Below are 72,089 nucleotides of genomic sequence, written 5' to 3'. Positions count from 1 at the left end.
TTATTTTAAATTGAAATCGAGCCGTTTTAATGATTTCTTAATCATAGAACCGAAATGGACCCATTCTATCATAAAATCCAATTTGGTCCCATCAGTTTAGGGGTTCTAACATTTTTTTGTTTTTTTTTTTCCCTCTCACCCCGTGGGTTTTGAAAAACTGAGACGCACCAGCAGACCATCATGAACTGCATTCTAATCTGACACATCACCACCATTACTCATTTGAATTGACTCATGATTGTACTGTTATCTGACCCACCACTACTCTATTCCGGCGATTGTCAGACTACCACGTCATACCTCCTGCCTTCTCTGCGTTGACATTATAGTTCGTTGCAGGTTAGGTGACTACCTCGGATTCTAAATACACAGTTCATATTTATACCATAAGTATTTTTGAAAAATGATACTCGACAGTAGGATAATTTTGATTATTTTGCGATGGCAATAATTCTATTAACGTCAATTCAGTCATCGAACTTCTTATCATAACTCACAGCACGCATATGAAACTTTTATGAATGACGACGCTAAGATGATGGGGCAATTCACCAATACGGCAAGAACAGCGAAAAATAGTTATAAATTACTTCTTTAGTCCCAACTCTCAATATAACTGTCCACTTAAATTATAATTTTTAAAATGAATAACTATATTGAAACGAAAAAAATACAATATTAATATGTTTTAAAGATGCACGCACAACTTTTTTTTTTTATGTTGCGATCATATAAAAACATAAATTTTGAGATTCAATAGCTAAATACATGGCAACTGAATCAGGGGCTGAGACCATAAAGAGCATACTATGAGTGGAAATCAAATTAATACAATGGATTTAGAAGCATCAAACCTCTCTTGTTCGGAAAAATTGTAAAATATTTTTTAATATTTTTCTTTTTCAAGTAAAATATATATTTTTTTTTTTCATAAACATTCCATCGAGTAGGGTATGTAAAATAACTTATCAAAAATTGATAGATAAATTATTTTTTTTTAATTTTAAAATTTTTTTTCTTCGTAAATATTTTACAATAACCAAACATTAAAAAATAAAAAAATATATTTAAAAAAATATTTTACATCTAAACAAACACAACTGTATGTAAGTTAGTTTGTACTTTTGTTTGTAAATTGAAGATGAAATTTAGGTCACGCTTGGTGAGACTGCCAGTAGAGGGAACCCCACTCTTTGGCAACTTGTTCTGAAAATGTCTCCTCCTACGCTTGAGTTTCTATTTGTTTCTGTTTCTCTCTCTCTTTATTTACTCTCTACGTTCTTTATATATATATACACATGTAACATGTTGTGTAGTCCACACATATGTAATACATGTGACAAAAGTCTCCACCCGACAAACTACACATATGCTATCAAATAATCTCACGTCTTGTCAATTTGTATTCATCATAAGTTGCTATTTTGTATGTCAATTTTTTTGCTATTAAAGTCTTCAATGAAATTTTTGGTTAATTTTTGTCAATTTGTATTCATCATAAGTTGCTATTTTGTATGTCAATTTTTGGTTAATTGAGAATCCTAGATGCATGGAATGGATGTAATTTTTGTTATATTTAATTTTTGTTATTAAATCTATTTGTTTCTCTTTCTTTTTATTTCCTCCTCTCTCTCTCTGCCTTCATTGTTTCTATCTAAAAAAAGAAAAAAAAATTAATAATAAAAAAATATAAATATAAATAAAAATAATCAGTTGTGATATATTCGGACGCATTTAATTACATTTATACAAGTAGGTATTAACTATATCATTGTGGCTGACGCAATAATTGACATCATTTCCACTCAAATAAAACATTTGATTAATTCGTCTATCAGACTATATTGTATCATTATTCTTTTTTTTAATACGAGTATATAATTAGTTCCATAAATAATTTCGTAACAATGAGAGTTGGGTCATAATATTTATAAAGAATAAAGTAAAAGTATTAAATAAAGATGTTTTTTATTTTTTTCATTCGGTATATAAGTGGAATATTTTAAATAAAGATATTAGTTGGCCCAATGGAAAATTTTCTTAATCTAAACCTTTTATTTTAAATTAAATCCCAATTCCAATTATGGAAAGACAACACTAAACCCCAATTAGAGTCATCTACTAATTATATAATATTATTATAATGTAATACACCCTCGTTGCCATTAATATAAGAAATTATTAAAAGAAGTTACACACCCAAAACAGAGGAAATTAAGACAATAGAGAAATTTTCTTGTTGAGGGTGAAATTCATGCGGTTCGATACGACACCGTTTTATTGTAAAGAAGAGATTAGATAGGGAAAAATAAACCTAACCTATCTTGACCTAATGATAGAGGCAACTAAGTGTTAATAAGCCGCCAAACCTGTTCGACTTTCGAACGATGATATTTTTATCGGATAAGAATAATAATATTTCATTATCAAGGATAATGAAATATGACGTATTTGAGGAAGTCAAAGGGTTAAATGATATCCCCGAATGAACTGAGTGAGAGCGACTATAAAAATGAGATTCTACCAGTCAATAAAAGTACGACAAAAAAATTATTGTTAAATTCCGGCCTTTCTTTTAGACATAAGGCGACTAACTTGATTGTCTGAGAGCTCTTGGCAAGCACCACACCGGTGCCATCAACATTTATCGATCTTCTACTCTCTTCTTTATAGGAAAACGGTGTCGTATCGGACCGCGTGGATTTCATCCTCAACATTTCTGATTAGTCCTACTAAGATAAATAAGTCCTATAAAATCTTCATAAAGACAAAGAAATTTTTCAAAAAGATTGAAAATAATTCATTTGTTATTCATAAATGTATTTTTCTAGTATTTAAAAAAAATGTATTTGAATTATTTTATTAATTTTTTTAGGATTATTCATTTTGGTAACAAATAATTTTTTTTATAAAAATAATTAGTTATAAAATATTAAAAATGGAGAATTTTTTTTTATATTTTAGTAAAAAAAATATACAGTAATGATTAGGGGTGGCAATTTGTGTTCGCGGATCGTAATCGTGTCGTGCCAACTTAAGAGTATTATATTTAACAGTTCAACCCGAACACGACCCATTTAATAATCGTGTTAGGAACTTTCAACACTAACCTGATCTGTTTATTAAACGAGTTACACGTGTAACTCATTTAATGACATATTTACAAAAAAACCAAAAAAAAAATTATATTATTTAAATTATTAATAATACTCAATAAAATAATAAATACTAAAAAAAATATAAGTTTTAATTAATCAAATTAATAAATAGTCTCTAGTTTACAAAAGGATAAATTTATAAGACACAAGTTTATATAATAATTTTAGAATTTAAATAAAAATTTATTTATAACATATATAGTTAAACGTGTATAAACGGATTCCACGAGTTGAATTCTTCAACTCAAACAAAACACGATTAATCAAATAGATTAATTACGTTGGCTCATTTTATGACTGAACTGTTTAAAATTAATCCAAATTCATTTAATTTATTTTATGTTTAAATCATGTTAACAAATTATGTCAACTTTTATCACTCTTAATAATAATAATAACTCAGCAATAAAAAATAGTACGGGAATAATCAAGAATTTCTCCAAGTCAATAAAACAGAACCCATAGGAATGCAAATAATCAAAATTTAAATTCTGTAGACTCATCATTATTCAAACAAACAGTCTACTATCCAATCTTCTTCCAAGTCATTTCTTCTTTCTCATCACAATCATTATCATTATCATTTTGTAGTTTTTATATATTTTATTTTATTTTTATGTCCCTTCGTATCATTGAACCCATCCCTACGACATGAAAAACAAATCATGCATCAGAGGTGGGTTTATGATTGAAAGATAGGAGTGACTTGGAGGCTAAAAGGTGATACGTGGACAGCAGGAAAACAAGCCACTTGTGGGAAAGTGATTGGATGTTAGGGTGGGACAGCTGTTGATAGGTTTTTTGTTAGAGGGTGGGGTAGGGATTTTGGGACATGAAGGGAACACAGCTTTAAAGTAAGCTGGTAGGAATGCCTGGTTGGCAGGTGGTCACATGGACAACCCCATGTGTTGTCAAATGGGACTCTCTCACCCTCACCACCCTTACCTTCCCATCCAAGTTCGCTCGCAAATCTAAATCACAACGTGTGTGTGTGTGTTAAACACGGTTAATCAAACAAAATATTCTATATCATGTCACAAGATGTCGTGAATTAAATTTATAAATTTGATGGGTGAATTGAAACTAAAGTTGTAAAAAATTTAATTCGTTTCATTAATTTCAATTTTAATGTATTAATTTCAAAATATAAAACAGTAGGTCTCCACGTAAGAAGTGAAAACAATGTATGTTCAATCTCTTTTCAAATTCAAGAATAACAAAGTCTTGTATCTAACAACTTTTTATTGGACCGTTGAGAGTGCATGCTCTATTCCTTTTTTACATATAAATTTAAGATTCAAGTGAGATGTGTGTATATATATATATATATAGAAACAATCTGTAACATCACACTGGCGTGTATATAAAAATAATCTACACCGACGAATAAAAAAAAAATTCTCTACAACAATAATAGTGACCATTGAAAATCATTGAACTGTTAAAAAAAAAAAAAAAAAAAAAAAAAAACAATTACTAAAAAAACGAAGCAAAAAGAGAGAATGTATTAAAATCTAAAGAATTAATAAAACAGGCATTATTTAGTGATTTTATTAGTATAGTGTCCAGTTGCTCAATCTCTCTTCTCTTAATTTGTCAAGTCCTCAACCTTTATATTTTCAGAAAAAAAAATAATAATAATAATAATGAAGACATGCTTGTCAATGAGGCAGGAGAGCGTGATGATGAAATGTCTTTAACACCTCGACTTGTGCAAAACTGGCTTCTCTTTTGCCTTTTGTTTGTATGGAAATTAATTAATTATTCTCCAATGATTTTAATTAACAAATGATATTCTAGAGACAATATGAGCCGTTGATGTTCAGGTTTGCCATGTCTGAGCCCCACATAATGCCCACCTTGCACATGATGCTTATCCCCCCACTGTCTACGCGGCGCATTTTAGTGGGTTCCAAAACACAGGCTTAGCCTACTACACTCCGAGTTAATCATTTTCATTTCATAAATAATATACTAATACTACTTTTGATTATCCATCTACTAAATATTGAGTTTGATCGAATCTACTAAGAAGATGTTATATTTATATGGAGGAGTAATATATCTTCTAAAGTTACAAAAATTGACATCTGAAAATACTAATTTCCATTTTCATATTGATTTCACCTCCTACAAATTACTAGTACAACTTCTAAACATATATGTAGTGGAGTAGTTAATAAAGAGAAATCGGCCCACGAATATACAGTTGTCAGCAGACAAAATTCTGGCGGGAACGGCTTATCTCCCACGGCTACAGTAGTCTTCCCTCAACTCAAATCAGAAGTAATCAAACGCCATTGATTGCCTCACATTCCTTTCCTGACGCGACGTCGTCGTTTTCTGTCCCCGGATTCCCGGAATCTCCGGCGGCTTCACAGACCGTATCAGAGCAAAGTTCATGCCCTTGAAAAACGGGTGGGTCTTCACGTCAGCAGCCCCGCGCTTCGACCCGAGTCTAACTTCCGGGTCCTTCTTCAACAATCCGGATATTAAATCTCGCGCGTGCATTTCAAGCTCGTTGACTGGCGAGTTTGTTGGGAAGGCCAGGGGTTTTTTTACGATGCTTCGCAGGGTGGTTTCATTGGTCTCGCCGGAAAAGGGCGTACGACCGTATATCATCTCGTAGATGAAGATCCCGAGGGACCACCAATCCACGGCGTTTCCGTGGGACCCACCGGAGGCCACCTCCGGTGAGACGTACTCGTGGGTCCCAACGAATGAGCAGGACCGGGCGCTGACCGGCTCGGCCACGAACAGCCGGTTCCTCGACAGCGTTTGGATTTTTTTTGACCGGAACAACCGGTTGGAGAGGCAGGAGGAGAAGAAGGGGGTGAGTGAGCGAGGAGACTGCGAAACGGACGGTGAGGATGGGTCTGGGGAGTAGTCGGGTGATTCAACGGCTGGGATTGCATCGCAGCAGAGTGAAAGGTCGAAATCTGAGAGCATGATGTGACCGTCGGATCTGACTAATATGTTTTCGGGCTTCAGGTCTCTGTAGATGATTCCCAACATGTGAAGGTACTCTAGAGCTACGAGAACCTCAGCCGCGTAAAACCTGAAAAAATGGACAAAAGTTTAGCTTTCATTTTCTCGGAAAAAAACAATACCACACTAACACATCAAAATTTCTTGCTAACCTTGCTAAAAAGGAAAGAATATTTTATTTAAAGCCAAAATATAATAAAAATTAAAAAAATAGGAGAAAATACAAGAAATGCCTGAAATGGTAGTAAATCCAGTTTACAATAACTAACCGAAATTAGAAAATTCTAATAACGGAAAATCATAATTAAATGGAAATTTGCGGCTAAACCACCGCAATTTTCCAAGAAAATGGAAAAGAAAAATAACTATTAACAAAGAGAGAATAAAAGGAATTTTCCATTGTAAGAATAGAATTTCGCAGAGTTGAAACAGACAGAACATTACTGGATAAGAACATCTAGCTAGGGTCCTTCAGGTAGAAAAATACAAAACACAGAGAATCAAACATGCAAAAGATCAAAGAAAAACTACATGACAATGACAAGATTCAGAATTTTACTTTCTCAGGTCCAAAAAAATAAATCGTTTATTTTGAGAAATACAATTTGTTTGTAATTTATATAAAACTTCAGTCATTGCAGCCTTTTCAATTTATAATGATATATCTATATATATGCGTATGTAGAGAGAGAAAGTTAATCCCCGTGAATGTACCTTGCTGAGCTCAAAGAAAAGCGTTTGTAAGGCTGTTTATGTCTGAGAGAATGCAAATCGCCACCGGAACAAAACTCGATGACAACGCAAGAGAAATGCGAAGCTTCGAATGCTGCGTATAGAGTAGGCAAAAACGGATGGTCTAACATTTTCAGAATTTTCTTCTCCATCTCTGCTCTCTGAACCTTTTTCTTCAGAGCCAAAGCCTCTGTATCCACCACTTTCATGGCATAAAAACAGCTCTCGTCGCTGCGAAGCCGACACAGGTACACTTTCCCGATGTCGCCGCTGCCGATCTGCCGGACGAGCTTGAAGTCTCTGAAATTGAGGCCGGACTTCCGGCTGAACGTCGCCGACCGTATCGCCTGCCACGACGAATCCGACGACCGGTGCGGCTTCAGCCTCAGGTTCTCCGGCGAGTGCGATCGCGTCGATGAGAGTTCGAGATTGTCGAACGACAATCGAACGATACTGGGACAACTATCGCTGCTCATCGAGCTCTGGCTTGAATTTAGGGTTTCAGAACTTGCTTCGCCGTCTGAGTCGCGTTGAAACATCTTACAACACTTTCTCTCTCTACTTCCTCCCCTTTTAGAGAGAGAAAATTACTTTTCCGCGGACTTTATTCGAGCTGGTCGGTTCTTTACAACGAATGAATGTATGGAGACTTCGAACTACCAGTCAAAAAAGCTAAAGAATTCGAATAGAATCCAAGCAACAGTTCTCAAAATGGTTAGAAACAATGGATTTTCACTTTTTCTCGGAAATTCTTTTCCTTTTCTTTGTTTATTTTGGGATTTTTGTAGAATCGGATACGAAGGACTAAGACGAGAGAGAACGAAGCAATAGCTAAAACATAGACAAACAGACAGAAAAAGTTTAAGTGGAGAATCAATGAAGCTCAAAGTCAATGCTTTCACTGTAACAGATACGAATACAGCTTCATTCAGACCGCCATTAAAATAGCTTCAAAAGCATTGCTTTAAACGCATTAATGCTTCAGATAGTAGCAGCCTTATTGCAGATCAGAACCCTAGGGTTTCCGTACACAGAGAGAAGAAGAAGAATAGTATAGCTTTGTTTGCTCTGGTTTTTCTAAGGTTAGAGAGAGAGTGTAGAGAGAGACAGAGAGAGAGGAGAGATACAGTTTGAAAAGACGGTGGTTGAGGGGTATTTATGCTACGACGTACGGAGGATTAAACTTAGGGCACTTTCTAATCGCGGTTAAACAATGATCAACTACGCAGCATTTTGTTTTTACTTATAACCGTGGTTGGGTTTTACTTTTTCACGTGTGATGACGGTGTTCGCACGTGCAGTCTCTCAATTGCTGCTACTGGGTTGCTTCTTCAGGCTTTTGCTTACGTAGGTCTTTGGCACGTGCGAGAAGGGCTAGTCTATTAGTCTGTCTGTTTGGCACGTGGCAGGAGGGAAGAGTGTTGCTTATCTTCTCCAGCTTCAGTCTGTGTTACAGTGCGCGTGATTTGCTTTGGAGTCTTGGACTTTGGAGGCTGTAAGAAACCTTTAGATGTAAATGGCAAAAGTGCCCTTTAATTTTGAGCTGTGTTAAGTGGTCAACTCCTGTTTAATAACCATCATGTAGGGGTATAATTGGTCCACAGAGACTTGTAACACCTAGTTTGTCATTCCAACAGGTCTGAGATACTACTATACTTTCTATTCGATCTATTAGTATCATACCAATACAAGTGGGGTTATTTGTGTGTCTATAAAAAAAAATTTATTGATTGGAAAGTCATTGCAGTATAGTGATGTCATTTAAGCGTTCCTTTCAAAAAAAAAAAAAATTTATTACTTATTTATGGTAGTATAGTTGTAGGCTTGTAGCTCTTTTATTTTTTAAGTAAAAGTTAAAAAATAATTGTTATTGTGAATTGAACTTAATGACAGTGGTTATCCCGTGATTATGTACAAAAATTGAGTAACAATTGAGTCGGACGTTTGCTGATCTATCTTTGTTTACTGATCTTAATTATTAATTAAATCTTATATTAAGATTTTGAGGCCCATAGAAGAAAAAAAAAAAACAAAAATTGAAGCGGGTATCTAACTCCTTGAAAGAGAATTAGTAAAAGACTCTGTATTTGATATGTACAGACAAAAATACATACTCATAGCAATGGTCTTAGAGAGTGAAGGTCTCCCTCTCTTATATTTTAAATTTTTTTTTTTTTTTCTAAATTATTTCCTTAATCTTATATTATATATTTGTAAATTAATTTCATTCCAAAAATATGACTCTCTTTATATATATATATACTTGTAAACATCGACTAATATGCACTATGGCGGAGTCAGAATTTTAGTTTAAGAGGCTCTTTATATATATATATACTTGTAAACATCGACTAATATGCATTATGGCGAAGTCAGGATTTTAGTTTAAGAGGCACAATGTTAAAAAAAAAAAAAAAAAAAAAAAAAAAAAAAACATATGACAACTTAAAAAGGAAACAATTAAAATTTAATTTACCAAGGAAAATTTAAACGTTTTTTTTAAGGAAATTGAGGAGTGAATTAGGAAAAAACTAGAAAAATAAAAAATAATTTTAGGGAGGCATTATATAAAAAATTTCATATATACACATATAAAATATTTAAAAAATTCTATATGTATAGTGGGTGGGGCCAGGCCAGGGGCACTTGCCCCTAGACATACGCTGGCTCCGTCCCTAAATATGCATGTACATCATATGATAAAACTACAATATGCCCCCTAAAAAAAAAATTATCACTTCGTCCCTATCCCGCTCATAAGTAATTCTATTATTATCAGAGTTATGAACCAAGTATAATTTATTGAAAAAAATATATTTGTATGGCCTTATACTTTTTTTATTTTTTTGCAATATATTAATAATTATTCTGTTAGTGGAATGGGACCATAAAAAAACTTGAATAAAAGTGACATTTACTATCGGTTGATATCAAATGAATTAATGAAGATTTTAATTTAAATATTTAAGGATAAGGTTGGAGGATATGAGAGATCATGTACATTAAGAAAGAAACCAAAGAGAGTCAAAGAATTAGGTTATCCTTGATTATTTCTCTATTAGATTTCCTAAAGTGAACCTAAGTAAGGATTGGAAGTAACTCATGCCCAGTTACCATAATTTAGTTTATAATTTAATAACGTAAAAATATTAAGTACTCAAAAGTACGATTATATAATACTTCGGTCAATAAACAATTTATTATTTTCATTGATAATAAGCAATAACCATATTTACCACTGGTTGCTTTTTAAAATATAAGATTAATTCGAATAACCAAATCAAAAAAAAATAATGAGCCAATGAGATATCTAGTTTTCTTCTATATTTTTAAATCAGCTTAGACTTTTGATTTGAGTAGCATTATCCATATTTAAATGTCTGAAAAATTTACCGAACCCCAATGAAGTAAATTAGCAAATGACATCTGATAGGGAAAAAATAACTCTAAAGTTTAATCAGCAGCCTTAACGGCTTCGTTTCCTTTACAAAAAAATAATAATAATAATAAACTGAATTATCCCAATGGACATCTAAATAACCGTTTCGATCCTGATGCAATCATAAATATAGTTGATGATCGTAAACAAAATATGAAAAGACTAACATTCAATACAGAACCACTCCCAGGCTCTACAATTCCAAGCACTTACTTGATCATCAGATGGTCGTGTTAATTTTAGCTTCAACAATATCAACATAGTAGCTAATGGCGTTTTGTTTTTGTATGTGTTTTAACTTTTGTCTGATACTATAACAGTTAATAGTGAAAAAAATGCATTTGGTAAAAAATTATTTTGTTTTGTAGTGTCGAAATGTTTCGTGAATAATGGTAAAAAATCAAAATATCAATTTGATATTTTTATATGTTTTCGTAAACGTTTGATACTATAGCAATGAACATAGTGTGTTTTTTGTTTAAAAAAAATAAAAAACTCTTAAATGACATTTTTAAATTAACCATTATATTTTTTTAATTTACAACAATTTTATATCAAATATGCTTTTATGTTTTTATTTCAAAAAATCTTACAATAAATAGATATTATCAAATATGTTTTTGATTAATATTTTTATTTTATTTTGAATTAAAATAAAACAATAAAAATAAAATATCTACCAAACAAGTCCTAAAAGAGCTGTTTCTTACACGGACCAATGTAAAATCTGCTTGAGCAAACAAGATGTTATGACAAATAATAATAATAATAATAATAATAAATCGAACAAGACGTTTGTACTGTAAAGCTTACCTTTTAATTAATAAAATAAAATAAATAAATGAAACGTGTGTACTGTATGCTAATTGTATATTAATTTTTTTTTTTATATATATTAGTGTGTTTAATTTATATATATATATATATATATAGTAAACTCCATCGATGAAGGTAGGTATGGATCACAGGACACAGGATCAGGTAATTGTACAGAATTCACAGCTTCTTTTCATATATATATATATATATATATATATATATATATATATTTGTCAAATCAACTTTTTATAGCTTTTGCACTACCTGGGATAAGCTTCTTGTAGTCTTAAATGTGAAAACGTGGACTGTAAAAGACCAACCATCATCATTCGCGAATAATATTGAATTTTAGGTCTCTACAAAACTTATCTTCATAGCATCTACAAAAGTGTGGTGGGATGATCATTTTATATATAGATTCATTGTAATTTACTTTATCAAGATATTTTCACAAATATCTGGCAACCACTCTTGGTATACCATTTTTCAGATTTTTCGACCAAAATAGACTATCAGATTCCTACACTTTTTAAATGTTCCATGATCAACACTAAATTATTGAAATGTATTATCAAATTTTATTTTATTTTTGGACAAATTATACATAGCACCCAACATATTTTTATCTCGTGCATTTATATAGAAATTGACTAATTAACCTTTAAAAATGATTGTAAATTTACTGATATAATTTTAATGCACATAACCATTATTTGAAAGAAAATTCTGAAAGGGAGTTGGTCGGTGTGTAACTTAGCCCCCCCCAAAAAAAAAAAAATCTTCCTGTATATTCCCCTCATTGCTTTCTTGTTTATTTGTCATTTTAGAATTTCAATAAATCATATTTACTCTATTTTTTTGACCAATAGTGTTTATTTGTTTATTTTTCATATATCGATTAATCATTTTAGGGTTTACATCTAATATTTGAACGGGTTTATATCTTGAATTTTTGTTTACTGTCTATAAATCTTTGTTTTAGGTTTTTTTTTTTTTAACCAATTGTCATCATACTTGTAGGTTGTTTTTTTTTTAATCATTGTTTTATGGAGATAATTTTGGTTTTTTTTTTTTTTATTATTAAAAAAAAATATATTGTGTTTTCTATTTGTTATGATTGTAAATATATAATTTTTATTTTTTTTGTTCAGATCCGAGTTGGGTTACTATAATTTTTTTCTTTATTTATTACAATTGAAATGTAACATCAATGTTAAACTTGTCTTCTGACATGTTGTATAGGGTTTTGCTAATGCAAATTTTTTTTTTGTTATATGCTCATGTGAAAAATTCAATGTAAAAGGAAATTTTGAAAAAGAAATAATAATATGGTGAGAGAGCGCTAACTGCAACTAAAAGAAATAATAATTAACTTTGAAAAATGGGTCACATGATCCATTGTGATTTATTAGTACTTTTGTCCTTTTGGAATGATGTAATTTTAATTCAATTAATAGATAATTTGATCTTCTCACAATAGTAAATGAAACTGCGAGAGTGATTGACCAATATATTGCGCATACTTCTATTTAGGTGCATGAAATGAAAACCTCGATGATACTTTATGTAATTTAACCTTATTTTTTTTATAAAATTATTCACTTTGAAAACTCATCAAATAAATAGTTTTTATTATTTCCATTTTTTTTTTCCTAGTGTGATATGACATATACAAGTACTTTAAAATGAGGACCTTCCTTCTAATAGAATCAGCAGGACTTTAGTTGAATTTTAAAAATTAAAAAAAAAAAAAAAAAAAAAAAAATTTGAAAAATATCTACAAATTAATAAAATAGTATTACAAAATGACTTTACAGTTACTGATTTTTGTTTGTGCATCCGTGTGCAGCATTGTGTAACATCAATAATAAAAAGTGAAAAAATAAAAAAAATAAAAAATAAAAAAAAAAAACCTCAAGGGACCAGCTTAAAGAAATGGGATCATGAATTCATGATATTGATGTAGAAGGCAATTATATTTTACAAGAGTATAGAAATGACATGTTTGGTCACAAGGTAAATTGTATCCTAATCGGGGACAAATGAGGATTGGTAGAGCCCTCTTGGGGTGTTGATCGTACGAAAGTTTGGGACCCTTTAGAATTGACTTATTCTACTTTTCCAGCTTTATCAATGGGTCTTTGCGTGTGATTCTGCGAGGAATGATTTGTCTTCCAACGTGGGTCTATTATGTTTTTTTCACTTTAACTCCGATGCCACACAAAAACATTCGCATCCAAACAAGACTTTTGTTCTCTGTTTCTTTCTCGTGCCCCACAATTGCACCACAGCTTTTCCCATCTCCATTTTTTTCTTCATTTATTTGTGAATCATCGTCACATTGCTTATGATTACAACAAACCTATGGTAAGTATTCAATTGGCTCATTGATTGAAACCGTGGTTTTAGTTGAACTCATAAGTCACCAAATTACTTTAATTGAGGTTTAGGATAGAACAAGAACACCAACGCTTTCACTTGTCATGTCATCACTGTCATGGCCTTTGTTAGCGTAGAGTCTTATCGCTTGTGTAACAACTTATACCTCATATATTTCAAGACCATTGCACAAAGGGGGGTTCGAATTCATGGAATGACATGGTTTTTGTTATAACTATTCATTTAGGAAAGTCAAATTTTGTGTCAATGATTCAATTTTTAGTATAATACGCGTTGACTTCATGATTCATGCTTAACCTTTACTAGGAACCACTTCATACATTAGCTTTTATAATTCCTTTGAGAGGGGTTGAAATGACATAATTAAGTAAAAAATGACATGACAAGATAGTAAATTTGTTCCACCGTGATCCAGAAATTTTGGATTTAAAATCAGAAATTCTCTCTGTTTATACAGAGGGATATATACATTTGACCACTGATGATGATTGAAAACTCGTTAACTGAGTTCGCCATTTTTTCATGTACTATACTAGGATGTGATTTGAATAAGTTGACTTGTAAAGCAAATACTACTTTTAATCAAATCACTTTCTGTATATCACAAAAACCTATGTTCTTTTCATGCGACTTATTTTTGGCCTTTTAATCATCAAATGAGTTTGAGACTGTATGTGTGTATATGCACTGAAAGTGAGTACAGTACTGTTTTCAAAAGCAAGAATACTTCTACTACTTTCATGAATTCTAAACAAATTGTACATGGAATAAGAAAAAAGTGGCTTCTTTAAAGTATAAAATGAGCTAAGCTTAAACATCTCTGTTTCTAAATATGAAAGAAGACAGATTTGAATTATATAATTATAAAAATCCACTTGGCCTAACAGAACAGAGCATTCATGACATGTCAACAAGATTGGAAGCAAAAAGTGTCAAACAGTTGGAGTTGTAGTGGGTCCACCCTTTAATGGGGGTTAATGGGTCCCACTGAAAGAAACGAGTCTTCAAAAGCCAGAATGAGAGTGGACTATGTCTTCCCAATTGTTCATACTTTTGGAGAGCCATGGGGAGGAGAGAGAGAGAGAGAGATTGATGCAAGGGTGGGGTCCATGGTAGTTTTGGATGGGAGTTTAGTGTATTGGGAAAAGGCAACATAAAAGGTCCATCAAGTGGGAACCATATGTGCATCGAGAGAGGTACTTGAATTTTTTTGATGGGGAGGTCCAACACCCTTATTTAAGATGCCCTGTTTGTTTGCATGGTCAATGACAAAATTATGAGCTCCAAACAACCAAAAACTTCAACTATTTACTTCAATGATTAAATAAATACCTATAAGGTTTAAATTTAATAACTAGGGCATTCGTCACATTTTCAAGATGGAAAAAAAATATAAGACATGCATTATTTAATCTGATGTGACATAAAAATAAAAAGTAAGTAAATATCAAATAATTTCATCATACACACATTAAGATAGTCAAAATAAATCTCACCATCTATCAATATATAGAATTTTTTCGATTCATTGTTACTCTCCATGGTAGAAAAAGATGATGGACTCAAATGGCCACCCCTACGCATATAATTTTTTCGATTCATCATTACTCTCCATTGTAAAGACAAAAATAGTAAATGAACCACGCCTTCTGTGGTGAGATATGCAAATAAAATACACTTTTTACTATTATTGGTTGAAATTTTAAAAATATATATGATTGATTATGTAATTGTATTACCCTAGTGGTGCACTAGGTAGCTAGCATGATGAAGTGTTGAATGAAATAGGCACAAGGTGTGTATATATTATTATATGTGTGGGGGCTTAGTCTTCAACTGTTGGGTGACAAAAGTCGCATTCTGAAACTAAAACAACGTGCTATATTAATGAATTTGAGGGAGACTAGGTGATGTGGTAGCTGTATAAATAATATAGTCATGTGTAATTGTCTAAAGTTAAACGGGCAAACCATTTTGTCACAAGTGTATCCATTTTTACTCTTTTATTGTTTTTGAATGGCATCCACAACCTTTATGTATGTGATATGAATCTTTTCATCATATCCGAACTCTTTTACCAAGTGAAAAGAATCCTCTCCTTTCTCTCTAGTGACACTGTTCACGTCCATTTCTGTTTATCAGAGTTTGAATTTCTCCAAGTTGGTATTTTTATGGGATGGATTCCCTACTCAATTTAGCAAGAAGTTCATGTGGGTGGTCGGATCAGATGGAAATTTGAGTCATATAAGTTGTTGGATCGTGTGTATTGAAAGATAAATAGTTTATTGGCCAATCTCCACTGTTTTTCTCTTTTGATCCAGGTATTGGGTTAGTTTTATTGACTTCTATTTTAGTTCTAACTTTTTTTTAGCCAATTGTTTGTAAGAGCTGAGTTTTCATATGTGACCATGGCTTCTTTGTTCGGGTTGGTTGTTCCAAGTGATTATGTGTCGACGGGTGCGCTATTTGGGAACGGATTTTTCATTTCTTGTGGTGCGTCATTATCTTGGTCTTGCATGACGGTGTTTCTATCACGTTTAGGGTTGTTACGCGTTGGACGTGTTCTTGTAACAGGTTTGCTGTTCATTTCTCTTGCTCTGATCAGCGCTGCCTTTCCTCCGATCGTCATTGACTATGGGTCGTGGCTGGTTGTCGCCGGAAAGATCTGTGAGCCTGAAAATCATTCGATGCATAGGTTTTCTGCTGCTTTCTGTTCTTGGTGGTATTTTGTTGCTACAGACGAGGCTCACAATGATGGTGGTTCACCGGCGATTGGCCATTTCCCTCCATTTGGTCGTCGTGCAACCTAAGGTCCCCCTCGTTTCTTACGTCGTACAATGTGGGATCCGCTTTTGGATCCCGGGTCAAACTTTCCTTTGTTGCTGCATGGGGAAAACGCAAGGACGGTTTTTTCTAGAACGGTGGGCCCACAAATTATAGATCACTATAATGTCATGTACCTTATTGTAATGGTGGGTCTCTTCACTAGACTGATATTCAGTTCGGTCTAGCTTTAAGCTCATTTCTGTGGCCTGCAATTAAAAAGGGCCAATTGACTATGGCTGAGCCATGGAATGCTTTTATGGGTGCAGGGTCTTTGTGCCCATATCTCATATTATGGTGGTTTTGTTTAGGATTTATTGTATACCTTTGCATAGGGTTGTTATCTTTGGTTGTGCTTTGTAGATCCCATATGGCTGTTAAAAAAAAATAAATAAATTTAAAAAAATCTCTTTTACCAAGTAAAAATATAAAAATATATATATGTCCTTTATATATAAATTCAAGTGTTCCAAATTAGAACATAAACACTAAAACAAAGTATATAAAATTATAGGGTGAAATACCTCATCTTCCTTGAAATTTGTTCAAGTATCTCACACTTAAAACTATTGTCAAAATAGCCTTTGACATTTCTTCAAGTGAATTTGTCCAAATATCTCTTAAATAAACTATTGTCAAAATAGACACTGACCTCCTAAGATTTGTCAAAATTCCTGACACCCTTTGAAGTTTTGTCGGAGCACTCTTATCTTAATCAATGGAATATTTTCTAAATGGTCAAGCCACTCTTAATGAGAGAAAATGACTCAAATAACCTTATTAGAATACCAAATGACTATTTCAACCAAATTTATTTGGACAAAACTACCCTTTATTATACTACCATTTTGGATTGTTTTTGCAAAGTTGAAAACAATTTTTTTATGGACAATTTAAGACAAAATATTTTTGAACAAGTGGTTTATTGATGAATCAAACAATGAATTATTATTAGCCAATGTATATTTTGTTAAGTTATATGAATTATTTGCTGAATAGCAAATATGTTGAATTATATACTAAAATGGTTATTTGGTATACTAACAATGTCATTTGAACCATTTTCTCTCACTTAATGGTAGTTTGGGGCCTTGGGCATTTATAAAGTATTCCATTGAGAGACTTAATAATGACTAATGTTACGCCTAGTCAGATAAATTTAAACAAATCTCCATGAGTAACTATTTTAACCATAATTTTAACCGAAAGATATTTGCAGAAACTCATGGGAGATCAACGTATTAATTTCACTCAAAATTATATACACAACTAATCCAACTTTTCAAATATAATTTAAAGAGAGACCAATAATTTAGGTGAGAGATTTGACGCTTCTGTGGGGTAGGCAGGATGATCTAAGGATTGATTTAGTTTCTTAAAGAAACAACTAGGGCCCAAAATTCTATAACCTAAAGTTATAAACCTTAAAAAAAGATAGAAGTTGATAAACAAATGGTACTAATCATGCACTAATTGCAAAAGAAGGCCAGTAGATCCAAGTTGCTAATCCCACTTTAAGAGATCTTATGGGATCTTTATTTCTTTTTCTTGATTGGCATTTGTCATGTTTTACTCTCTGTCCTTCGAAAAGATTGATTGAGAAATAATCAATAATAATTATGGATCTAGAATCTTAACATGCATTAAACCCTAAGTGATCTCTGTGATTATAAGATCATCAAACATCTTGCATCAGCAAAATTATAGCAGGCATGCTTTATTTTCCAATCCCGTAAAATCTTCTAGGGCAACTTTTGCAGTACCAGCAAAATCATAAATCCAAATCTTCAATCTAGATTTGCAGATATATATATATATATATATTAGCAGTCCCTAATCATATCAAAATTCTCTTTGAACATCTTCAATGGAATATTGAGGGGGAGAAAATCAATGCAAGTGGTACTCATTTGATATAGAAGTTTATTCATTGAGCACGACAATACATGCATATATATATATATATATATATATATATATATATATATATACAAACACAAATATTATACACACATATAGACAATTAGTATCAACTATAAAAAATCTAGATTTGAAGCTTGATTTGTCACTTTTATTTTCAAAAAACTAAAAATTAAAAAATTGTAGAAAAACTCTATTTAGTTTACTTTTTAAAAAAATTATTTTTTAACAACTCAACTATAAAAATACTTATTTTCACAAAATTGTCTTTTATAATTATTTTTAAAAAATTTCTGTTTTTATAGTTACAAAGCAGGCCGACCTTAACATTATAAAAATTGTAATAAACCAAATTATTCAGTTAGGTTCTGTACTCTGCATTTTAGGGTTTCAATCCATTCAAATGGTCTAACTATATACATAAGATTGACATTTTAATATAATCATTTGAATACATATATAGTGTAAGTGACAACAACTACAAGTAATTTTTTAACATGAAAAGATGAAAATTTAATCTCTAGAGAGAGAAAGAGAACACCCCACCAATATTCCCGCTGTTTTGATAGGGAGACAAACGGACAAAACATGTTGTCACATCGACATAGTCTAATTTAATGTGGCATAAAAAAATATCCAAACCATACATTAAACTACATACTACTAGTAGCTTAATAACCATATAAAGAACAACCCAAAAATAGAAAAAATAAAATAAAAATGGTATAGTTTGAGTAGTCAAATTGTGTGAAACCTGTTTCTTGGTAAAATAAAATTATGTATCTCCAATGTTCCCTAAAACTGTTCACATTGCTTCTTCTTCTATTTGACATTGTGGTACACCAACCTATTTAATATACGTAGTTGTTCATCTAACTCTTAGATTGTCTCACCATCTAATATATTAATAGCCTAAGTCATACTCATTTAATCGTATAATAGACTCTCATCTAATATATATATATGTATATATATGTATACATCCACATTCATACTTAAACAATAGACTGTCATATGTACTTTTTTATATGTTATGTCAAGTAATACATTAGATTCTAGACACAGCTCTTTGATTTCTATTTTTTTTTGTTGAAAAAGTTGATTTATTTTCTTCTCTAGTGGAAATGTTTGACCTAAACCAAATAGATTCTAGACACAGCTCTTTGATTTCTATTTTTTTTTGTTGAAAAAGTTGATTTATTTTCTTCTCTAGTGGAAATGTTTGACCTAAACCAAATTGCCTCCAAAAGTTGATTTTTTTGCTTAATGATGTTCTTATTACTTTGGAATGTACCTACATAGACCATAAACCCCTCTCTCTCTCTCTCTCTCTCTCACACACACACACACAAATACATAGAGTTGACTCTCTTAGGCAAACTTTGAAGGTTTTTTTTAAGAATAATTAGACTTCTAGAAGATGCTTATGCTAATACTTTGGTAGGTAAGATCTAATTGTAGGATATAATAGACAAAGTTCAAAGTGTGAAGAATGTTAATGAATATTGGGTTTGCATTTTTAGATTAATTTTAATTAAATCCTTGTATTTAGGTTCAGTAGTGCATCTTCTTAAATATCTTTGCCGTTGAAAGTGAAAGCCACATGACATATTGCAGTTTTAAAGGGACAGGGAAATGGGTGAATAATAGCCACAGTTAGCCATCTACAACCAATACAACATAACAAATACACAAACATATATGCACAATGAGAGAGAGACTCTGTCCATAACAACAACGTTGTCGATGATTTATTGATAATAATATTAGGAGCACGACTATTTGTTGCGACAGTGGCCCAATACTCTCTTTTTTTTTCTTTTCTTTTTTTTTTCCCCTTGAAATTTAAGCAATTTTCATATAATATAGAAATTTACAAATGGAGGGCCTTAGGCCCAAAAAGGAAAAAAACAAGCCCATAGGCTGCAAATACAGGGCCAGCAAAAGGACAAAGCCCAGTATTGAACCAAGCCGAACACAAGATAGCATACAAGAAGCCGTTAATGGAGGCTCATCAATTCAGTCCGGTGACAACATTGGAGCGGCTATGCCACCTCAACTCAGTCTGGTGGCCCAATACTCATGACGAGAGAGTTGTGACACATTATCATTTAATGATGGATTCTACAAGGTTCTGTGAGCGTGTAACAAGGAGTATATATAAATAAATAAATAAATAAAATCAGCGTTAACAACTCCAAATCAACTACTATCTCTATGACGTTCCAAATTAGTTGTTCATTTTAAAGAGTCAAAGTAAATAAGTCTTATCCTTTCATTATTATCTTTTATATTTTAAAAAAATTTCAAACTCAGTAACTATACATATCTAAACTAAAAAGGATAAATTAATAATTTTTTTAAAAAAATAATATATTAATTACATATTTTTTAAAAAATTTTAATTTCTAAATATGTGGAGGAGGAGTACTTTACTAAAGAAAAAAAGAAACCTCCAAACTTGCTCATGCGAATAATTGAATTATTGAGTTGGACTTGTAGTGTCCACCCTTTAATAGGGGTAATTGGGTCCCGCTGAAAGAACCATGTTATCAAAAGTGAGAATGAGAGTGGAGAGATTGATGGCAAGTGTGGGGTCCATGATAGTTTTGGATGGAAATTTAGTGTATTGGGAAAAGGCAACAACATAAAAGGTAGGTACATCAAGTTGGAACCATATGTGGAGGTACTTAAATTTCTTTGATGGGGAGGTCCAACTCGCTTTTTGTTTGACCTTCAACTATTTACTCCCATGATTAAAAACCTATCTATGTTTATAAGGTTTAAATTTAATAACATGGGCATTTGTCACGTTTCTAAGATGGAAATATATATATATATATATATATATATATATATATATATATCAAAAGACACACGTGTGTTTAATAAAACGTGACATGAAAATAAAAAAATAAGTGAATATGAGAAAACTTCTTATTCTAAAATTAAATTTTAATAAGAATTCAACTCATTTCATCCCTAAGGAGTAAGAAACTTATATCAATGGATGAACAGGTAGAAGTATAGACCAGAAAAAATAAATAAATAAATAAATAAATAAGGACATAAAATAATCCAAAGCACAGGCTTTATTTGCAAAAGTACATTATAATATTTAAAGAAAACCACAATTCATCAAAAAATACAATGTAGTTAATCAAAATCTGCAGCCAAATAGAAGTAATCAGATCTGTAGCCAAACTATAGTATATTCTGATTCAATCCGGCCACAGAAAAGTGGTAGCGGTTGTTCATGTAAAAGCATAGTAGTCCAACCTGAGAGTAACTATTTGAAACACTAAAAACCTACCCATGATGGGCAGGTTAAGTTCAAGTTCAATCTATCTACCCCTCAGTATATCCATTCTCCACAAATAGGAGTTGTTCTCGCTCTTAACACACACCCTAGTGAAAAAATATCTGATACTTTTTACAGAAAAAAAGAATTTGGTTCACATTCTTCAGTCTACTACTCCTCATTTTGCCATCTACATTAAAACTGAGTCTTTAAGATGAGATCAGTGGAATGTTCTCCGTTGGCATTCACGATGACCCTCAGCTGTTGAGTTGTATCAGGCATAGGGATTTCGCTCGATAAATTTGTTGTTCTTGTCATGGCCTCCCTGGTACTCAGAGTTACAGAACCACCAAATACAAAGTACCAGACTTTTCTCCTGTTCCACTTATTTCTAACTGCAGCCTCGGGTAGCCATCTCACCATCTTTGCTACACATCCCAAATCTTCAAACGACATCAACGTGTACTGGGAGGTACTTGGTAATTCCTCCATCATCATTATGGCCTCTTCCTTGACTGCATCGTATGTCAGAGTTAATTCATCTATCTTCCTAGTCAATGTTTGTTGCTCCTCTCTGATTTTTTCTCCAGATCCTGCCTTTTCCAACTCCTTGTTAAGCTCTCTAACCCGTCTTTCCTTGCCATAGATCTCTGATGCAAAATGATCCACCGAAGAGCAAATTTTTCTTATGGGTCCAAAGGTCTTTCGGGTCCCCTGTCCCTGCGCATAAAAACCAACATAATTACATAACAAAAAAAACAAAAAACAAAAAAGCAGCTAACTAACAAAGAAAAGAAATAAAGCTACTACCTTCACACTCAATCTAAGCTGGAAGCCGAGTTCATTTGGGCCTTCAATTTGTTTGCTGCCTCCAGCTACCAGGTGGCCTTCATCACCTTCATACCCATCATCAAGGACCTCTTCCTCTATCATCAAATTATCCACAAAAGGTTCCTCCCAAGGAAGACCTTCCATATCAACAGCAACACGATAGGGATGAACGGTCAGTATATACTCTTCTTCCGGATTGAGAGCATACATATAAAGCAGTGTCGAAAGTACTCTTAGCGCTTTTGACACTGCTTCTCCATTAGGTGCTCTTACCTGTTCAAAAAAATATATATATAGAGAAGAACTTGAGAGTCCAAAACATTAAACCAATTCGAAACGGATAAATCTAATCTAATTTAACACAAAACCCACCTCAACCAAATTGTCGAAGTAGTACAAATATGAGTGACGAGGGTTGTTAGCGTCCATTCGGGTGAACTCGAACTCTGCCACCGTATTCTTTCTTATTTTCTTCAGGTTTCTTCCATGTTTCCCAATTACACGCGCTACTTGGCTTTGGGGAATTACCATCCTGATGCTGTTGGAGGGCAGACTACTGCATACCCTCATTAGAGCTTCCTGGGCAAAACACAACGGAGTTGTGTTTGCAAGGGCCTCCTTGAACGAGATGGAGTTCTTCTTCTCGATGACACACGAAATAGTTATTAGACTAAGTGTCTCATCAGTGGTTGAATCAGCAACATTGTCTACATTGACCCCTACTCCAGTATCACTACTGATTCTTTTGGCCGCCTTCTTGGTAAACTTCCCAGAGTATAACACCCTAAACTGAATAGTATGCATCCTGCAACTGAGTTGTTGTATTGAGAATTAATTGTCGAAAAAAAAAGATATATCAAGTGTGTGTGATGCTATCAACATGCAAACAACATAGCAAACAGAGAAACCAAACCACAACAATAATCTATTCAACAAAATGAAATGATTTCAATTCAGAAGTACTGAATGTTCATTGAATTGAACCATATACCTAGTTCAACTTACTCGGTATAAAGCAAAAAAGAGGACCTCAACAGTATTAAAAATTAAAAGAGAATTGACCGAGAAACCTAAAACAACCCAAATATGGTTTCTAGTTCTGTTCCTGTAAAGTACCAAGTAGAAAATAAGGACTAACTTGCAATAGTATCCAAGCAAATTCATACAAATGCTCACAAAGAAAATAGATTATTCCTAACTGCAAGCATGTGCTTCCCTCAATTTGAAGAATATACTGTTTGAACATCCTTAAATTCTAATTATTGAAATCTTCCTATGCCCTGCCATGTGTCGTGTCATTACATTACTTGTCTGACATATTTATAAATTAGTTACAAACCATGCCCATCATTTACATACTCCTTCAATTCAATCCAACAGCCAGCTCTGCATATGCATGATGTGGTCCCAGACTTAATTTTGTTATGCAATGGCCAAGCACTGCAATTGAAAACCTAATATTTCCAGAAATTGTCAAGACAACTTATGGCAGTCATGGAAAGGTACGCTTTCAATAGACATTTGCTGATATTACAGAGGCCAAAGCAAAGAGGGTGCAATACGAAGTTCCTATCATTTACATCATCTGGGGGAAGAAGTACCTGACACTCATAAGGGGATGCGTCCTACCAGTGTAGATAGCTTGTAGAGCCGGGAGCACATAAAGGGTGCAAAACGAACAATATCTACACAGTGTGGGCAGGTCTTACCATATGGTATCAAAGCCAATTTGTGCCTTCAGACAAAATCCAAACAACGTTGGGGCGGGTTTTGACAAGTCTCAACTAAATCACAACAAGGGGTGGGAGTTTGGAGGACCCTCTCTCAGCACCACCACAAAGGAACCATTTTGGTCACAAAATGGATTTTATTTAGACACAAATAAGACAGCCCAGAAATCCCATCAACCCCATTGTGATCATTTTGATCACTGAAAGAAGAGAGACAAAATGAAACAAATTATATTCTAATGCAACGACGACAGCATGGCTGCAGAGTACCCTCTACTTAATCACCTCTCAGGGTGGATCGGAGAATCCACCTCCAAGTCCTATTGGAGCCTAGAAGCAGATTTTCCAGCAACCAGAAAACACTTTGGTTTTAAATTGAACTGGTTTCTGAAACACTAATAGAAACTCAATGATGCTTTGATAGGCATTAAAACATATACTAGAACCAGATTCCAACAGACAAAAAGCAGTTCAGCAGATGGTGACCTAATAATAATCATGCTTAGAGTAAGCCTAAACCTAATTTGAATATTTGTAGCACTAAATGTTTATACAACAGCTAATTTAAGATGGAACATAAAAATACCGATTACACATTCATTTCAGAAATCCTGTAAAAACCAAACACAAAAAGACTAAACACCAGAAATAAAACCACTAGAATTGATAAAGAAACCAAAATACAGATTACACAAACATTTCAGAAATCCTGTAAAAACGAAACAAAGAAACACAACAAATAGAACTAGAATGTCATAAAGAAACCATGATATATCAATTAAATAATTATATAGACACACACAATAGATATATTCACATGCACTACAGATCTATGCGTCACAAAAAAATAATAATAATAATAAATAAATAAATAAAAATAAACAACAATAAGAAACCATGATATATCAATATACCGATTACACATCCATTTCAGAAATCCAGTAAAAACGAAAAAATAAAACACAAGAAACAAAAACACAAGAAATAGAATCATAAAGAAACCATGATATATCAATTAAAATAATTATATAGACACACAATAATATATATATTCACATGCACTTCAGATCAAATAAAACAACAGAACCGCAACAAGAAATTACACAACAATAAGAAAATCACTAAAGAACATGAGTGATTTACCAGAAAAGCTCAAATCGAAGACGACGATTGATGAGATTTAGGAGAGATCGAGTGTGTGTGTGTGTTTTTATGTTATACAGAGAGCTGAATTGATTCAAAGTATGCGTCAAAACCAAAAAAAAAAAAAAAGAAGAAGAAGAAATTACACAACAATAAGAAACCATGATATATCAATATACCGATTACACATTCATTTCAGAAATCCTGTAAAAACGAAACAACACAATACACTAGAATGTCATAAAGAAACCAAGATATATCAATTAAAATAATTATATAGTATATATATATATATATATATATATATATATATATTCGCATGCACTTCAGATCTATAAAACAACATAACCGCAACGAGAAATTACACAACAATAAGAAAATCCCTAAAGAACATGAGTGATTTACCAGAAAAGCTCGAATAGAAGACGACGATTGATGAAATTTTGGAGATATCGAGAGATTGTGTGAAATGAGTGTTTTACCAGAAAAAACTCGAATCGACGACGACGATTGATGAGATTTACGAGAGATCGAGTGAGTGTGTGCGTGTTTTCATGTTATGCAGAGAGCTGAAGAAGGGCTCGCAAATTGAATGCTCTCGGTAGTTAATATATTTTACGGTTAATTACAATGAACACCCCGATACCTTTGAAATGACAGTCTTAGCCCTAATATTTTGGGGATTAATGCCGTTAATGTCAGAAAATTACTACCCTCATTTTTCTCTCCTCTTCCCTAATTGAGTTTCTTTGCTTCGTTTAGTTAGACGAAATCAACTAGAAAAGAAAGAAAACAGAAAATTTTTAAATTTTTTGTGAGTTTGAATAGATGGAAAAAGAATCGTAATATTTTCTTGTGAAAACGGGTTCTTTTTATTTGAAGTTCTTATTTTTTCCAACAACTGAATTATATAAAATAATTAATTTCTTTATTTTTTAACTAAGTTTCTTTTCTACTAGAGGAAGTTAATTTATATTTTAGTGGACTTCTAGAAGACAACTTCTCTCTAAACATGTTCTGTTACAATACTATTTGGATGATTTTTTTTTTTTGGTTCCAAATATATACATTGTATCATATATATTATACACCTCTATTATATATAGACAGAGAATAAGATATATATATATTTTCTCTTTTTGTGTTCTCTAGTTGAAAGCCCAGTCCATGAGCCCAAATTTTTTATTTTTATTTTTATTTTTATTTGTAAGCTTCCTTATTTCTCTTAAATGAATAGATAGTTCTGCTTCTATGGTTCTACTATGATGTCTTGAAGTATTATTTTAATATAAATAATTATATTATTAAATTTTAATAATTCATCATTTTATTAAAACTTTGAATAAAATAAATATCATCAAATACAAATTTATTTTTTTTTTTAGTATTTGAAATCATAAGGGTTATTTTGGTATGCCCAATCACTTTATTTTCATTTTCATACTATCTAAACTAACAAACTAATATTTTTATACAATTTTCCTCAATAAATTTTCATACTAACCAAATACTTCATAGAAAATAACTTTTCTTTTCGTTCACTTCACTTTTTTTTCATTTTCCATTTCTTTTCTTTTCTTGCTTATTTCTATCTAATCAAACGGGGGTCAATTTGGTGCAATGGAAAGGAAAGGGAAGGTGATGGAGGGGGATTAAAAATTTGTGTTTGGCAAAACTTGTTGGAAGAAAAGGGAAGGGTTTAGGGGCTTAACACAATGCCTGAACAATGTTTTGCTTTTCCTCCCAAAAATGGGAAGAAAAGGAAAGAAAGTGAAGGGAAGGGTTGATATATTATTTATGATGCCTAATTTGCCCTCAATATTACATATACATACAAGTTAGCAGTTGCAGAAAGAGTGAGAGGCGGCCAGTGGCTGAAGCTTGCGAAAGGTGAACCCGAACTGGAACAGCGGCGATGGAAATTAAAAGATATGGGTTTTGATTTTCTGATCAATCTGAAATGATATATCGATACGGGTTTTAAACTTTTGATTTACAGATAGATAAACTGAAATATATGGGATTTGAACTTCTGATTCTTGTAGTGCACAGAGAGAAAGAGAAAGAGGGCAAGTTTAAAGTTGAGAACGAGAATATAGATGGAGACGGAGAGATTGGGGAGGCTGAAATGATTTGCCCTAAATTTTGTTTTTTCTTTTCTTGTAGCCCATCATCCATGTGCGCACAGAGGCCATTTATTACCTTTTTTTAGGAGGTTGCTAAAATTTTGCTATTGCAATATTTTTAGTACTAAATATATAAATATAAAAAGGGTATGTACCTGTTTGTGTGTGTTAAATGTATAACTGATAATATATATATATATTCCTTTTAAAATAAAAAAGGCTATAATAGTAAAATTTTTAAAATAATTTTCTTTTCTTTCATTTCCTTTCTTTTCTTTTCCTAAACATAATTATTATATTTTACTTTTTTTTCTTTCATTAATCAACCAAACATGATGGAGGGTTAAAATTATACTTCCCTTCCATTTCCTTCCCTTTACCTTATAACTAATGTTATCCTTCCCCTTCAAACCTATCGTACCAAACATAGCCTAAAAGTAAGTAATATATATATATATATATATATATATATATATATATATATATATATAGGGTTTATTACTCTCGAATTAAACATATGACATTCTTTTCAAGTTTGACTCTTTTATCAAATAAAATGTCTAAATTACATGTCACCCCATGTTTTATCTCTTACACATCTCCATCCTTCCATGGCTATCATGTGCCACCTAAACCTCCTCCACCAAGGGCCCTTACATTTAAATTTATGTAATGTTGTATTTGGAAGCATTTTAGCTTAAATTTGAGATTAAAAAAATTTTAATCCGAATTTTATACTAAAATTTTATCAATCTTAAATCCAAAACACTAGTTCAGAGCGCCAAATATAAAGAGAACGAAATATTTCTTTGGAAATTTAGCATAAAAATGCATACAAAGAATTTTTGGAACATTCAGGAGGCATATTCATTTTGATTTTCTTCTTTTGTATATAAAACATTATACAGGGAAGGTATAAAATTGGCACGATTGATATGCACAAATATTTATAGATTGAGTCTAAAAATAAAAATCAATTTACCTAGGTAATAAGAATAATGGGTTAAGTGCAAAAAAATCCTCCTTTTACTATAAATTAGTACAAAACAGTCCCTATGTAAAAAATAAAAAAATAATAAAAAATAAAAAAATAAAATAAAAAAAAAAACTATACTGTCAATTTGGTGCAAATACCCCCATTGTGACTTAAAAAGACTGTAATGCCCTCATGTAATTAGAATAAATTAATAACTAAATATGTATGCAATATAAAATGACCATTTTGTGCAATTGCCAAAGGAGTTTGTCTGGGACCAGAATAAAGCAAATCCCATTTTGTCTATACCAAACAACCAAACACTCTAGCTCTGGGATCAGAAATAACCAACACCAAACACTAACTTTCTGCTGTGTCTCACCAATTTAATGAAGGAAAGTGTCTTCGGAACATCTTGGTCTTTGTAGTTCGACGAAGTTTGTATCGATTGAATCAAAGAGAGCTTGCGGGCTTATTTGCTCTAACTCGACACTGGAGCTTTTGTTGCCCTTAAATAAATCACACCGGAGTTGTTCAATCTTTGAATCAAGCTCGCCGGAACTGTTGATGCAGAATGAAACTCGTCGAACTTGTTCATGTAGATCGCCAAAAAGATATAAGGTGGAGCTCGCTGGTTCTTGTCGGTTTCTTCTCGTTGAAGTTTTTGGGTTTATCAAGCTCAGTTGGTCGTTGGGGACGATGGTCACGGATTAGCTTGGTCGGTCCGTACCCTTAACCAAGCACGAAATTCCAATTTCCCACATTGAGCAGTACTTCACTTAAGGTAAGAAATGTATATGAAAAACCCAATCCTAGTTTTCTTTCATATATCAACCAACCTTGAAATGCACCTTCCTAAAAGGTATGTCCCCATTTTAAACCTCTACAATTTGAAAAAGCAAACAAATAAAAACTGAACAATAACACCTGCTAGTATATTACCTATAATCAAATTGATGAAGATAAAATATAAATAAGACAATATTTAAAGATGATGTAATGGTTCATTGGATTGGAACTTAACCATTTTGCTCACTACTCTTCTTATGATCAGCATAAACACCAATTTTTCTTGAAATGACTTTTGCCTCCATCTTTATTTAAAAAACCAAATTAGTCGTGTCTAAGAATTAACATTTAAACCCACGTTCATTGATCTTTAATCTCACTTGAGTTGTGGCACGACGGATTAAGTGAAGCTCATGGGACTTGGAAAATATATTATTTAAATCTCTGCTATTGCCGACGTGAAGCTCACAGTTGGGTCATTGCTTAAAGCTTTCCGATCACTTGGTATTTCGTTGTGCTGGGTCGTTGATGCAATTTCACTGTGGTAGTCTCTTTATCAATTCTCGACGCTGAAGGCTTTCTCGGTTGGTCTTCAAATATGTCAGCTTTTGATCGCCGGCATCATGATCACTGGAGTTGCCTCTTCTGTGCTTTTCACACTTTTAATTGATTTATCCATTTCCTTCCAAGAGAGCACTACACGGTGACCTATTATTTGGGAAATAACTTTGATAATGCACGCTTGAAAAGTCTTGTAATACGTACTCCATCGCTGCACAGATTCCGTCCAAACACCGTCGCCGCATATTATGCGCATGATCATCGACGTCGCATAAGATTGTCGCCACTACAAATCGTCACCATTAGGTGTGTCGAAAGTTCACCGGAATAGTTTTTCATGGCTACCCACTCAACTACGGCACACAGAACTGGATCCCGTCATAACAAAACAATATATAAATATATATATACACACACCAAGATGACATTTAATTCACAATATATATAATAACACAAAATAGGAATTGCATTATGGAAGGGAAGGATAAAGAGACTAAGAGAGAGTGAAGATGGCATAATGTGAGGGGTAAAATGGGAAGGAAAAAGGACAAAATCGAACTTTCATATTTACTTTTTGTAAAAAAGTGGTCAGATGGGCTTATTTGCACCTTTTTTTTATTATTTTATGGACTAATATACACATTTTTCAAGAAGTAGGAACTAATTTAACACAAATTTTAAATATGGTGTTTTTTTTTTTGCACTTATCCATAAGAATAATAAGCTCAACAATGGCTTTTTAAGCAATTTGGGTTCATTTTGGCAACCCAACTCCATTGTGGGTCATCAAAATTGGGCCACGTCATTTGGATCAGAGCATATTAAGGGCGTGTTTAGCTGGGAAATTTTTTAAAAAAAAATAGTTTTTTTGGCTTTTTTTTTTCCGCAACATAATTGAACCAAAGAGTTGTTAAGGCATCATTTGGCTGACACAAACAATGTCTTAAAAGCTTTTTTAGGCAAAAAAAAAAAAATGGAAAAAAAATGATTTTTTTTTTTTCCTTTTTAAAATTTCCAATGTTCCTACCTACATATAGTCGTTTTATAATCTATATGTTCACGCAATAACTCAAGCTTCCCGTGAGATTAGCTGGAATGTCCCATATGATTGTTGTTATTTCCTAGTTCATTTTAATAATGGTATTGTATTATTATTATTTTTTAAATTCATATCGTATTGTATTATTTTAATTTTAATAATCTAATAAATAATGTATTGTTTAAATTTTTTGTATAATATAACCATTAGAAATATAGTCAATAGGGAAAAGTTAAAAGAAAAAAAATTGTTAAAATTTTAAAAAATACTAAAATATTAATATTTTTAGATAGCTAAAACGCATTATTGGAGTACATATGATAAATAAAATTTGGAAACTTCAAAACGCTAATGTAGCTCTCGAAAATATTGACGTGGCATTTGAAAAATACTAACGTGACAAATCTAGAGACCCAAATTTTAGAGACTCCATTGGAGTTGCTCTAAAGACAAGTTTGATTGCAACCTCACATTTGCCTTGTAATAAAATTGGGATAGCATCTAGCAAGTCATAAACATTTTGGGTACATCTTTGAGTCATAACACAATCTGTTTGGGATTGCTTTTTTACTGCTTAAAAGTACTTTTATTTTGAAAAATTGTGTAACGTAATTTTATGGATTAAATAAATGAAATTATTATAATTTTATTTATTTTATTTTGGTTTTAGATTAAATAATTATATGGTCGTTTTTTGGGCTGGGATTTATTTGGCTTATTCATGAGGATCCCATGGGCAGCTCTGAACCCCATGTGGGCTTTTTTGGTGGGCTTTCTTTGTTAGCTTATTTGTGGGCTTACTTTCTCAGATTATTTTGATTAGGCAGACTAAACTATATGCATAGAGAGAGCAGCGAAACAGAAACCCTTTATACACTTTAATCCGTGGAGGAGAAACTAGGAGATGGTTGTTACCCTAGGCCAAAGGCTTGAGAATACCGAAGTTGTTGCCTTATAATCACGAGGTAAGAACCTTTCTTTTATTTTCCTTTGGACCTATAATACTGTGTTTGGTGTGCGGGAATTGAATGAATTGTAAGGGAGAATGGAATGAGAATGGGAACCATTCTATTATTTGTTTGTAACATAAAATGTGTAAGAATGGAATTATAATAACCATTCTAGTGTTTAGTTGGACCAATTTTAAATTTAGAATGGAATAAATTTCAAATTGAGTTGTCCAAAATATCCATATTAGTAAAAAATAAATTAAATTAACAAAATGACATTCTTCTATAACTTTTTAAAAATAAATGGTCGTAGTGATGGTGATGGAGGTGGAAAGCGGTAGTGGTGCAGGTGATGGTGTTGGAAGCGATGGCGATGGCGATGGTGGAAGGCGGCGGTGTTGGTGAAAGGCAGCAGTAGTGGAATGCGATGGGAAAAGTATTGGTGGTGGTGGAAGGAGATAGTGGTGTAGGTGGCGGTAGTGGAAGCCAATGGAGGTGACTGTGGTGGTGGTGGAAGTCAGTGGCGGTGGCGATGGTGAAAGACGATTGCAATGGTGGTGCGGTGGTGGAAGGCGGTAGCAATAGTGGTGGTGGTGGTGGAAGGTGATGAAAAGCAGTGGTGGTGGTGAAAAATGATGGCGGCGGTGGTGGTAGAAGGTGGTGAAAGGCAATGGTAGTGGTGGTGGCTGCAGCAGCGACGGTGGCGATGGTGGTGAAAGGTGGTGGTGGAAGGCGGTGGTGGTGTAAGACTGTGGCGGCAATGGTGGTGGAAGGCGGTAGCTGTGGTGAAAGAAGGCGGTGGTGGTAGAAGGTGGTAGAAGGCGATGGCGGTGGTGATGAAAGGTGGTGGTGGTAAAAGAAGGTAATGGTGGTGGTGGAAGGCGGTGGTGGTGGTCAGCGGCGACGGTGGTGGTGGTGGTCAGCGGCGGCAATGGTGGTGGTGAAAGGCGATGATGACAGTGGTGGTGGAAGGCGGTGGTTGTGGTGAAATGTGGTGGTGGCGGTGGTGGTGGAAGGTGATGGCGATGGAAGGCGATAATGGTAGTAGTGGAAGGTGGTGGCGGTGGTGAAAGACAGTGGAGCTAGTGGAAAGGCGGTGGCGGTGGTAGTGGTGGTGAAAGGTGGTTGTGGTGGAGGTGGTTGTGGGGGAAGATAATGATGATTTTTGGATTTGGAATAAAAGAGTTTTTTGGAAAGTTTGATTTTTTTTTAAAAAAAAAAAAAAAAAAAATTATTTGGGAATGGAATGGCCATTCCATAAGTTTAATTGTTAAATAGATTTTAATTTATAGAAATAAATTTTAATTTCAATGGAATGATCATTCCCATTTTATATTACATACTAAACAAATAAATGATTAGAGAATGGGCATTACATTCCATTGTATTCCTGCATATGAAAGCAGCATAAGAGTTTCAGCTCAAATTTGAGTACCAGCACAACAATGAACGGTCGCCGTCGTTGACTTTGTGAAAGCAAAGGCCACAACGGGATATTCTCTCTCTTCCTCGCATGCATAGTTTCCATAGTATTTCCGTATCCCATCCAAGCAAACCAAACCTCAATTAAATGTGAAACAAGTCATGAATTCAAAAGCTTAAAGGTTCAAGACAAAGCCCCCCTGACCCAATCCACTGTCACATCCTCATAGGCACAACAAACAAAGCCGGCACCGGCCAATGGCACCACTTTCCAAACCCAATTGCCACTCAGCCATTATATGGTCTGCATTTGTGTTTTGGAGCATTAATGATCAACTTGGGTAGGCCCATTTGTTAAAGAATGATGGATCGATGAAGGGGACAAGAATAACACTAAAACAAAGGACGAGGAGAGACTGAAGGGCTGTTTCTACTTTCATAACGAGTTAAGAGGGGTCTTAAAAAAAAATAAATAAATAAATTAGCCTTAAGTGTATTTTGAAGTTTTTATTAAAAAATAAATAATAATCAAAATTGACGTCCAGTGACAATTTGCTCCAAATTTTAAAAATACAAGAATTATATGCGCACAATAAATAATAAGGGCTATTTCTTGCAAATTCTGTATAGGGCAAGGGAGTTTTCTACCCTTTATCCTATATCTAAAATTATAAACTGCAAAAGGGGAAAATGGAGTGGGAAAATGAAAAGGTGGACCAGACTTTCATGATAAGAATAATGGAGTACTAAGACACCGAACAAGTTTGGAAAATATAAGTATTAGCCACATATCCACATGCCAAACTTTATCCAAAAAAAAAAAATTAAAAACACTTTTGAAGGAAAAGGATTGGAGTCATGATGTTGGTATGGAGTTCTCTGCACTCACCTAAAATCCCATCCTGGAGGTCAAGAGTTCGAATCCTTTTAGAGGTGGACAAAAAGACCACACGTGTCTGGTGATGAATTATGGGGGTGCATATATATTATACAACATTCCCAACAACAATAAATATATAAATATTATTAATACAGTTCAGAGTCACCGCCTGACTACGGATGTGTCCACAAAGAATATCCTCCCTGGATGGAACACGATAATTTCAAACTAAAGAATCACTAATTCAATAGTTGCAGGTAATCTTGTTTTTAGCCACTCGGCACGCTTTCTAGCAGGTTCCATTATCTTGGCAGGATAAAAGGTAGGACGAGGGTCAATAATTATCTTCTCAAGTGATGCGGCAATCTCAATTAAGTGCAAAAGAAGATCAATTTCCTTTCTACTCCCAACAAACCCAACCAATTCCACCACCTTGAGGCATTGATGATGACATTTAGTGTACTTTTTTTCATAATTATCCGCACTTGCTCCATCCCAAGACATTAACTGCCACAAACCGCAAGAAAATGCATTATTTACTGAAAGTGTTTAGAATATAACATAAATTTTTTTTATAAGATCATTCTGAAACAATTTAGAATACCACTTAAAACATTAAGTACTGCTTAATTGAGGCTAAAATTTCAAGGGACTGGAGGTGCCCGTGGTAGGGTTTTTTTTTTTTTTTTTTTAAATATATATAATCACCAATTGATCCTCAGGATCTTTATCATTTGCCGAGAAACCTCTCAAGATGTTATGTATGTATGTATATAATATATATATATATAATGTGATAGAATAGATTTGCCACATACCTAAAATTTGATAGTGTGATGGAAGGTTATGATAGAATGATATTCTCATATTTGAACACACCAATACACAATTACTAACTAAATTATTTTATCACATAGGGAGCTTGGACGATGAATGAATCAAATTGTTTATATGGCAAGTAACCAGAGTGTTTGGTCGATGGATGTAATTGTTTGGATATAATTGGTTAGATGGTAACTAACACTTAAAAAATAAGATATTTTATAGAATGTGGATAGTTGAGGATTTGTAATTTGAAGCTCCTCCTAATATTATTTTTTAAAAAAAGACCTTGACATTCTCTGAACATATGATTTATTTAGGTCTCGTGTTCAAATTTTTATATGTTTAGCTTGTTTTAACAGTTTTCAGAAATTCACTTTTAAATTATGTTAATGGACTACTGTTTGAAGAATATTCATTATTTAAGTCTGAATTAGTCTATAATCAGTTTTGACATTAATATCCATTGTAAAATTGATATAATTCTTTGGGTGAGATTTATTGTTTCATAATATATATATATATATATAGTATCTTGGGTAAATTACAGACCTAGCTTTGTTGAATGCCTAGATAACAGGGATCTTCCCTATGGATTAAAAAATAACACTGCTATTAGTGTTGACTTTGACCAAAAGGTGTTAAATGACAATTATACCCATTCGACTTTTATAATTATTTATCATTACAACATATGGACAAAAATGCCTTTCAAGCTGTGTAAGGACAAAATTGGGTTCTAACTAACTTCTAAGTAAATTTCAATTGTGACATGAACAGACAATAACGACGGATTTTATGATGGGGGAGGTCATTGTTACTCCGACCAGAACTATATGGGAGATCAATGATATTTTTGAAACTAAAAGGGAAGGTCCTGTTATATAGGCACTCAACAGGTGAGGTGAGGTCACTGTCATTTTCCGTAATATCTTTACTAGTATATTTCTTATAAAAAATTTGTTAGAATAAAATATATTGAAGGTAAAAATGTAACTAGTACAATATTTAAATATCAATTTTTGTATTTTACAAACAATCTTAATAAATTCAGCAGCTAATATCAAACATGTTTTTAAATTAATGCATTCAGCACTTAAAATTTCAGCACTTAATTGTTTTTTCACCCCCCCCCTCTTAATATGTTGAATTTTAGGGCTTAAAAGTCGGTACTTAAAATTTTCAGTTTATCAAACAGCACCTTGGAGCTTTAACAAAAAACACTCGGACAACCAGTAAAGAAATGTAATTTTAAGTACCTTGTCAATCTCCTGTCTAATATTCAGTGTCTCTCTGGATATTGGATATAGATTCAGCTGCCACAAAGGAAGATAGTAAGATAAAAACTTGTTTACACAAGAAAATAACATCAAATAAATAAGAGCAATCTACAAAACAAATTAGAAGCTAGAGCAATGGTTGGTTTACAAGAGAAGATTTGGTTGAAACTAAATTACACGTTGTTTTGCACTGTATATGAAAGGAGTCAGTTGTAACTAATGACAAGAAGAAATTTTCTTTTCCAAGATAATTTTCTAAAAGGTTTTCAAAAAATCAGCAAATGAACTCAATTTTACATTCCCATGGTGATTGAACTGATCATCCATCCCCGCAATGAAGCAGGTTTGCATTAGAAAAGAGTAAGGCTGCCTGTTAACCACCTCACTCAGATTCTGCTCAGTGCAGGAACCTTGTGTACAGGTGACCTTTTCTTTCCTTTTTTGAATGGTGATTCAGGTAATACCAATGGGGTATGCAACAAACTATTGTCATCAAAAGCAATGTCACAAATAAAAGAATTCCATCAGGAAACACCACCACAATTTTAGACCACCACAATTTTACTATTTTCAGTATGGCTGCATAAACTGATCCCAATTGCTTTAACGGGTATTATTTTTTAATTGCAGGGAATGTGTAGAAACAAAGGGGTTGTAGAGGAACAATTTAGGTGTCCTTGTTGTTCCAATGTATCAAGATTCAAGACTCGATCTTAAAGGCCAACCTAAGCAAGATTGAGCTTATCTCCATCAATGAGGCCGGAGATGTGAAGAATCTTCCAATGAACCTTAAGTGTACAATCAGTACCCTCTTCATCTCCTATATGTATCTTCCACTATTTGCATGGAGACATTTGTTGAGATATTTCACAAAAGATTTTTAAGCAAAGTCATCTCCTGAAAACAAAGAGACTCGCTATCATTGTACATTATCAAGTTACAAGGGTGGAATGAGGAAATTATCATTTAGTGAACTAGGGTATTTTGCGCTTACGGTTAGATCAATCAACCCTTGTCAAGAAAATGGATGTGAAGAATATATCGGAAGAGAGAATTTGCAGCATAGACAGGTGGAAGAAGTATTGTAGCACTTGGACAATGAAGGTGGCAGATTTCTAATGGGATGGGTGTGAGTCACAATTTGATAAAGTACTTTGTATGCAAATTCATCTACTGGTAAGGAACTGCAACAATATCAGTTATCGCATAAGGTATTACGTGGAGTGGTCTTGTAGGGGAGGTTCTCATAACTATTAAGAACTGTAGTGCACATAGAAGCATCAGGTTCAAAAATGACAAGTCGTCCCAGATTCATGAGTGTCCTCCATAGCTGGGAGTTGAGATTTGTGGTGCTATGATGGGTTATGCTTCAGGGCATCAAGGATTAAAGATCTGGGCAGGGGGAAGGCAAATAGATGTGTCGTCTTCTTTCTACCAAATTATTTCTAGAGGAGCCAATCTGGGCGCCCCTGAAAAAAGTATTTGGTCTATAAACCTTCTTTCAAGTGTGGCATTCTTTCCCACAGGAGGTAGCAAACAGTTATGTACACGCTAGGGGCAAAAGGAAACAATTTTGTAGGGTCTTATTAGGTTTACAGTGTATTATGTGGAAGTTCACAATATTCCCAAGAGTTGGAGAGTAAGTTGAGTGCTAGCATGAAGAGAAAGATCATTGGCCATAGACGGAAAGAGACGAGAGGACGACCCAAATTATAGTGGGAAAATCTATTAGAAATTATTTTAAAATGTTAAATGTGTTAGGTGAGATATCGTGTAAAATAAAATAAAAAATAAAAAATAAAAAATAAAGAATGGAAAAAAGCTTACCACATCCATATTGAATTAAGGCAAGGATGATGATGATGATGATGATGATTGGAGAGTAAGTTGTCTTCTGGACACTGAAAGGGAGGTGCTCGAGGCTTGCTCCCCCGTGTCTCGTGGTGGTGACAGTGGTGCTATGGTATGAACAGGGTAAGTAACACAATTAGAAGGGATGGTGTACTTGCAAGTCCATGGATGAAGAAACTTTTCCTAAGGCCTATATTCTTGTAGTAGTAGAGACTACTAATTCAGTTAAAACTCTTTGGTAGAGTTTTGATGAACTGTGTAACTTCTGCTTCCGCCGCTTTTTTTTAGCTCTAGTATACCTCATAGTCTAGTAGGTTTTGCCATCCTCTTGGGGCACTTAAAGTGAAATTATATTAAAGAAGTTCTTCAAAATAGCCTAGAAGTTCTCAGTAAACACTGTCGTTACATTAATCCATGCCCAATAGACTTTGCTGTTATACAAGAACAATTACCTAATTGTAGCCATAAGATTGAAATATAATTTCAAAACCCTAGAGAGGTACTTTGATAGAGAAACCTTCTACCATGGAAAGAAGGGTTTACGAACAAAGCGGTAGATGTTACTCATTTACTAAAATGATCTAATTTCACAATGCATAAAAGCCACATAATCAATCTTTCTCCTTTCAATGTACGAAGGAAACAAATCATTTAAACGGAGAGAGAATAATGGAACAACGAAGTCTTATAGCGCTTTCTTTTTTATGGTAAATTCGTAAAACTTAATATACTTGAGAGGTTACACCAATCGATGCATATTTCAATTTCATATTTTTTTTAATGTACATGTGTGCTTTGCACAGCACTTGATAAAAGTTTCTCAGCCAACTAATCAACCCAAAGTTCAAAAATTTTAAATAGTCTGGTCAAAAAAAAAAAAGTACTTGGCAAGGTGAAAAAACAAAAAGGATAGCAATGTAGTACGCCAAAGAAAAAAGAGTAATTACAAGTGGATTAACCAAAAAATTACCGACACCTGGGCTCAAGAAGGACTACTTCACCAAATAATCTAACTTTTAGATTTTAACAAAATTACTCTTCTTAGGCCTAATGCCTTCCAAGCCCACTATGATATCATAGCAAACTCACTTCAAACATTTACTAAGGCAAACACAATACAAGAAGACATCAACTACAACCGAACGTCTAATCTGAGCCACTCAATTGTTCAACAAAAGCCCTTCACCTTGATCTCAGGCATTAACCTTTTAAAATGCCATTTGAAAGATTTTCATCACACATTAGCTGTGTCCTATCAATTATACTTTTCTTAATATCTTATTGCAAACATCATGCCTTGTCTTCTTATCTCTATAAATTTAAATAGACTTTAAATTCATTATAATATAAAAAATTAAAAATAAAAACACACAAATAATAAAACTTCCTTCAGCAAATAAACCTTTAACTACAAAGAAAGGATGCTTACCCAAACAGAAAACTTAGACAAATTGGGAGACGCCTTAATCACAGAAGTGCAGCAAATAAGGCTGCGACCTGCAGGTCCTCTGATAACCAATTCCACTTGCTTGACATTAGATAGCTCCGGCAAACAAATGGGCATCCTAATTAAGTCCTAAACAAAAGCAAACACAAGTTCATAATGTTTTATAAAAAAAAAATACAATCACGAAAAAATTGTGTATTCTAACCTCAGTAGACAAAATTAACTTAAGCTTTTTTATTTGAGGAAAATAGCTGGAATGCTTCCAGGATCCAGAAACAACGGATGAATGGTATTCTCCCCCAATTGATAGCTCAGAGAGAAGAGGAACGTTTCTGAAAGTCACACTTGTATCTGGTCCAATGTATGTGAATGAAACAAGATTTATGGCAGAAACTTCCAGATTTTCCAATTTCTGGCAGTTACATATCTCTAAGCACTTCAATTTGAGTGATGGGCCAGCAATTTTTAGATTCACTAAACATATTGAACCCACCACACATAATTGTTCAAGAAATGGACAGTTGGATAGGAAATTCTCCAACACCTCCTCCTTGATATTAACACTAACCAAACGAAGGGCTGTTAGGGAACGAAAGCCAGAAGAACCAACAGTCCGTGACACATGATGACCATGTGAAGTCCTGTATTTCAGGGTGTTTGAACTCGGTAAGATTTTGAACTTTTCCATGCTTGGAAAATCGTAAGATTGATAAAAACAGGTCCATGTGCCAAGCGAAACATCCAATTCGAACCTTTGGACACCCTTTTCCATTGCAAACTTAATCCAATCACTGATGTCGCGAGGGTAATGCGATTGGAAATCAAAAGAAATCTTCATTTCGTCTATACAGGTGCCGCGATGCAATTTCAAGACATCATTCACCCAACTTACATATCTAAGCCTTTCGAGTTCAACTGATGAAGTATCCTCTGCAGGAGCTCGTAATGTCTTTGAATCGAAGTTCAAACTACCAGTTATATATCTCCATAAATATCTCCATCTGCGGGAGAGAATACTAGTACATGCTGCTTCCTTAAGGGTCAAAAGAGACAGGATGGCAATGAGGATTTCGTCTGGCAATCGATTAATTTGATCCGTCATATGCTCTTTTCTCTGGACAATTCGATCTTTCATATGGTTTTTTCTCTGAACATCCAAATAATCATAAACAAAAGAAAAAGAAACACCATCAACAAAAATAATGGAAACTACTACTCTACTACAAATTTTAAGGGCCACCACACATACATCATGTCACGGTTGGGAAAAAAGAAACAATACAAACAAAAGTTCCCATACGCTTGGAGAATAATGAATATATATTCATGAAAAAATAAATAAACATTTTTAACAAGTTAAAAAAAATAAAAAGTGTACTACTTTGTCAAAAAATTAATAACCACCACATTAACAATAACCCCAAAAGAACATACTGCTGTTTATGTAAGCAATGAATTATCTTCTTGCATTTAACTTAATTCTATAAGGATTAAGTGTTTTATGTACAGTAACCTCACCTATAACTTAAAATTCAAAAAAAGTATCAAAAGATTTGAACTTTAAACTATTACTTACAAGCCTCGGAACTTAAAATTCAACTTATAAAAAAGTGGAAGTGAATGTTCAAAGATTTGAACTGGAAAAAGATATAAATAAATAAATAACAATTATTGACAAGAATTAAACTTTTCCTGACAAAGAATAAATCTTTGCGGGCGTTTGGAATAGAACTCACCTTCTGTTTCCGTTGCTTAAAAGAAGAGGGACGCCGAGCCCACTTCCTCATCTTAATGATGTCTATGCCGCTCCTCATTCGATATTCAGTTTATACAAGCTGCAAAGTAGGTTCAGAGCAATAATCACAAGCTAAGACTATAAGCTTGTACCAAATCACAGTGGAAAAAAATTCTAACTATCATATTCATCACAGCATGAAGGTGAGATCTCAGAATTAACTTGATCTATGCTAGATATATGCCTAATCAATAGAGATACTTTTGCTCTATAATACGGAGATAATTTAGATAAATATCTGCTTCCTTGCTAGAATCATTCACAGATCTCCCCTTATTTGCCTTCGCCTAAAAAAAGAATAAAACAAATAATAATAATAATTCAGAAATTTATTTTTATCAGATCCATAATTAAGAGAGAGAGAGAGCATTCAAGGCAAAAAAGAGAGACTTTTTATTTTATTGGTAATCAAAAGTCTCTATAAATACAAAGAAAATCATTCAGAGATCTTCCCTGATTGCTTTGGCCAACAAAAAAGAACAAATCAAATAATAATAATAACTGAGAAGTTATAAAATCAATATATATATATATATATATATATATGCGCATAGGGAGACTAGACAAAACATCAGCGCAAGCCAAAGGTGGGTAGTAAATCACCCTGTAGATACATATTGTTCTATACCTGCGACTGAAAAACGAGGAAAATCTGGAACTGGGAAATCTATAGAAGGTATAAGGCCGCCTGGGTTGGTAAAGGTAAGGAGACAGGCCTGTCAGGATCAAACTGAAAGATTAACAAAACAATTACTTTAGAGTTTGGACTTCGTTTTAGATTTGGAACATGTAGATAAGTTTTGGGTTAATTGCACTAATACCCTTTTGAGTTTTTTTTATCAATCCTAATCAGAAACAAGTCAATGAATTCTAAACAACACTTTCTAAAATTTTAAAATCTTGCATCCACACCTTCTAACCTAAAAAGACCTAAATACCCTTTAACAAGTCAACAATTACTTTTTAACCAAGAAATGACATAAATACCATTTTTCGAACTAATTTTAATGTACCAAATTGACCCAATTACATTAATCCAATTCTCTATCTTCACCAATTCGTCTATCATCCATCATCAAGCAATTGCCCTTTACCTTCCACTGGCACGAAGTCTTTGCCAAATTCAGTCACAGAAGATGATACAGAGAGTGAAACATGTATATATATACTAGTGTAATCCACGTGCGATGGACACACGTGATGAATTAAACATTTTATATTACATATTGTTCTATATCGGCGACTAAAAAACAAGGAAAATCTGGAATTGGGAAATCTATAGAAGGTATAAAGCCGCCTAGGTGGGTAAAGGTAAGGAGACAGGCATGTAAGGATCAAACTGAAATATGAACAAAACTATTACTTCAAAGTTTAGACTTCATTTGAGATTTGGAACATGTAGATATGTTTTGGGTTAATTGCACTAACACCCTCTGGAGTTTTTGATCAATTCTACTCGGTAACATGTCAATGAATTTTGAATAACACTCTCTAAAATTTTAAAATCTTGTATCCACTCCCTTCTGACCTAAAAAGACCTAAATACCCGACTAATCAACAATTACTTTTTAACCAAGAAATGACATAAATACCATTTTTCTAACTAATTTTAATGTACCAAATTGACCTAATTGCATTAATCCAACTCTCTATCTTCACCACTTCATCTATCATCCATCATTAAGCAATTGCCCTTTACCTTCCACTGGCACGAAGTCTTTGCCAAATTCAGTCACAGAAGATGATGCAGAGAATGAAACATGTACATGTATATATATACTAGTGTAATCCACGTGCTATGCACGTACGAGATGAAATAAACATTTTATATTATACATGAACTTAAAATAAAGCTGAATAAAAAAAATTAAATAATTCACAAAACAAAAAAATATATATATAAATAATTAAATTAGGATTATATCAATTTACAGAAGGAAATCTACATCTGCATAAAGTTTGTGACAAACTGAAGAGTGGAGAGAATAAGGAGAAAAACATGGAGAAACCCAGAAATTGAAGAAGATTGGGGGAGAAACAACTGACAAGGGTACAAGAGGAAACTAAGATATAAAGTGGCTAAGTTTTACCAGAAAGTAAATTTTCGTGTGTTTTATACAGGAAAATTTTTAGGGAAAATTTACAACAGCGAGAATCCTACTTTCCCAAAAAATTTCACTTTCTATCTAACCAAACGCATAAATTTTTAAATATTTTCTTCTTTTCATTTCTAGCTAGTTCTTGCTAACCAAACATACCCTTAGACTTCGTTTGAGATTTGGAACATGTAAATATGTTTTGGGTTAATTACACTAATACCTTTTGAGGTTTTGATCAATTCTCTCAGTAACAAGTCAATGAATTTTGAATAACACTCTCTAAAATTTTAAAATCTTGCATTCACACCCCTTCTGACCTAAAGAAGACCTAAATACCCTTTGATTAGTCAACAATTGCTTTTTAATCAATAAATGACATAATATCATTTTTCTAACTAATTTTAATGGATCAAATTAACCCAATTACATTACTCCAACTCTCTATCTTCACCACTTCGGCTATCATCCTCATCAAGCAATTGCCCCTTACCTTCCACTGGCACGAAGTGTGATACCCCCGGATTCCCAGATGCGGGTTGGCCAGGCCCACGCCCGATTACCCAAGGATATCAAACCAATTAGCACTAATCGAACACAGAATATAATTAAGATAAGCATGAGTAAATAAAATTCGCTGAAAAGAAACTAAATGAAAATCCTTTATTGAAAACTTCAGAATAAATTTTATAAATAAGAACTAGTCTGATCCATCTAACTTTTCCAATTCTAATACAACTCGAGAATCCATCTGGTGGACACCTAATCAAAACCAATACTGGGAAACGAACAACTAAAAAGAAGTCCACTGCTAAACCATGAAGAACCTCCTACATCGTCGGTAGAATGAGTAGTCGTCTCTACTCAGCACGAACAAGCTCTAAGACTTGGAACCGTCCGTTACCTGAAAAATAATAGTGGGTCAGGCCCACGAACAAGTTCTATCCTAACTACAATCCAAATAGAGACCCGATACGCAGATACATCCTAGATATCCCAACCATATCTATATAGTCCGTAATAGATAAATATATATATCCACACTACAGGACTCTCACTAAACTATGCTGAGGGTCTCAACCTGAATAGAAGACAACATGCGATACGTACCTGAGTGGGCATGACTACCTAAGCCTAACAGGGTATACCTCAACCAACATTGTTAGCTACGCATCCTACTGCATATACGCTCCCTAACCATCGACTATGAAATTCAAGCTCATGTCACGGTACCATAACAATATATATAAAATTCGTTCACATTCATCCATAAGAAATCCAGTAAGTCGTTCGGCGTATTCATCCGCACCGACACATATATATAAGGAGGATTTTATTTAACAACCCGTACCCTTATTCCAAAATAGGTAGGACTGAGTATTTTGAATCAGTCTGTCCCTAGTATGTCACTGTCCCATACCGGTGCATACAATCCACAAAATCCATATAATTGGTTGAACAGGTAAAACTGTTCACCAATTAAAATCCATAAGGTAGGAATTAGTGTTTGAGCTAAACCATACCTAGTATGTCACCGTCCCATACCGGTGCATATAATCCTTCATATCCGTGTAAATTACAACAATTAAATAATATTTTAGCAATTTACAGTCCATAACCATTCCAAATAATTGCAGAAGAGTATTTCAGCAATTTATATCCAAAACTTTGTAAATTACAGACTATGAATAATAGTACAGCAATTTTAATATCCAAAACCATAATCCAGATTAATTGCGGAATAATTTATATAATATTTCAGCAATTAAGGTTCAAAACCATACTCCAATTAATTGTAGAATAATATATCAGATTTCAACAATTAACATCCAAAACATGATCCAGTTTAAAAACCATAATCCAAATAATTACAGAGTAGTGTTTAATGTTACAGCAATTAAAATCCCTAACTCAAATCCATGTATTGCAGGGAAATACTATATATTTCAACAACTAACATCTAGGATATGCATAGATCACACTTGTTAATTAAATGATCCTAGCATGCACCTACAACCAAATTTATAAATATATACATACTCCATTAAATTGCTAAAACTAAATTAAGCAAATTAACCTCTTTCCTCCGTTAACAACCTGCACTGCTGTATACATTCCTACAGTTAAATCCATGAGTTCAGAGACATTAATTTATCAAGTGTGGCTCTAATGTAGCATGGTACAATTATTAGAATCCATGTTCTATCCCTTTTTAATTTCTAGACACTGTTTGCACCATTAAATCCTTCCGGTCCGTCAAGTCCGTAAACTGTTGCGACTTGCCCTAGATTTTTCCTACAGTTTAAAACCTTAGAATATAAATAAGTTTATACATCCTAGGGCATTAACATTCCATGGTTTAGTGTTTAAAACCATCTCAGTAGCCTAAACACAGTTCTGAAACCCACAGTTGAACCAAACAAGCCCCAAACTGCTTCAGAACACCTAAAGGACCACAGAGCCTTCTCCAAATAATTGGAGCAGGCTCTAACCTGCCTAGAGCCGGCTCCTACAACCCTTGGAGCCGACTCTAATTGAGTGGGAGCCGCGCTCTTTGCTCCTAGAGCCGGCTCTCCCTCTCTGAGAGTCTTCTCTGCTCACTTTTCTTGCTGTGTTGCTCCGTTTTGATTATTAGCTTCGTCTCCGACTATTCTCAACCTTCGGTTCATCTTTAATACTGAGTTTAAGAATCCTATTTACACCCAATATCATCCCCATGACTTGTTCATAATAGTCCATTTCAATTACAGTGTTTAAAACCTTAACCGATCAAGCATGCTTCCACTCAAAACTGTAAACCAGAGGCACAAGAACTTTAACAGAATAATTCCACATATACAGACATCTGATTTAGCATACAACAAGCATGTATAATTTAATTAATGATCAATTAAAACCCTAGAGACAGTCTAAGGATGCACAGAACACAGGCAACGGGAGAGAGAAAGGAAAGAACTTGCCTGTGATTTCAGTTATGAAATTCCGGCATCGTGTCCACTGTTCCAGCAATACTGAGTTACTGTCTAGCCTCCCCTTACTTCTGCTCTTCCTTTCTCCTAGGTCGGACCTTGAAGCCCCGACCGGAAAACCTCACAACTTGTTCTGTTTCTCTCAAAAACCTCTATCTGTTTCCTCCTAATATCCTAGAACGTGAATAGGGTCTGTGTTTTGTTTTTCAACCCTAACCAGCCGTAACACAATATATTTATAGGTGTATTGGAAAACCTAATTTTAATTCTAGGAGGAAACTAAAAACAAAAGAAAATATAAAATTTAAAATATATAAGTCGGCTACAGATTTCATGGTTACAAACAACCCTAAAATCCTATTAATTTGTTTTACCCTATATACACATATACCAAAAAAATATATGTATAATCATCCATGGATATTAACTGTACCCGTTACTCTCCTATCCGAGTAGTCCATGAGACCCAACCGGTTGGTCCATCGCTACTGTCCAAGCCCATCCTTTTAAATCAGAAATAAAATACACATTTAATCTAATTAAAAATACCAATTAAAAAATTAAATAAAAATTAAGCATATAATTAAATTAAATCCACAAATCAATTCAAATAACACGTCATTCAAATTCCACACATAGCCACATAAGCACTTAAAAATAATAAAATAAATACTGAAAACAATAAAATAAATAATAAAATTTCGATTATATCCCTTTCAAAACTAGGGGTATTACACGAAGTCTTTGCCAAATTCATCGTCACAGAAGATGATGCAAATATGTATGTATATACTAGTGTAATCCACGTGCGATGCGCACGTGATGAAATAAACATTTTATATTATTTATGAACTTTAAATAAAGTTGAATAAAAAAAATTGAAGAATTCACAAAACAAAACAAAAATATATATCTTTTATAAATAAAAAAATTAGAAGAATAAAAATTTAGAAATAAATAAACAAACAAGCACATCAATATACCATTATAATTTTCGGTTGCACTGTGGTCAAATTTAACATATATTCATTTAATTGGATGCAAATGATTTGCATTCTCCCTATAACAGTGAATTTTAATTTAAAATATGATTTCTCATTATAGCACTATTGATAAAAAAAATAAATAAATAAATAAAATTAAAAAAAAAAATTAAGAATGATTTTGCACAATCCTAAAAGTGTAAGACCTTTTTCCTATTTCTAAACATTTCACAATTTTTAACCATTTTTTCATGCCACCGACCCTGCTTGATCTTCTCTAGACAAGTTCTCACACGAAGTTTTTGAAAGAAGGAAAAAAAAAGTCATTTTTATCACTCTCCAAAACAAATAAAGTTGATTTTTAGCAAATTTTTGGACATAATATGATGGCAAAACCTCTAAAGAAGAAGAAGAAAAAAAAAGAACTTAAAAGGATGGGTGCAAAGAATCTTACCATATTCCAATATTTACATTGCCAATTTAAAATCTTAGTCCAAACATTACTGAAGCTACAGATAATCTCATTAGGAAGGCCTATGTTAAATCCCTTTGATCGTGTTGTGCTTGATTATTTATACATGACTATAAAAATTATAATATAATAAAACAAAAGATATTTTTTTTTCGTAAGTTAAATAAGGTAAGTCATAAGTTAAACAAAAGGCAAGTCAATTTTGACGTCTCAGATTTTTTAGGATTTTTGGTTATTATTTTTTTATGCAACGCTTTGCGTGTCGTGCACTGATTCGCTTGCCACGAGGACCCCGGTAGTCATTTGGGACATTTCTTTGAATTCAGAATTCTTATAAATGTATTTTGGTGCATTTTTACATTTTTTTAATTTTCGGGTCTGGAGGTGTAATACCCCTAATTTTAAAAGGATGGTCTCGGCATTTTATTGAATGTTTTATTGCATTTTTGGCTTATTTGTCTATTTGCCTATTTGTTGGGTTGTGGTTTTATTTAATTTAATTATTTGTGTGTTTTTGTTTAAATTGGATTATTTGTTTAATTGTTTTTATTTAGTTAAATTATTTGTTTTAAACTATTTGTTTTCATTAATGTATGTTTAGGTGGTAATTTAATTGTCTGTTTTCATTAAATGTTTAATTAGGGTTTTATTTTCTGTTTAGGTAATTGAGTTTTTGGCTGAATAGCTTTATTTGTTTTCAGTTTTCTAGTCTCTTAATATGATTAGAATTAGGGTAAAAGGATTGGCCTATAAATATATCTGTATTAATCTGCCAAGGGTTTTAGAACCCTATACACGTACTGGAGGCAGAGAGAAAACAGAGAGAGACTTGAGAGAAACAGAGATCGAGAGGAAAAAGTAGGGTTTAGATGGGACTAAGGCTGAACCAAGGAAGGATTGAAGGGGTGTTGTACGTGTGTGGAACCAAGGAGAAACAGAGGGATTAGAACGGTGAAGGATCGCCGAAAAATCTAGGAAGACGGCGTAGAGATTTTAATTCAAAATCTCGTAGGCAAGTTCTATTCCTAACTCTCTCTTTTTGACTCGTGTTCTTTACATGTCTAACACAACTCCAGGAGTAAATAAACATTAAAGATTAATCTGGTTCTGTTAATTTCAAATACAACAGTATGCCTTTACATGAATTGGTGTTTGTTTGTTTGTAAAATTCCTTGCATAATTCATGTTTTAATTGATATTAATTGATGCATAATGAATTTAATAAATTATTGGAACTGTCTGGAACCAAGAACATAGGGTTAGGAACCTTAACAAGGACAATCAGAAAGTCAAAAAACAGCCGGCGTCGGGGAAGATGGAGGATGGGAAGAGTAGAGGCGGCTCCACCCTTCAATGGAGGCAGCTCTATTAAAGTGGAACTGGCTCCACATGATGTAGAGGCGGCTCCAAGGGGAGTGGTGTAATACCCCGATATTGTAAAAAGGATTTCTTAATTAAATTAATTTATATTATATTATTATTATTATTTTTAAGTGATTGGTTTTATTTAATTAGGTGCTTGATAGTTGTGATTTGTTTTATTTAATTAAGTGCGTAGGTAAATTGTATTGTTTTAATTAAATTATATATTTTGTAATTTTATTTGTTAAATTTATACGGTGTTTGATTTGTGGAATGCTAGTTAGTGAAGTGTTTATTTGATTTGCGTGATTTTATGTTGGTGTACCTTTATTGTTAATTATTGGTAGCTATTAAATTTAATTTCATTATTTTAGGTATTTAAGTTATTTGTATTGGGATTAAAGGAAGTTGGACCAACGGATGTGGTATTGGGCTTGAAGGAAGCCTTGTTGGGTTAATTGGTAAAGGCCCGTGGTTGTGAGGATATTTAATAATTATCTTTACATAATTATACCTATATAATTACATGTGTATATTAATTCATTATTAAATCATGTGGAGGGGTATATATGTCAATATAATTATATATTGATATATATAGGTATATATAATTTATTTAACTAATGGTTATATATGGAAGGTAATATATATATGTTTATAGTAAAATATATGTATGTATATATATTATTTAAAAGATAAATATTATTTATTTTATATGATAATCCTAATAGAAAAATGATTTAGTTTTTGTATGTATATAAATAGACACATAAGACTCTAGGGTTAGGAGTTTTTCTACGTTAGAAAAATAAGAGAATTAGAGAGAGAAGAAGAAGGGCTAACGAAGAGGAGGCCGGATCAAAGAACGTAAGAGGAGACCGGATTTGGAAAAGAAAAGGCGAGTTCCTCTCTACTTCTCCTCTTAGAACTCATAAACTTATCACCTTGATTATCGAAATTATAATTTTATTTTATTAAATTAAATTATTATTCAGATTGGAGGAGCATATTTATTCTTTACAAAATTATAGAATTAAACATGTGAATATATGTATGCATTGTTCTGATAATTTAGATCTTGTAGGTGAGGTTAGGTTAATTAAATTTTATTTTTCTAAAATTTTTATATTTTGCGTTAACCTTGTGTAGCACGATTAATTAAATTAAATGGATTTTAATTTAATTGTATATGTTCATTTATGCCCAAAATAATAAATAGAGCTTTTGGGATTTTTCTGAGATTTTCTAAACAATTTCTGAAATTAATTTATATTTTTAATGTTAATTTAGAAATTGTTATATATATATATATATATATATATATATATATATATATATATATGTTAAATTGTTTAACAAACACACTGGAGGCAGCTAGTATTTGCGCATCAATAGGATTTTTATCCAGTGTGGTCGCGTACGTAGGAAAAGGGTGCACTCGTTGATCTAGGCCATATGATTAATTTTATTTAGTTGGATTGATCTGGTGTGATGCGGTCCATTGTAAGTTGATACACATGCGGCATCAATGGTTAGATGTAGTTGATTAAGGGAGAGGATCCAGTGCATCGCGGCTTACCAAGAGCACCAAACAACAACCAATTAGGAGCTGCCAACACGCGCCGAGAGTGGCTCAGGCGCGTGAGGGCGCGTGCAGGCGCGTGGACGCGCCTGCCGGTAAGGGGAAGCGCGTGGAGGCGCGTGGGAGTAGTCTAGGGCTATGTGGCGGCGCGTGAAGGCGCGTGGGGATGCGTGTGAGGTCCTGGAAAGTTGCTTGAGACTCCGGTGAAGTTCCAGTATTTATCTTAAGCTTGTTAGGGTTAAAATTAATCATTAGAGGGTGTGTTCTTGATATTTTGAGAGCCTCAGAGTGTTACTAAGATACCTAGTAGCATTTAGTGGTATAAATATAATTAATTAAATATTTTTGCAATGAAAGGAGGTGTATATATGTGTATATATATGTAGATATGATTTTAAATAGTCAACGATTGGTATGGAATGTATGATACACACATATATATATATTACAAAATATATGTGTATATATATATTATTTAAGATTATTAAATATTATAAATCTTGTTTGGTATGACTTGATTCGTGTATGGTATGGTTGATTTAAAATCGTAATAGATACACGGTTATTAAATTAAGGACATGCTTATTATATGCATGTAAAGTCTATGTATAATTATACCTAGAGTTAAGTTTAAAATTAATACATGGTTGAATTGTAGGCATGGATGAGTTGCCAAAGGTTTTGATATACTGCCTTATTGGTTATGAATAAATTTCATATATGGGAAGCATGGTTGAATTGCTAATTAATTGTAAAAGTAAATATATTGAAGGAAGCATGGTTGAATTGCTAGTATATAAATAAATATATTTATAAATGGTATGGTTGATTTGCCGGTGCATATTTAAATTGCTATATGTGTAGATGACTAAATTACTGTTTAGGATGGAGTTAAGGTGAGTGGGGTTTACTTTATGAGAAAATTATAAAAGGGGGGGCTTGGTCTAGGTATGACTAATAATTAATTATTGGTGAGTGGTTTTGACAATTTAATGCCCTATTAACTGGTAGGATTCTTGCACTATATATATAAGTATTTATATATATTTGTAGCATCGTATATTAAAGTTAAAGCTTAATTAGGGATGGTTTTGGTAAAGATGATCTGTTTATTGGTTTTCAGAGGCTTGGTAGAGAGAACTTGCTCGTAGGGTTTAACCCGCGATTTATTTTTCAGGTTGTAAAAGGTCAAGTCTCAAGGTTGAGGATCCGCAGCTGGAGGACTTATCCATTCCTTCTATTTACTTAAAAGTAAGATATTAGTTTTGTTTCAGTTGATATTAGTACTTAATTGGTTGAAATTCTAAATAGTAACTTTTGGTTAAGGGGTCCTTGAGTTACGGGATTCCCGAGTTGTAACCATTTGGAAGTTATTAATGGATTTACTATTAATTGGATTTCTTCAGCGTTTTATTTTATTCTTTATTTCATTTTGTAATCCGTGCTTGTTTAAATACTTTAATTGGTTTGATATCCCCTGATTTTGTGCGCGGACTTGATCAACCCGTGTTCCGAAATTAGGGGGTATCACAAGTGGAACCTGATCTACCTTAAATTGAAGCCTCCTATACCTTAAATTGGAGCCTCCTCTACATCTTTTTGGAGCTTGCTCCTTAGTGGATTTTCAATTTGTTTTTAATTTCAGCGATGTATTTTACTCCTGTACTTGGATTTTGATGTTCCAGTTTAATTAAAAGCTATACTGGAGGTTCTCAGAGGTGTCATGAGCTTATTTAAAACTCCCAAGAGCCTTGTTAATGCATAATTAATCACATTGTATTATAGTTTTGAACAGTATAAAATTTTTACACAAATTGGTATACTGTTTTAGATGTGGAGGATTAAAATTGTTCATCATTGTTTTAGCAATTTTTCGAAAATGATTTTATAGTTTAAATCATGTTCCAGTGTTATTAATAAGTATGCAAATTTATATATTCTATTATACTTACTTGGAATTAATTGATGTTTACATGTAGGATCTATATTATAAATTATTGGACTGTGCGGAGTTGTATCAAATAAGCCTGTTAAATTACGAAATTTTATCATGCTTAGTATGAAACAATTGATATTTATATTTAACATTTTAATTATCAATTGTTGGATGTATGGATTAGTTGATATTTACTTTCATTATCTGTATTATCAACTATTGGATGGATGGATTGTATGCACCGGTATGGGACAGTGGCATATTAGGAACGGATTAGTTTCAAAATACTAATTCCTACCTATACGGAATAAGGGAATGGATTATAAAATAAATCCTACTTATATTTAAGTCAAATCAGCTGAAACAAAGTTGAATGACTAACTAAATTACTTGCTATGGATATGTAAGTCAGAGCAGCTGAACAAGCTGAATGGCTTACTGGATTTCTTATGGATGGATAGGATAGGACTTTAAATATATTTTTATGGCACCGCGATATGAGCTTGAGTATCAGAGTCGACGGTTAGGGAACGTATATGCAGTAGGATGCGTAGCTGGCTATGTTGGTTGAGGTATACCCTGTTAGGCTTATGTGATACCCCTCGATTCTAGAGCCACGGGTAATCAAGTCCGAGCACAGATATGAGGGATATCAAACAATTAATATTTAAAACAAGCACAGAATACAAATTGAATTAATAAGAAATAAATAATTAAAGGCTGGAAGAATTCTAATTAAAAATCCTTAAAATAACAATGTTAAAATCCATTAATCCAAAACCTCCATTTAAATAACAACTCGGGAATCCATCTTGTGGACCCCTAATAATATTTCAAATTGAAATTGAAACAACTGAAATAAAATCTAAAGTCAATTATGGAAAGTAGTCCTACGTAGTAGGAGGAATGAATGTCTGTATCTGCTCTGCACGACCAAGCTCTAACCTTGAAACTGACGAGTACCTGAAAAATAAGAGAGTGGGTCAGGCCAACATGCAAGTCCTATTCTACTACGATCTATACAGAAACCCGATACGTAGATACATCTTAGATAGCTCAACAATATCTAGAGTAGTTCATATATGTATAAGTACACACTATAGGGCGCTCACTAGTCCAATAGGTCTATCTCAGCCTGAGTAGAGATACCATGCAAATCGCACATAATGTGGTCATATGTACCTAGACCTACTAGGGAACAACACCTATGTCCAGTTATCCATCCTAGGCGATATACGTACCCTAACCATGGTCCTGAGACTTAAGCTCATACCATGGCACCATAACATAAATATATAAAGTCCATATCCTCCTAATACAAAATATCATCCAACTGATATAGTGGCCTAATATATGTATAGCAATCAATCCAGAAACCAAAGTAGGTCATTCAATTCTCTGTTGATATGACACAAATATGAGATGGACTTAACCTTTATGGTTAATCCACACCTCAATCCAAATTAGGTCAGACTTAGTATTTGAACTAATCCATCCCTAATATGCTACCGTCCCATACCGGTGCATACAATCCTCCAAATAACATAACTGTTAAAACAATAATTGTTATTTATCAACCATTATCCAGGATATGCATAAATACAGTTTAATATATATATCATGACATTAAGCATTCATTACAGAACCTAAAAATCACATTCCAACTGTTTAAATTGCTAAAATGAGTCATAGCATTTAAATCCTCCATATAATCCATAAATTGATACAATTAACAGAACATATATATCAATTTATTCCAAACCAAGCATAGTTGAATTCAAGTAATTTACTATACTTATAACTCTGTTTAGATATAATTAAGCAGTATTAAATTATATGTAACAGAAGCTCCAAGTTCCAGCAAGTAATTTAAATATCCAAAACAGTGTGCAACCTACGGTTTTCCTTTAAATTCATCTTGCTCCATTCCTTAGTCCAATTATGAATTAATGTTTTCTATAATATTACAGGTCTATTACAGTCTCAAACATCATTTAAAACAGTTTAAACGAAGTGCAAATACCCTGTATAGTCCAAACAGTCCCTAAAAACCAACCCTGTTGCAATTTAAGGCGAGAGCAGGCTCTCACAAATTGAAAGCCTGCTCTTTTGAAGTGAGAGCCGGCTCCCCACCCTTGGGAGCCGACTCTTGGGTGTTGGGTGAAGGTTCCCCACATGTGCGAGCCGGCTCTTGCTTTGTGAGAGCTGGCTCCCTCTTTTTGGGAGCTTGCTCTTCCACCTGTAAGAGCCATAGTCCATCTATGCTTCGTCTTCCTCGCCTCCGGCGATTCCCAGAGCCTCTATAATGTTTTGTTTACTAATTCTGATGTCCATTCAGTGTCCCAGATTATTTTAAAGACACCGACATACATCATTAACGTTAACCCAACAAAGCTTAAAAACATATACAGAAGGATACAATTAAACACTTTCAGAATTTTCAAAACAGTTTAATTCAACGAAGCAAAATACAGTTTAAACATGCATCACAGATATGTTTTAGCATTAATTAAACCCCTGGAGTCTACCTAGGTATGCACAGAACACAGGTTTAGGGGAAATAGTTAGAACAAGACTTGCCTTTGATTTCAATTTAGAAATCTTAAACCTCCGTCTCTGAGTTTTCCGGCCACCCACTAGACTGCCGTTCCACTCCTCTGTTACTCTTGGTTCAACCCAAAAACACTCTGTCCCGTCCTCTTTGAACCTCTCTGTCTATCTCTCAAATTCCCTCTCTGCCTCTCAATACCCTCTGTTCGTAGTTTTAGTGGTAAACCCTAGACAGAACCTTATATGATAATATATATACACAGACGTCTCTAACAACCCTAGTTCACTTAGAATTAGAGATTTAAAACCTTAATTAAATGTATATATTTTATATATTTATATAATAAGGATGTACATAGATTTTAAACGTATCATATTTTAAGTTACCTTTTAATATTATGGTAACTTAAGTGTTATTAAATAATCTGTTAATAAATAATCGGATGTATATAATTTGTTTATTTAATAAGGATATACATAAATTATATACGTAACATATTTTAAGTTACCTTTTCAATATTTTAATTTTTATTTTCTTTATTAAGTTGACTTGAATTGGGAAAATGAATAGGGTTATTATTTAGCCTATAAATATATAATTATAGGTTTTAAAAAGTGGTTAAAATATATCACGTAATATATTTTAGAGAGAGAAGGATGAAGAGGAAGGAAAGAAGGATGAGAAGAATCTTTAGAGAAGAAGATCAAGAAAGAAGAAATTTAACTTTCAAACTGAAAGTTTAAGGCAAGTTCTTCTCCTATTTCTCTCTCTTAGATTTGTGTTTCTATACATGCCTAGGAGATTTCAGGATTTTTAAACACATAAAACTAAATAATTATGCATGTTTAATTGGATTAAAACATAGGTTTTATGAATTTGGTTCATATTTGTTCTTGTTGTATAAATTGTAAAATTTATGGATTTGATCTGGTTTCTTTATGAATTTTTACATGTTTTAAATGATGTAATTTTCATATCTGTGGATTGATGGAACTTAGAAACATGCCTAGGAATCCTTAAACAATAAGGATTGAGTTCATAGTAGAAATTCTGGGCAGATTCGTGTAACAGTGATCAATCCGCTGTTACAGTGCTCGAGCCTTGGAGGCAAAGCTCGAGCCATGGATGTAAAAGCTCGAGCCATAAGTGAAAACTAGAGCCTTAAAGGAAAAACTCGAGCCTTGGATGTAAAGCTTGAGCAACTAGGATGTAAAGCTCAAGCCTGAAGCATGAAGCTCGAGCCTGAAGCAGGGTGCTCGAGCAATTAGGATAAAAGCTCGAACCTTAACTAGAGAAGTTTCAGAAACAGCGTTGTATTATTGTTATTGAATTTGAGGAGTCCTAAACATCAAATAAGGACTAGGAATGAGTTTAAATAAATTTTAAACAAACTTAAATATATCAATGCATGCTATTTGATTCTTTGAGGAATGAATGGATTTAGTATTTAATTTGTTTTAACAATTAAGATTAAATGTATAGCATAAATGGTATATGGAGAATGCTTACGTGATTGTATAATAAAATATCAATCTGCTTAAGATTCAGTATGTGTAGGATATGTGATGTAGGAAGCTTAAATAATTTATAAGTCATTCTTATTTGGTGATAACATGATATTATATTATTATGTTTATTCTGAATTATTTGAGGTACTTCTTTAATTGTTACATCAACTGTTGGATTATGTGGATGTAGTACACTAGTATGGGATGGTGGCACTAAAAGGATGGATTAACTTATTAGCTAAGTCCTACCTATTTTATATAAGGGAATGGATTAACTCAAATGTTAAGTCCTATTTATATTCAAGTCAAGTCAGCTGAACAAGTTAAATGACTTATGGAGGATTAATTTATACTGGATAGGATGGTTACTAGATTATATATATATAAGTATGGTGCCATGATATGAGCTTGAATCTCAGGATCAGTGGTTAGGGCGCGTGTATCGTCAGAGATGTGTAGCTAGATATAGTGTAGTTGTGTACCCTGATAGGTTTAGGTACTCATGCCCACTATATGTGCGTTTTGCATGTTACCTATTATTCAGGTTGAGACAACCCTATAGTCTAGTAAGGTTTCTTTAGTGAGTGTATATATATATATATACAGACTACTAGTTATTGTTGGATTGATTATGATGTATACGTGTATCGAATCTCTGCTTGGACTGTAGTAGAGTAGAGCTTATTTGTGGGCCTGACCCACTATTCTTTTTCAGGTGTTCGTCAGGAGTAGAGGTTGTTCATGTTGAGCAGGAATCAGTCTACTTCACTATTCCGGATTTTCTACACAGGAGTTCCCTTTACGTTTCAGTATTCTGATGTAAACAGTTATTGCTGTCACTTGTTCAGATTTGATTTTCTAGGGGTTCATATAGTATGGATTCCCGAGTTGTATTATTAATGGAGGGTTAATTGTATCAGAAAGTTTTTATTAATAAGAATTTATTCTGAAGAGTATTGGATTATTATTTTAGTTTTTATTTCAGCATTTTTATTTATTCTTATTTATCCTCTTGTATTCTGTGTTCGTTTATTACCGATTTGTTTTTGATATCCTCGGGTATTCGGGCGTGGGCCTGGCCAACCCGTATTCGGAAATTCGGAGGTATCACAATTAATCTCTCGCATGTTGATCTCGCGCATGCTTGACATCTGTGAAGCGCTCCTTCTCCCCAGCAGAGTCGCCAAAATGTTGAAGGTAATTCTTAATAGGATGAGGAGATCGTTCCACGTAAGCCAAGGAATCTGAGATTAATATCCAAGTGGAGATCCAAGCAATACAAGGGACTTTTTTGCGACAAAGATTAAAAAAGGGAAGGCCGACCTCGGTACCCAATGAACTCGAGCTCTACAATGTTTGGTAGTTAAAGTGGTTGTTATCCCCCTTAAAGGCTGATTAATGCCCCTATTTATATGCTTACTCCCTCGGTCAATGTCTCTCAGTCTTTTGGGTGAGCCCGCTCTTCACCTGAGGGTTTGAGGGTCTCCCCTCTAGACAGATAGGACGTTGACGGATGGATCGTGGCGCTTTGCCCCCCGGTACAAAGGGGTAATGGCGTTCCTTGATTAATACAGATCTTGTCAAACGTCTTTCGTAATTAATGCACTCTTTATTACTCTTAGCTTGAGGTCGGATACCGAATGTTTTTTCCCCCTTGTATTGACCTTGGATTGCCTTATTCGAGGTTCTGCCTTCTTGACCTTGCGAGGCTACCCTAACTCTACATCTTGAGGTCCTTTTAGCCAGAAGGGGAAGTTTACAGAGGAAAGCTTGAGATCGCTCAATCAGGAAGCAACCTCGGAAGAGTAGAGAAGAGGGGCCCATCTGACTGGAGTAAGGCGCGTCCTTAAGAGAGGAAAGGTAGTGACCCCTTCCTCGGCCAGCGAGTTCAGTTGAGGGACGAGTAACTCGAGGATACTTAGTCCCTTTAATGGGCACACCAAATAAGTATTGGCTAGGTGTGCTTACTTTCAGAGGTGGCGCCACTCGAACAACCCTCGTGGCGCGATTATCAACACCAAGGTACCGTTAGGTGCCTTAAAGTAGAGTTATCCCAGGTAAATAGTAATTTATTAGGATAGCAATAGGCATCTCACCCTTTTTGCCTGTCAGTTGTTGCTCGTACGCATTTCTTCAATCTTCCCCGACTTTTTGGCTAGTGAACCTTTCCTCGTATAGGCAGGACTTGTTCGTCTTTTAAATTTTCGGGGGTATCACAAGTTTCCTGAGATATCAACCTTCGAGGCGAGCATTGCCAAGGCATCAGGGTGTCGATTTACTGTTTGAGGAGCGTGCACTATGTGTAACTCATCGAAGTAGCTAATGAGCTTCTAGATGGTGATAAGCGCTGAATATTGTATATTTGAGCCCTTAAACGTGCGTATATTAAGACCTTAAGTGATACTTCTATCCAGTTTTAGGCTGATTTTAGTATGTTTGTCTTTTGTAGGTAATTTCCAGAAGAAAATGACAAAATCATGATTCTGGAGACTTAAAGACTGTTTATGAGGCTTATGGAGTTGTCCCAGACCATCTGAAGCAAGCTTGTAGTCCAACAGGGGATTCTGGATAAGTTCAAGTGCCAGAACTCGAGCACAAGTATCTCTACTCGAGCACAAAATGGAATGAAGTAAGAAAAGTGACTAAGGCAAAAATGCTCGAACACAGAGTTCTCTACTCGAGCAGAAAATAAAGAGCTCGAGCCTTTTCCAAAAAGCTTGAGCACAAACTCCCCTAAAAAGATGAAAAAATGCTTCAGAAATTCTAATTTCCAGAGCTCAAGCATTTCTCAAAAAGCTCAAGCATAAATCCACCCATGAAGATGAAAAGTTACGTCAGAAATCCAATACCAAAATGCTCGAGCCTTTTCCAAAAAACTCGAGCATAAGTTTCTCTGCTCAAGTATCCCACCCAAGGTGCTGGAGCAGCATGATGAAAAATCCTAAAATATTCTAAGTGTGGAACAAAAAGACGCTTCGGAAATAAATTGAAAGAATTTGGCAAAGTATGGAATTACTTCTCGGGCCTTTTCCAAAAAACTCGTGCACAGGCAGAAAAAACTCAAGCACAAGATTCTCTGCTCGAGCATTTTCTCTTCAGGCAGATTTTTTAAGTGCGGGATTAATTATAATTAAGTCCCAGTCGGGCCCAAATGACCCCAGAAGACCTAAAGCCCATCCAATAAAGGATAGAAGTCAGTTGCTTCTATAAAAGAAGGTGAAAGGCCACAAAAGGGAAGCCTTACAACTCTTGCATAATTTTAGATTTAGTGGTGGCTTTTAGGGTTTTTGGAGGTTCCTCCGAAGATTTAAAGAAAAAGATCCTCAGAAAAGAAATGCAGTCCATGATGATGAGTTCTACACTAACCAAGATGATATCCTCCATCGTCATGAGTAGCTAAATCCCTTCTTAGGGCATTGATGTAACCCGAATTCGATTACTATGGTTTGATTGTTCTAAATTTTGGGATTTTCATTATTAATGTATAATTGATTGCATGATTACTGAGCAATTGACTTAGATTTACTAAGCAATAGAGATCATACCCTTTTTTTTTTTTTTTTTTTTTAATCCAAGTCATATAAATTTAATATGTGATACGTGTTATAAGAAAGTTAGGATGTTATATATAATTCGTGTTTGAAACAGGTTAAGTTAGGATGTTATATATAATTCGTGTTTGAAACAGGTTACGTTTAACTTATTATGTTAAAAGCTTTATGTGATACATTACGAGAAAGTGGGGATGCTATATATAATTCGTGTTTGAAATAGTTACATTAAAATTGTTATGTTAAAGGCTTTTTATGGTATATGTTATAAGAAAGTTGGGATGCCACATATATATAATTCGTGTTTGAAACAACTTACGTTTAAGTTGAAACAAGTTATGTTTAAGTTGTTGTGTTAAAGGCTTTGTATACTTGTATACGTATATTTTACTAATTGAAAGTAGTTGGGTGATCTTGATGGAAGTGAAAGTGGGAGGGATCCGGAACGAGAGAAGTAGAGTCATAAACAACGTCAGAAAACACGTTGGGGTAAAGGAAGGAAGGAGATAGAGGGGGGAGTTGTTGCACTTTCTGTCTCTAAACAAAAACCCTAACACCATTCAGAAGCCAATTTTTTGTGGAAATCAAACCCACAAGGTTTGATCTGGCTTCAAGACCGGGAACAAAATCCTGGAGATCGACCCTGTGCATTGATCTGCCTTTAGTCGCTTCGATTGTCAAAGGATTTTGGTCCAGTAACAAGAGAAGAGAAAGGGAATTTGGTCCTATACGTGTAAGACAAACTGAATATATATATATATATATATATTAATATATATAAAAGGCTTTGTATAAAAAGATTTGTATAGGCATACATGTACTCGGTGAAAATTAGTTACCCAAAATTTGTCTTTTCCACTTAACACGCGGTGCAATGAGGACCACACTCTCCTCACTGGCTGGGATTGGCTCTCCCGTAGAGGATTTTGATCCGAGAGGGTGAGAGACAACAACTCCAAGCCTACTCAAGGCAATAATTGAATTGTTGAGTTAATTGTGTTTGGAAATCTGTGATTTTGTTTTGAGGTTATTAGTGTGTAAAGGTTCGATGATGATCAATATGAGAAGAGAATTTCTTATATATTCTGGATCTTCAACAGGCTTCAGTCGGACTTTGATGGAAGATTGGGCCTTTTATTTGAATGGGCTATTGATAAATTAACAGTCCAAATGTGGTTTGTGATTAGCCCCAGTTTTGAAGCCTATTAAAGTCCCCATTGTGCTTCAGCCTGCCAATGACAGTTGCCCTTACATATTTTTGTTGCTCCGAGTCAGAATTCACAAGTCAGTAGTACAGCCGTAAGACTTGCACTTGGTATATATTTTGGGCTTTGAATAAATTATAAATATTGAGTTTGGCTCTAACAATTGAACTTTTTGGTTTTTCTTCAAATATATATATATACATATATATAGATTTTTTATTGGCAAGACACTTACACATCCATTCTGTCTTCATGGTACTTAAACACTAGACTTTTTATTGTGGAAGGTGAAGAAGTACCAATATGATATAACATTGCGATCCCATGATTTACACCTTCTACGGTTTTAATTTAAATTTTATTTGATGTTATTGGATTATCAAGCTAAATTAAAGTCAAATTCAACTAGTTAACGAGTTTCAAGTTTTGGTCGAGGTTGATTCATCTATCTCATAAACAATCTTCAGTGAGCTAACTTGTAACTTCTCCAATTAGTAACTTGTTCATCTTATAGCGCTATTAAACTTGTCTACATGTTTCCCAGTTTATTAAATGTCCTGAGAGGACTAGTCCATGAGGGGTGAAAGAGAGGCAAAACATGTCCTCATAGGGGCCAAAACGACATTTGCAACAAAATTAGTGGAAAACTGTGGACAGAAATTAATTACAGCAACAAATTTTAACATTATTGTGAATTATAAAAGTGACAATACAACATATAACCCATTTTAATTTGCAACAAGAAAACCAACAACATGCAATTAATTAACTATCAAAATATTCAGAGGTATTTTTATTTTTGCAAAAGGACACTTAATAGTTTAATGACTATTTTAATTGTTAAATTTGTTGAGACAAAAAAACTCAACAGAAGGCGGTAATCTACAAAAATAGTGATACTTTAGGAGGTTTTAGGAATAATTAATAGTTAAGGGGTGTTTCTAGCAACTTTAGTAGTAGTTGGAGGAAATATTATGCAATAAACCCTATTTCTAATAAAAATCCTATATGCTTTCGGTAAGAAGGAAAAATTTAGTTGAAAGTGAGACGAATTAATGGATTGGAAGAGACAATTTTAAATTATTTTTATAATTATAGTGATGTAATTTAAAACTTCTCTCTTCCTATCTCCCTTCTAAATAATAGAATTCACATCCACTTACAAATGTTATTTGTAGACTTGAAATTCTTCACCTCTTTTTTAAAGGTTAAAAAAATCATATAAGAGTCTAATAATTTAATTAAATAACCGGATGTACATGCAAGTAAAGTATTGTAAAATATTGTTTAAATACTTTTATCTTTCAAATATTATTCAATGATCTAATTTGTAGAATACTCCAACTCAATTGTGAAAAACAAAATATGTCATTTTTACAAACAACATTCAAGAACAATCCGAACATTCTTTATTAGCGGAATCTACCACCTTCCGGAAAGGTTCATTAGTATGTACTAACAGTATATGTATAAAGACATACATACATATATATATATGTATACTCTGTGTTAGGAAGGGTATTGATTTGATTTGAAATTCTAATTAACTTCACCGATAGATTTAGTCTGCGACTCTGTCTGTCAAGTCCTTAGCTTGTCAGCATTATACGCCATACTTTTATTATAAGCTTCCTCATATATCTCCTCTTAAAATAGGAAAAAGGGTCATAAAGAAAAAGAAATGACCAAAAAGAAGATAATCTCCTCTCAAGAAACGTCCGATTCTTCATATACTCTTGCATTTATAAGTCTCATTCTTGTACGTCCCTCTCACTCCAAGAGACGCAGAAGGTGATACATCTAGACTCACACACACACATACACATATATAGTGTGTGTTTTAATTGTCTCTCACTTGAGAAAGTGTCTTTCGAAGATTTCTGCACAAGGGTTAGAACCATTCACCATGAGAAAGAAGTTATGGATTTTGCAGGGTCTAATCATGATGGAATGTTATGTGGGTATGTTTCTATCTCTTCTAATTTCTAACCCTTTTCTTTGTTTTCCTAGATTATAGTTTTATTTTCTCATATATTGATGGATTTGTGATATTTCTTTAATGTTGTTCTTTCCTTTTCATGTTGCAGGCAATAGATATTATTAATTTCTCATACATGTAATAGTATTTTTGTTTGGTTTAGTAAAAATTTGGATAAACATGCTCATTCAGTTCAAGCTATGCTTTGCCCTCAAGTCTATTCCTTTCGTTGAGAATATATTTTGATTTTTTTATAAAAAAAAATCTTGTATGTCAATCTGTTTTTGTTTGCTAAGAAATGGAGTATAGATCTTGGACTTTGTGTGTGATTGTGAAAATTTTGAGAAAAATAAAATTAGAAATATAAGGATGATGGCATTGTGACTAGTGAAAGATGGCTAGTCTAGTGACAATAAGTAAAGGGTAGTAGAAAATTCAAGCACCCTGTTTTTGATAGTTGGGCTCTTCATTTTGAAGAGACAGTACTATCTTATTTAGCCAGCCTAGTGCTATTGGTAGTAAATTTGACTTTTCACTCTCACACTTTGTTAGGTGTACGGCAAGATCAAAGCAAATCAATATGCATTAGTTCAGGTGCAATCTCTCCTTCCAAAAGGCTCCGTTTAAGTGTGAGCCCTGTGTTTAAGTGTTTGAGTCCTGCTACGGACAATATTGTATCCGCTACTCCAATAGACTATATAATCCATGTTCTAACCCGAGATTGTTTTATGACTTAGTCAAAAATAGATACAATGGGGTAAATTTTGACGTATTGAGTAGCAAAAGTGGTGTTGTAAATGATATTCATCATATAAAAAAAATATATATTTGGTCACCAGATGCTATTAGCAATCCACACAATAGGGTAATTGTTGGGATTCTGTCTATATTAGAATAAATTATGAGATAGAGGACACTCAATGCACCTAGTTTTCGTCATTGTTATATAAAAAACAGAGTGCTTCAATTTTCTGTTACACATTCGAAAACAGAGTGCTTCAATTATTGAACTTCATATGATATTCATCATATCACATTGCTTTGCAAAATTATTGAACTTCATATATTAATGTGTTAATAATCATTATATTGCTTTATTAATGAATGTTTTTTTTCCCTGCCCTTGCATTTTGTTTGACAAAAATAATCAGCTTTTATAGCAGAGGCAATGGTGCAAGAGAAGGCGGAGGCAACCATTCCGGTCACAACCCTATCGCCTCCGGAAGGCAACACCACATTCCTTGATGGCACAACTTGGTGTGTTGCCCTTGCCGGTGTCCCCCAGGTTGATCTCCAGAATGCATTGGACTGGGCCTGCGGTCTTGGTATGGCAGATTGCAAACCTATTCGATCCGGTGGCTCGTGCTTTTATCCCGACACGCTTGTGTCCCACGCCTCCTATGCCTTCAACAACTATTACCAACAGAATGGAAATTCTGAAATTGCTTGCAATTTTGGTGGAACTGCCACTTTAACTAAAAATAACCCTAGTAAGTATCAACTCTTAGCAATTATTTTTACCCTCCAATTTTTTTTTTTTTGCTGTGCCTTAATATCTCTAGGACCACTTTAATGTCCGCTAGAAATTTATCTTCCTATACGTTGTTCCCTAGCACCTTCAAAACTGTCACTTTTAGATGCAACCACAAGTGTAATATGTCTCGAGAATTATCTCAGTTATTTGATTAATGGAGCCTCGTGCACTAAGTTTGCCCTTTTGTTTGATTAGTTGAGTATTCCAGAAGAACATATTGGTGTTCCACTTCTGTAGAAACATAACTTGGCTAGAACCAGATTTTGATTTCACACCCATAATCAGGAGAACAATTTATATAATAATGTGGTATTTTGACAATTTTTTTATTATAAAAAAGGTGCATTCCTTCAATTGTCATATTGGTTGTTGAACTCTTGTTAGTGAATTAGTCTTCTAATCAAATTCATTATTTACCATTACAGGTTATGATAAATGTGTCTATGCTTCTTCAGGGTATGTTGATCATGCACATATATATACACTCAATCCCACCAAATATATATATATATGTATTTCCAGAAACAAATGTGTATTTTTATATATTGTTTTTAATTGTTTGGTACATGTCTATGATCAGGTCCCAAGCATCATCCGCAACTCCATTGTCGCACTATAAACCGAGTTTTATTGGGTGGAAATTTGTGGGGGTTCTGCTGGTTTTGTACTTGAGAAGTTGATTCACGGTGAGCTTTTCTAGCCACAATGCTGAATGGTGTTTTTTGGGGTTCTATTTTAAGCAGTGGCAAGAAAAAAGAGAGAAAAGAAAAAGATATTAGGTTTTGAATTTTGTGTATGGTTGGACAAAAAGACCTTCCTACATGTGCACTTGGGTTAGCATTTTGTAATGTTGATTAAGCAAAAGATGTTCCTTCCTTTATTGTTGGGTTAGGAATCACAATCTCTGTGAATGCAATTGTCCTTTGCCTTCTCTAATTTTATTTTTTTTATTATTTTTTATTTTTTATCTCTCCCTTTAATCTTTTCCATGTCTTATGTTAAGGAATTGGATGTTTCTTGTCTGTCCATGCAGTGGCAGACTTAGAAAATTTTGTGAGGGAGATAGCCTTTTAATTTATGGGACAAACTTATATGGTGGGTTCATTTTTGTAATTTCAATGGAGGATTATTTATAAATTTTTAAAAATTTAAAGTATAAAATACAAAAAAAAATAATTTAGTAGGGCAAATTGTAATTTTAGTGGAGTATCTTCATAAATTCTAAAAAAATTAAAGTATAAAATGTAAAAAAAAAAAAAATTCATTAGGGCGAATTGTAATTTTAGTGAGGTATCTTCATAAATTCAAAAAAAATTGAGATCTAAAATAAATATATAAAATTTCAGTGGGGCAGGTCATATGCTAGGTCCGTGCTTATGTCCATGTTTCTTTTTTTACCAGTTTAATTTTGTATGGCCATTCAAACTTTCCAGTTCTCCCTTTTTTAGAAGAAAAATGAAATTTGATCAGGTAAGTTGCACCTAAGATTATTTACCGGCCATTGTTGTATAGTTGAAGTGTTCTTTTTAATATTTAAATCTCCTTTTATTTTATAACTTTCGAGGTAGAAAATGCATTTTATTATGATTTGCAATTTCAACAAGCTGTCAAATTATTACTCATTAACGAGTGTTGTATGGATATGGTAGATTACTTGGTGTATCAGGAAATTTAGATTGTGCAGAATTGTAAAATATAAGTAGGTAAGCAACGAACAGAGAGACTTTGAATGGTCAAACCTGGAAACGAGTGGTGTGGGCCCCGTGTATGTATGTGTGTATATATATTATATTGATATATATGTTGTCCTTTTAGTTGGGTGGAGTCGACCTATATCTTTGATCTTTCCCAGTTGTAAAATCAGAAAGATGTTATAATGACGTTACTTACTTTCTATTTCAAGCTTTTCTGCATGAGATGTCAGAATTTAAGTTTATGAGATTCGAGGCACCTGTTTTTGGTTCAGGCACGCCTTTGCAGCTTTAGTTTACCATCATCAATGGTAAACCCGAATATATATATATATATATATTACTCCGTATATACTACCATGCGATTAGTTTTTCAACAAGGCCCGAGCATACTTATTTTTGTGTTGTCTCATCTCTTTCATCCCATAACTTGAACTTGTCAAAAGTTCTCCCTGAATTAAAGTTCATGTTTAGAAATTAAAATTTTTAAGGACATATAAATTAATGCATTATTTTTTTTTTAAAATATTAAATTATTTTTTTTAGTTTAAGGAAAAATTACATATAAATGGAGTCAAAGTTCCATATTTACTTAGAGGCTGAGTCAAAGTTCCATATTTCTCTAAAATGGATTGCTGAGGTGGTACATTGTTTTTTACTGTTTAGAAATTATGGTGCCTAAAATACCCTTCCGCGAAGGTACTACTTTTTCTTCGAAGGTACTACTTTTTTGAACTGAAAGTACTACTTTTTGGCGTTCAGGTACCATGTTTTTTAAACACCCGCGAAGGTACTACTTTTTCTCCGAAGGTACTACTTTTTTGAACTGAAGGTACTACTTTTTTGTTAGGGAAGGGCATTTTAGGCACCACAATTTTCTAAACAGTAAAAAATCATGTGCCACCTCAGCAATCCATTTTAGAGAAATATGGAACTTTGACTCATTCTCTAAGTAAATATGGAACTTTGACTCCATTTATATGTAATTTTCCCTTAGTTTAAAGTTTGAAATTTTTTAAAAAGATAAAAGACTATAGAAATATAATGAAAAAATATTTTGACTTTTCAAATAAGATAATTAATTTGGAACATGTAAAAAAAAAAAATAGACTATTAACATGAAACGGAAAGAGTAAAATACATATGGTTGTGACAAGGAGTATAAAGTCACTCAAATCACAGACTGGCTCTTATAAAGAATTTGGGCCCAACACTGTTCATATTCGATTCATGGACTTGATATAGATTCCACTTTCCAGCTATTAGAGTTTGGGCCTCATAATGGACCTAGCGTAATTGGTTTGATCAGAAAATAGAGGTTTGTGTTGTTAATAACAACTTCATATTGGACTTAATTTTATATCCGCAAAAAGTATAATTATATTATCTGTCGAGACTTTTTTATATTTTTATTCTTAAATTTTACTCACAAAAGGCCCTCATAACATTTGAAAATAGTACTAGCATATAAATGTTTCACCTTCATTTTACTCACGTGCCACCCACACACACTTACCCATAAGATCATTACAATTACCCTGGACCAATGCCTGAGTCTTATATGGGTGAAAATGAATTTCCTACCATTAAAAATAAATAAATAAGAAAATAAAAGATCTCATGAGCACATATATAATTAAGGAGTACTGATCTCTTGCTCCCCATGGAGCAAGAAAAATCTTCCGCACTTTTTATAGTGACCATTAGATTAAATCTAATGGTCATATTCCAAACCCACTTAAATATTTTCCTTTTAATATAAAACCACTATCATTATTTCTACTTTTCAATTTAATATTTACCAATACAATTAATTATAACAATAAAAGGTAAGTATTAAAAAAATAAAAATAATGATAGTATAATAATAGCAGTATTAAAGAAAATACTAAAAAAAACAACTAATTTACAAAGGAAATATGAAATTTCATATAATAATAGCATGTTTTGTCGTGAATCTCATCCTTACGTCAATAAATTTTTGTTATTATAGTATAATTAGAAAAAAATATATTGTGTGACAAAAAAATAGATTGAATTTCTAGTTTTAAATAACATGTATTTGGGGAGGTATACAATAATTTAAATTATAATCTATTAAATTTTTTATGGGTGAAGTTTATGTAAATCATAGATTACACTAAGTTGATCAAGTGGATAAAAAAATAGAGATTTTATTTTTAATTTTTAATTTTATTTTTTAGTCGATGTTTCATTGTTTTGTATGTCAATAGTGTAAATTTTAATTTATTTTGCACACTCAAACAGACAATGTCAACTTTAGTATTGGTGAGACGTGATTTCAAAAGTTGAAGAGATTTCTATTTTTATTTTTTTAGTACTTACTTTTTATTGTTATAATTAATTGTATTGGTAAATATTAAATTTGGAAACTATAAATAATGATAGTGGTTTTGTATTAAAAGGAAAACGTATAGGTAGGTTTAGAATGTGACCATTAGATTTAATCTAATGGTTATTATAAAAAGTGCGGAAGAATTTTCTTGCTCCATGGGGAGCAAGAGATCACTACTCTATAATTAAGATAAGACCATTTTGATCCTTTGACATTTTGGACAACTCTAAACCTAATGACCATGAATATTTGAGCAATTCAATAAGAAAGTTTGGATTAAATCTTAGTTCGTGTTCAAACTTGACATGAATAATTAGTATTATCATAATCATATATGATAGAGCCGATAATCAAGTTATAAAAAAAATTGTTACACTTTTGTGTGCTGTTAAATTTGTATTCTGAAGTGCAGCTCGATACACTGTAGTGGAGAGAATTTAATTCATCTCTTATCGAGCATTTGGGAGAACAATAGAGTTTTGGACCAGAAAAATTCAAAATCCTCCTCAATAACGGTTTTTCACTAAAATTTCACAAGTAAATAAAATTCACAAATAAAAGAATACAAATGGATTGAATTTCATAATATGAAATTCACATTAATGATGAACTTTACGGATCAACAAGAAATTATTAGGAAAGAGATTCAATGATGACCAATTAAAAAAATATGATGCTTTATGTAAAATATTTTTTGATTGGTAAGTCACATAATTCTTCTCAATATAAGTCGTTTTCACGTTTCGCGCGTGTATTTGCTTTCACACTCTGTACACACTTTTACTTAAATTCTCACTATTTATAATATAATTTTATTACTTTCACACATCCGTTCTCACTTTATATAGCTCAGGCCGTGACCACGTAATTCCACCGACTACTAATAATTACTCTTTCAATTTTACTGAGATGAACATGTTTGGAACGATGACAAAACCATCTTGCTCAACCTAAACATTTCCATCAACCAAAAACAAAATTTCCAAGATCCCCAAATCTTATCCATTTGGGATAGCAAATAAAAGAATGCCATGTCAACATGAAGTATCTAAGTGTATCCAATACCAACATTCTGAAGCCACAAACATTTCATGTGGCTGTCAAACACAGCTGCCTTTATTCCAAATTGTTTCATAACCCTTTTAAGTTAAATCAAAAGAAACCTAAAATTATAGGCATATTCAGAGATACAGAGATCTATCACTCACCTTCTTTGATCTGTCTTTCAAAATTCAGCAAAAATGGCAACCTCTGTAATGATTTCTCTACCACAATTCAATGGGCTGAGATCCACTCCATCCTCAGTCTCTCCTGTCAAAAGCTTGGTCAGTGCTGCTTTTCCTCCTTCAACTAAAATGGCTAGCTAGTTAGTCATATGATACATACATATATATATATATATATATATATTTATATATGGCCTTTTTTCTTGTTTATTTAATATTTATTCAAAATTTATAACTGTAGATTTAGTGCTTAATTAATGCAAACCTCAATTAGATCAACCAAAAATTTGTTGTCTTGCACAAATAGGCCTTGTTCTCAATTTACTCCTAAATGATTTAAAATCCATATCTCTTGCTCCAAGTACCCTTTTTTTTTTTTTTTTTTTGGGAATTTGACACTCCATGCATTTTTAAATTTTTACGAAATATACAAGTCCTTTCTGTAGAGCAATTCCTTTGTTGTGAAGGATATTATGACCTTTTCTTAATTCAAAGTAAAAGAAAGGTGAAACTAACCTCATTTTTGCTGGAGAGTATATTTTGAGCTAGTTATGTGATCTATACTCTCCTAATCTACATAATTCTAATTTATTCGGAATTGCTAATATTGTGTTTGGAAGCATTGCATTAGTGGGTCCCACAAGAAATATGCAAATTAAAAATAAAATAAAAATCCCAATAGACATATGATTCTGTATTGCACTTTTTACAGAATTTCCATATGTGAAAAAATAAAAATAAAAGTCTTACGGCCATCCCATATAAGAAAACTTAGGATGTGGTTTGAAAAGATTTAATCTGATTTATTGTTCTTACTCACACTTCCATTTGGAAGAGAGTCTTCAGTGATCATGAACAATTACCTTGATTTATCTTAATGTTTACAACATTAGTAGTCTCTCTGTGTAAGATTTTAAACCTCGCAAGCTTCAATTTCTCCCACTAAGCAGGTTGCAGTTCAATCGATGAAGCAGAAGGGTAACGGAGCTTTGGGTGCTCGCTGTGGCTACATTGGCTCACCCACAAATCTGGTAAACATGTCAAATGTGATTTTTATTTTTGGGTGAGACTAATCCCTCCGAACACGTGTCAAACTAATCTCAACTAATCACAATGTAGGAGATTCTAACCCATTGGGGGTTCCATGATTCTTGTGTAACTTTGCTTTCAAACATAAACATAAGATTACTGTTGTGCATGGATTAATGGTAAAATTGTCTATGTTTTGGGACAGATAATGGTGACTTCTACAAGCCTGATGCTGTTTGCTGGACGTTTCGGTTTGGCTCCGTCGGCGAACAGGAAGGCCACGGCGGGGTTGAAGCTTGAGGCTTATGACTCAGGACTCCAGACTGGTGACCCTGCTGGTTTCACCCTTGCAGATACCTTGGCATGTGGGTCTGTAGGTCACATTATTGGGGTTGGGGTTGTTCTTGGCCTTAAGAACATTGGTGTACTTTGAGAAATTTGTTCTAGACTTCTGTTAATATCCACTCTAGTCTCATTTCTATCTACTTAATTTTTCAATATGCTTACTCTATAGCACCTCTGAATACTCACCATCACTCCCCCACAACCAATATATATTATATTGGCGGTCGATGCGCCGGTGCACTCAATACCTTCTCCCCCACAACCCATATAAGTGTAAATTAGAACTGTTGAAAATTTAGAACAATCTTCTAGGTTTTCAAGAAGGATTTTAAATGATGAATGCAACTCATGTATTATGATCATATAGAATAAAATATGCAACACATGTATTATGATCATATAAAATAAAAAAAAAAAATAAAAATAAAAGTTTCTTTCTGGGAATGAAGATTTAAAACTACCTAGTTTTCAAAACTTCTGGCAAATGCTGCAA

At 33.3% G+C, this 72,089-nt stretch overlaps 5 protein-coding genes across 12 annotated transcripts; 2 read left to right on the top strand and 3 right to left on the bottom strand.

Moving 5' to 3' along the window:
* Positions 1–5,110: 5,110 nt before the first annotated feature.
* LOC132313743 (protein kinase PINOID) lies at positions 5,111–8,009 on the bottom strand. The gene is made up of 2 exons (XM_059812674.1): positions 6,861–8,009; positions 5,111–6,216 (listed from the first exon to the last, which is right to left on the bottom strand). The coding sequence occupies exons 1-2, from the start codon at positions 7,415–7,417 to the stop codon at positions 5,439–5,441; spliced, it is 1,335 nt and encodes a 444-aa protein (XP_059668657.1). The 5' UTR covers positions 7,418–8,009; the 3' UTR covers positions 5,111–5,438.
* A 13,404-nt stretch (positions 8,010–21,413) lies between these two features.
* LOC132313723 (uncharacterized) lies at positions 21,414–25,858 on the bottom strand. Of its 3 annotated transcripts, none has more exons than XM_059812654.1 (4): positions 25,690–25,858; positions 22,784–23,222; positions 22,391–22,684; positions 21,414–22,300 (listed from the first exon to the last, which is right to left on the bottom strand). In XM_059812654.1, exons 2-4 carry the CDS (start codon positions 23,213–23,215, stop codon positions 21,776–21,778), a joined length of 1,251 nt encoding a protein of 416 aa, XP_059668637.1. In that variant the 5' UTR covers positions 23,216–23,222; positions 25,690–25,858; the 3' UTR covers positions 21,414–21,775. The 3 variants fall into 3 exon arrangements, with proteins under 3 accessions (XP_059668637.1, XP_059668645.1, XP_059668629.1); XM_059812662.1 differs by having other exon boundaries at positions 22,784–23,216; XM_059812646.1 differs by lacking the exon at positions 25,690–25,858 and adding an exon at positions 25,285–25,540.
* Positions 25,859–34,149: 8,291 nt separating this feature from the next.
* LOC132313693 (F-box/LRR-repeat protein At3g26922-like) lies at positions 34,150–42,050 on the bottom strand. 6 transcript variants are annotated; one of them, XM_059812611.1, is made up of 7 exons: positions 41,826–42,050; positions 41,385–41,509; positions 41,164–41,262; positions 39,633–40,574; positions 39,410–39,556; positions 36,109–36,165; positions 34,150–34,534 (listed from the first exon to the last, which is right to left on the bottom strand). In XM_059812611.1, the coding sequence occupies exons 3-7, from the start codon at positions 41,239–41,241 to the stop codon at positions 34,256–34,258; spliced, it is 1,503 nt and encodes a 500-aa protein (XP_059668594.1). In that variant the 5' UTR covers positions 41,242–41,262; positions 41,385–41,509; positions 41,826–42,050; the 3' UTR covers positions 34,150–34,255. The 6 variants fall into 6 exon arrangements, with proteins under 6 accessions (XP_059668594.1, XP_059668577.1, XP_059668603.1 ...); XM_059812594.1 differs by having other exon boundaries at positions 41,851–42,050; XM_059812620.1 differs by having other exon boundaries at positions 41,407–41,509; positions 41,851–42,050.
* Positions 42,051–63,226: 21,176 nt separating this feature from the next.
* Positions 63,227–66,192, top strand: LOC132316015 (glucan endo-1,3-beta-glucosidase 13). Its single transcript, XM_059814534.1, has 4 exons — positions 63,227–63,398; positions 64,567–64,905; positions 65,375–65,405; positions 65,530–66,192. The coding sequence occupies exons 1-4, from the start codon at positions 63,344–63,346 to the stop codon at positions 65,627–65,629; spliced, it is 525 nt and encodes a 174-aa protein (XP_059670517.1). The 5' UTR covers positions 63,227–63,343; the 3' UTR covers positions 65,630–66,192.
* A 3,944-nt stretch (positions 66,193–70,136) lies between these two features.
* On the top strand, positions 70,137–71,751 carry LOC132313685 (photosystem I reaction center subunit psaK, chloroplastic). The gene is made up of 3 exons (XM_059812582.1): positions 70,137–70,321; positions 71,173–71,253; positions 71,457–71,751. The coding sequence occupies exons 1-3, from the start codon at positions 70,238–70,240 to the stop codon at positions 71,682–71,684; spliced, it is 393 nt and encodes a 130-aa protein (XP_059668565.1). The 5' UTR covers positions 70,137–70,237; the 3' UTR covers positions 71,685–71,751.
* The last annotated feature ends 338 nt before the right edge of the window (positions 71,752–72,089 follow it).

Source organism: Cornus florida, unplaced genomic scaffold, assembly GCF_030987335.1.
Source record: "Cornus florida cultivar Cherokee Brave unplaced genomic scaffold, ASM3098733v1 CherokeeBrave_3.0.0_Hap2_Chr01, whole genome shotgun sequence".
NCBI lineage: Eukaryota > Viridiplantae > Streptophyta > Magnoliopsida > Cornales > Cornaceae > Cornus > Cornus florida.
Note: the sequence above shows the minus strand (reverse complement) of the source record. Positions and strands in the feature narration are given on the sequence as shown.

Excerpts from the sequence above, each read along its gene's own strand:
- LOC132313743 (XM_059812674.1), bottom strand. The coding sequence starts at position 7,417 with ATGTTTCAACGCGACTCAGACGGCGAAGCAAGTTCTGAAACCCTAAAT. Across the intron at positions 6,217-6,860 it reads TTTTCTTTGAGCTCAGCAAG|GTTTTACGCGGCTGAGGTTC; the intron begins GTACATTCACGG and ends CCATTTTTTCAG.
- LOC132316015 (XM_059814534.1), top strand. The coding sequence starts at position 63,344 with ATGAGAAAGAAGTTATGGATTTTGCAGGGTCTAATCATGATGGAATGT. Across the intron at positions 63,399-64,566 it reads CATGATGGAATGTTATGTGG|CTTTTATAGCAGAGGCAATG; the intron begins GTATGTTTCTAT and ends AAAAATAATCAG. Across the intron at positions 65,406-65,529 it reads TGTGTCTATGCTTCTTCAGG|GTCCCAAGCATCATCCGCAA; the intron begins GTATGTTGATCA and ends GTCTATGATCAG.
- LOC132313723 (XM_059812646.1), bottom strand. The coding sequence starts at position 25,448 with ATGGTTTCTTATTGTTGTGTAATTTCTTCTTCTTCTTTTTTTTTTTTT. Across the intron at positions 22,685-22,783 it reads ACTTCGACAATTTGGTTGAG|GTAAGAGCACCTAATGGAGA; the intron begins GTGGGTTTTGTG and ends TTTTTTGAACAG. Across the intron at positions 22,301-22,390 it reads AGCTTAGATTGAGTGTGAAG|GGACAGGGGACCCGAAAGAC; the intron begins GTAGTAGCTTTA and ends TTTTATGCGCAG.
- LOC132313685 (XM_059812582.1), top strand. The coding sequence starts at position 70,238 with ATGGCAACCTCTGTAATGATTTCTCTACCACAATTCAATGGGCTGAGA. Across the intron at positions 70,322-71,172 it reads TCTCTCCTGTCAAAAGCTTG|GTTGCAGTTCAATCGATGAA; the intron begins GTCAGTGCTGCT and ends CCCACTAAGCAG. Across the intron at positions 71,254-71,456 it reads TTGGCTCACCCACAAATCTG|ATAATGGTGACTTCTACAAG; the intron begins GTAAACATGTCA and ends GTTTTGGGACAG.
- LOC132313693 (XM_059812611.1), bottom strand. The coding sequence starts at position 41,241 with ATGAGGAGCGGCATAGACATCATTAAGATGAGGAAGTGGGCTCGGCGT. Across the intron at positions 40,575-41,163 it reads TTAAGCAACGGAAACAGAAG|AGAAAAAACCATATGAAAGA; the intron begins GTGAGTTCTATT and ends TTGGATGTTCAG. Across the intron at positions 39,557-39,632 it reads AGTTAATTTTGTCTACTGAG|GACTTAATTAGGATGCCCAT; the intron begins GTTAGAATACAC and ends GCTTTTGTTTAG.